The following is a 72,089-nucleotide window of genomic DNA, read 5'->3' on the forward strand; positions in this document are numbered from 1 at the left end:
TACTATAGCTTTCAAACTTTGGTCACATCCTTTCCTTTCCCCCCACCCAAAAAAAAAAGGAAATAAAGTTCACCAAACACTCCACTTTACAGTTGTCTAGGCCACATTAGATCATATTAAAGTGTAGTACACACACTCTTAGCCAAATTAGTGTTTCTTATACTGGTTAGCAGGTGTCCAGGAATAAGAACACTAAGCCACCCCTTTTTTACTTTTCTGCATATCTTTATCAGTCTACCAAGATGAAGAAGGCAGGGAGTAAGGCATGTGGTCGTGGCCGTGGAGTTTCAGCAGGGAGAGGACGGGGGGATTCAGCAGGGAGAGGACGTGGGGATTCGGTATCTGCTGCGGCCACCAGTGACCCGGCATCCCCCACTTTTACCAGGCAACAGTCCTTCATGCGCAGCTTTGTAGGACCTCGCCGTACCCCACTGCTGCGTGACGAACAAATTGAAGCCGTTGTCGGATGGATGGCAGCTAACGCATCCACTTCAATGACTTCCGCATCCTCCCAAGGCCAGAGCACTGAAGAGCAACCATCTGTCTCTTCACCACCTGCCAAATTGCCCAGGCAGTCTGAGAGCCCTGGACAGGAGCCATCTCAATCTTTACTTCTGTTCTCAGAATCTGTTGGCTTGGAAAGAGGTGGCCAGCCAAGCAGCATTCTAGAGCGTGAAGAAGAGGGAGTATGCAGTGATGCGCAACTGCTTTGTCCCTCTGAATCTGAAGAGGCGGGTGGGCCAGTGCCTATGATCAGCACACCTCAGTATGCATCAGATGATGATGAGACTCAGTTGCCAATTTCTGGTGCGTACGGTGCTGGCGAGACAACCCAGGACCAGCCAGTGCTTGAAGAGGGGAGTGGAGATGAGGAGGTCCTTGACCCATCATGGTGTCAGCCACAGGAAGGTGGTGGGAGCAGCTCTGAGGAAGAGATTCCCGGAACGGCCAAAAGAGGAGGGAGAGGGCGGGGGCAGACTTGGTTGCCTGTAGCCTCCACTTTGGCACCCGTGAGGAGCAATCCTCTTCCAAAACACAAAACGGGCGCTCCCAGGACTTGCAGTGCGTGGTCTTTTTTTGACACAGTTGCAGATGACATTTGCTTTGTCAAATGCAAGCTGTGTCATCAGAAAGTGAAACGAGGGAAAAATGTGAGCAACCTCAATACCACAAATATGTGGAAACATGTGCGTACCAAGCACGAGGTGGAGTTACACAGACACACTGAAGATGTAGGCCAACCTTCAGCAGCACCTACCACCACTTCAGCTTGTGTTGGGGCCTCTTCCTCCAGCTCACACACAGCTGGTTCGGCTTCCTCACTGGAACGCCTTGGAAGAACCACTGCCACTGTTGTCCAGAGACCCAGTGAAATTCCACCCACTGAACCACGTTCGCAGTCATCAGCACCCTCCCAGGCCACTCACCAGCAATCGGTAGCACAGGCATGGGAGAAAAAGCGGCCATACTCGGCAAACCATCCCCGAGCACTGGCTCTGAATGCCGGCATTGCCAAACTACTGGCCCTTGAGATGCTGTCATTCAGGCTGGTGGAGACTGACACATTCCGGAACTTTATGTCATTGGCAGTTCCACAATACAATGTGCCCAGCCGCTTTTATTTCAGCAGGCAAGCTGTCCCTGCCCTGCAAAAGCATGTGGAGGGAAAAATTAAAAATACGCTACTAAATGCCGTCAGTAGCAAGGTCCACCTGACCACCGATGCGTGGACCAGTAGCCATGGACAGGGACGATACCTTTCCCTCACTGCCCATTGGGTCAATGTTGTGGAGCCGGGTACAGATCTGGAGAGTGGCTCTGTACGTATTCTGCCAACTCCAAGGATTGCAGGAATGCAGTCTGTACATATTGAGTCCTCCTCCTACTCTAGTTCCTCGGAATCAGCACTGCGTGAGCCTGTTAGGCCAGATATGAGCACAGGTGTGGCCAAACGTCAACAGGCCATCCTTAAATTAATTTCTTTGGGGAATCGGAGCCACAGCACAGGAGCTCTGGAATGCCATCAAGCAGGAGAGCGATGTGTGGTTTGTGCCAGCGAATCTCCAGCCAGGTTTGGTAGTGAGTGACAATGGCCGAAATCTAGTGGCAGCTCTGGGCCTAGGCAACCTCACTCACATACCATGTCTGGCACACGTGCTCAATTTGGTCGTGCAGAGCTTTCTGAGGGACTATCCGGATCTTAATGCACTGCTGCACAAGGTTCGCCTAGAGTGTGCTCACTTGCGGCGTTCCAGCATGGCAAGATCGCGCATTGCATCTCTGCAACGCCGATTCCGCCTGCCAGAACATCGCATCATATGTGACCTCCCCACCAGGTGGAATTCAACGTTACATATGTTGGAGCGGTTGTGTGAGCAGCAGGCAGCAGTAATGGAGTACCAGCTGCATCAGGCGCAAACAAGTCGCACTGTGCGCCGGACACACTTCACCACCACTGAGTGGGCCACTATGAGGGACATCTGCTAAGTTTTGTGTGCCTTCGATGACTCCACGCGGATGGCCAGTGCAGATGATGCACTAATCAGCATGACTGTCCCCCTCATCTGTCTGCTTCAAAAAACCTTACAAGCACTAAGTGAGGAGGTTTTTGAAGAGGTCGAGGATGAGCAGTCAGAAATGCCATCTGCTTCTGGCAAGTCTGCGCAACGTGCTTCCACACAAAGGCCCAGGCAGGGGACACTTAGTGAGGATGACGAGGAGTCAATGGAGGAGGAGGAACACATCTCTCCAGAGGAGGGAGGTACACAAGGCTCTAGTAGCCAGTGTGTACAGCGAGGGTGGGGTGATGCTGAGCAGGCAGAGATGCTGCCTCAAGCTGGGGACAGCGTTTCCGGTCCAGTTGGCAGTCTGCAGCACATGGTTGATTTCATGCTGCAGTGCTTGTTAAATGACCGCCGCATCGCCAACATTCTCCACACGGCTGATTATTGGGTGTGCACCCTCCTAGATCCTCGCTACCGGGACAACTTACAAAGCCTCAAACCACAGTTGAACCGGGAGCGAAAAATGCGGGAGTACCAAGAAACACTTGTGCAGGCCATCATGTTCTCCATTCCCCCCAAAAGTGTTGCTGGTAGTGCTTTTCAAAGCAGCCATGTGGGTAGAGGCAGTGGAGGAAGCTCTGCACAAAGAGGTAGCAGAGGCAGTGCCGCAGGACAAGGCAAGGCCAGTATGGCCCAAATGTGGAAAAGTTTTGTGGGACCGCCACAAACGGCTACACCATCACAGACGGCTCCAGTCAGCAGGAGGCAACGTTTCCGTCAGATGGTGACAGACTACTTGTCGTGCCCTGTTAGTGTTCTCCCAGACGGCTCTTCCCCGTTCAAGTATTGGGTCTCTAAGCTGGATACATGGCCAGAGCTTAGCCAGTATGCATTGGAGGTGCTGGCTTGCCCTGCTGCCAGTGTATTTTCGGAACGTGTCTTTAGTGCTGCAGGTGGTGTGGTAACAGACCGTCGCACGCGACTATCCGCCGATAATGTTGACCGGCTTACTTTTGTGAAAATGAACAAGGCCTGGATCTCACCTGAATTTGCCAGTCCTCTTCCAGAATAAATAATTGGCTGGCAACAGGATCCAGGTCTCCTGTTGTGTTCATGTTTCTATGACCTGAACTTTATTTCCTGGGCTACAGCAACGCCCGTTGTTGCTCAGAAGTGCTGTCCGCACAGACAAAACACTCGCTCATGTGTAAGTGGGGTTCGGTAACGTCAGCTGATCCCCTGCTGTGTGTACGGCAAACTCTCCTGCTGCCTACAACTTCTGACTACCTCTGATTTAATATGTTCTCTGATTTGCCCTCTGTCTCCACTCTGTTTTGAGTATTTCCTCCGGCCTACAACACCGCCTGTTTCTGCTCTCAAGTGCCGTCTGCACAATCCACACTTGTTCCTGTGGTACCTGGGTCCTGTAACATCTGCTCATCTCCAGAGTTGAGCACAGCAATGTCTCCTGCTTTGTCTACATTCCCACTACTTGTAGTGGAAATGTGGACAGAGCAGGAGACATTGCCTGACTCACCTCTAGGGAGAAGCTGCTGTTACAGAACCCCAGTAACACAGGAACAAGTGTGGGTTGTGCAGACGGCATTTCAGAGCAGCAACTGGCGTGGTTGGAAGCCAGCGGAAATACTCGAAACAGAGTGAAGACAGAGGCCTAATTGGAGTACGTTGACAGTTAGTAGTAGTCTAGAAACAATCGCAAACTGCCACCAAGTAGGCCTCGGCCTACTACCTGATTTTCCCTGGGCTCCGACACCGCCAGTTGGTGCTCAGAAGTGCTGTCCACACAGACAAAACACTCGCTCATGTGTAAGTGGGGTTCGGTAACGTCAGCTGATCCCCTGCTGTGTGTATGGCAAAGTGTCCTGCTCCCTACACAGTCAAACAACCTCAGATTTACACCTGGCTCCAAGTAGGCCTCGGCCTACTACCTCATTTTCCCTGGGCTCCGACAACGCCAATTGGTGCTCGGAAGTGCTGTCCGCACAGACAAAACACTCGCTCATGTGTAAGTGGGGTTCGGTAACGTCAGCTGATCCCCTGCTGTGTGTATGGCAAACTCTCCTGCTGCCTACAACTTCTGACTACCTCTGATTTAATATGTTCTCTGATTTGCCCTCTGTCTCCACTCTGTTTTGAGTATTTCCTCCGGCCTACAACACCGCTTGTTTCTGCTCTCAAGTGCCGTCTGCACAATCCACACTTGTTCCTGTGGTACCTGGGTCCTGTAACATCTGCTCATCTCCAGAGTTGAGCACGGCAATGTCTCCTGCTTTGTCTACATTCCCACTACTTGTAGTGGAAATGTGGACAGAGCAGGAGACATTGCCTGACTCACCTCTAGGGAGAAGCTGCTGTTACAGAACCCCAGTAACACAGGAACAAGTGTGGGTTGTGCAGACGGCATTTCAGAGCAGCAACTGGCGTGGTTGGAAGCCAGCGGAAATACTCGAAACAGAGTGAAGACAGAGGCCTAATTGGAATACGTTGACAGTTAGTAGTAGTCTAGAAACAATCGCAAACTGCCACCAAGTAGGCCTCGGCCTACTACCTGATTTTCCCTGGGCTCCGACACCGCCAGTTGGTGCTCAGAAGTGCTGTCCGCACAGACAAAACACTCGCTCATGTGTAAGTGGGGTTCGGTAACGTCAGCTGATCCCCTGCTGTGTGTGTGGCAAAGTGTCCTGCTCCCTACACAGTCAAACAACCTCAGATTTACACCTGGCTCCAAGTAGGCCTCGGCCTACTACCTCATTTTCCCTGGGCTCCGACGCCAGTTGGTGCTCGGAAGTGCTGTCCACACAGAGAAACACACTCGTTCATGTGAAAGTGGGGTTCGGTAACGTCAGCTGATCCCCTGCTGTGTGGAGGGCAAACTGCTGCTGCCTCCAAATTTTAGCTACTTCAGATTTAAACATTCTCTGATTTGGCCTCTGTCTCCACTCTGTCTCTAGTATTTCCCCTGACCTCCAACACCGCCAGTTCCTGCTCACAGTTGCCGTCCACGCTTTCCACACATGTTCCTGTGTTACTGGGGTTCTGTTACGTCAGCAGATCCCCCAATGTGTGTCCGCCACTGTCTCCTGCGCTGTCCACCTTCCCACTGCAAGCGGTGGGAATGTGGACAGAGCAGGAGACAGTGGCAGACACACATCAGGGGATCTGCTGACATTACAGAATCCCAGTAACACAGGAACACGTGTGGATTGGGCAGACGGCTACTGTACGCATAAACTGGCGGTGTTGGTAGTCACATGAAATCCTGGAAACAGAGTGGAGACAGATGCCTAATTGGAGCACGTTGACAGTCTGTTGTAGCCTACAAACAATCTAAAACTGCCACCAAGTAGGCCTCAGCCTGCACCCTGGTTCTCCCTGGGCTCCAACAACGCTAGTTGGTGCTCGGAAGTGCTGTCCACACAGAAAAACACACTCGTTCATGTGAAAGTGGGGTTCAGTGACGTCAGCTGATCCCCTGCTGTGTGGAGGGCAAACTGCTACTGCCTCCAAATTCAAACAACGTCTTATCTTAAACTGCCTCCAAGTAGGCCTCAGCCTACAAAATGACTATCCCTGGGCTCCAACATCGTCAGTTGTTGCTCGGAAGTGCCGTCCATACAGAAAAACACACTCGTTCATGTGAAAGTGGGGGTCAGTAACGTCTGCTGATCCCCTGCTGTGTGGAGGGCAAAGTGTCCTGCTCCCTCCAAAGTCAAAATACCTCAGCTTTACACCTGGCTCCTAGTAGGCCTCGGCCTGCACCATGATTGTCCCTGGGTTCCAACAACGCTAGTTGGTGCTCGGAAGTGCTGTCCACACAGAAAAACACACTCGTTCATGTGAAAGTGGGGGTCAGTAACGTCAGCTGATCCCCTGCTGTGTGGAGGGCAAACTGCTGCTGCCTCCAAATTGTAACTACTTCAGATTTAAACATTCTCTGATTTGGCCTCTGTCTCCACTCTGTCTCTAGTATTTCCCCTGACCTCCAACACCGCCAGTTCCTGCTCACAGTAGCCGTCCACGCATTCCACACGTGTTCCTGTGTTACTGGGGTTCTGTAACATCAGCAGATCCCCAAATATGTGTCCGCCACTGTCTCCTGTGCTGTCCACCTTCCCACTGCAAGCGGTGGGAATGTGGACAGAGCAGGAGACATTGGCAGACAAACATCAGGGGATCTGCTAACATTACAGAACACCAGTAACACAGGAACACGTGTGGATTGGGCAGACGGCTACTGTACGCATAAACTGGCGGTGTTGGTATTCACGTGAAATCCTGGAAACAGAGTGGAGACAGATGCCTAATTGGAGCACGTTGACAGTCTGTTGTAGCCTACAAACAATCTAAAACTGCCACGAAGTAGGCCTCGGCCTGCACCCTGGTTCTCCCTGGGCTCCAACAACGCTAGTTGGTGCTCAGAAGTGCTGTCCACACAGAAAAACACACTCGTTCATGTGAAAGTGGGGTTCAGTAACGTCAGCTGATCCCCTGCTGTGTGGAGGGCAAAGTGTCCTGCTCCCTCCAAAGTCAAAATACCTCTGCTTTACACCTCGCTCCTAGTAGGCCTCGGCCTGCACCATGATTGTCCCTGGGTTCCAACAACGCTAGTTGGTGCTCGGAAGTGCTGTCCACACAGAAAAACACACTCGTTCATGTGAAAGTGGGGGTCAGTAACGTCAGCTGATCCCCTGCTGAGTGGAGGGCAAACTGCTGCTGCCTCCAAATTTTAGCTACTTCACATTTAAACATTCTCTGATTTGGCCTCTGTCTCCACTCTGTCTCTAGTATTTCCCCTGACCTCCAACACCGCCAGTTCCTGCTCACAGTAGCCGTCCACGCATTCCACACGTGTTCCTGTGTTACTGGGGTTCTGTAACATCAGCAGATCCCCCAATATGTGTCCGCCACTGTCTCCTGCGCTGTCCACCTTCCCACTGCAAGCGGTGGGAAGGTGGACAGAGCAGGAGACAGTGGCAGACACACATCAGGGGATCTGCTGACATTACAGAATCCCAGTAACACAGCAACCCGTGTGGATTGGGCAGACGGCTGCTGTACGCATAAACTGGCGGTGTTGGTGGTCACGTGAAATCCTGGAAACAGAGTGGAGACAGATGCCTAATTGGAGCACGTTGACAGTCTGTTGTAGCCTACAAACAATCTAAAACTACCACCAAGTAGGCCTCGGCCTACACCATGATTGTCCCTGGGCTCCAACAACGCCAGTTGGTGCTCGGCAGTGTCTTTGGCACGGGGACTCCCTGTTGCCCAGCCTGGTTCCAGCACGCCTGCTGTTTCCGGGTAGTGTCAAGGTCACTATGCCACCAATCTGTTGTCCTGTCGTCTTGCGGCCGGGTTAGCCGACTCTACGGTGGCTGCAGTTTAGGTGACTCCTATGTGGGCTGCGGGAACTGGCACTGAAGGCTGGATCCGTAGTGCCAATGGGACATAGACCCCCTGTAGGACTGTGGGTTTCGGTAACTGCGGCAACGGCTTGCGGCCTGGCTACTTTGCTTTCAATGGGTACCTTCTGCTACCCACCCAGGTTCCAGCACTGTCTGCTGGTTCTCGCCAGAGCCTTTGGCCTAGGTGCCTCCATCTCGGTATCCGAGGTCCAGCACCGTCAGCTGGTCCTTGGTAGTGCTTTCTAGCACAGGTACCTCCTGCTTAGTAACCGTGGTCCAGCACCGTCAGTTGGTCCTCGGTAGTGCCATTGGCTCTTGTAGCTTTTGATACCCATCTGGGTTCCAGCACCGTCAGCTGGTTCTCGGCAGTGTCTTTGGCATGGGGACTCCCTGTTGCCCAGCCTGGTTCCAGCACGCCTGCTGTTTCTGGGTAGTGTCAAGGTCACTATGCCACCAATCCGTTGTCCTGTCGTCTTGCGGCCGGGTTAGCCGACTCTACGATGCCTGCAGTTTAGGTGACTCCTATGTGGGCTGCGGGAACTGGCACTGAAGGCTGGATCCGTAGTGCCAATGGGACAGGGACCCCCTGTAGGACTGTGGGTTTCGGTAACTGCGGCCGGCTTGCGGCCTGGCTACTTTGCTTTCAATGGGTACCTTCTGCTACCCACCCGGGTTCCAGCACTGTCTGCTGTTTCTCACCAGAGCCTTTGGCCAAGTGCCTCCATCTCGGTATCCGAGGTCCAGCACCGTCAGCTGGTCCTTGGTAGTGCTTTCTAGCACAGGTACCTCCTGCTTAGTAACCGTGGTCCAGCACCGTCAGTTGGTCCTCGGTAGTGCCATTGGCTCTTGTAGCTTTTGATACCCATCTGGGTTCCAGCACCGTCAGCTGGTTCTCGGCAGTGTCTTTGGCACGGGGACTCCCTGTTGCCCAGCCTGGTTCCAGCACGCCTGCTGTTTCTGGGTAGTGTCAAGGTCACTATGCCACCAATCCGTTGTCCTGTCGTCTTGCAGCCAGGTTAGCCGACTCTACGGTGCCTGCAGTTTAGGTGACTCCTATGTGGGCTGCGGGAACTGGCACTGAAGGCTGGATCCGTAGTGCCAATGGGACAGGGACACCCTGTAGGACTGTGGGTTTCGGTAACTGCGGCAACGGCTTGCAGCCTGGCTACTTTGCTTTCAATGGGTACCTTCTGCTACCCACCCGGGTTCCAGCACTGTCTGCTGGTTCTCGCCAGAGCCTTTGGCTTAGGTGCCTCCATCTCGGTATCCGAGGTCCAGCACCGTCAGCTGGTCCTTGGTAGTGCTTTTTAGCACAGGTACCTTCTGCTTAGTAACCGTGGTCCAGCACCGTCAGTTGGTCCTCGGTAGTGCCATTGGCTCTTGTTCCTTCTGCTACCCATCCGGGTGCTAGCACTGTCTGCTGGTTCTCGCCACAGCCTTTGGCCTAGGTGCCTCCATCTCGGTATCCGAGGTCCAGCACCGTCAGCTGGTCCTTGGTAGTGCTTTTTAGCACAGGTACCTTCTGCTTAGTAACCGTTGTCCAGCACCGTCAGTTGGTCCTGGGTAGTGCCATTGGCTCTTGTTCCTTCTGCTACCCATCCGGGTGCCAGCACTGTCTGCTGGTTCTCGCCACAGCCTTTGGCCTAGGTGCCTCCATCTCGGTATCCGAGGTCCAGCACCGTCAGCTGGTCCTTGGTAGTGCTTTTTAGCACAGGTACCTTCTGCTTAGTAACCGTTGTCCAGCACCGTCAGTTGGTCCTCGGTAGTGCCATTGGCTCTTGTTCCTTCTGCTACCCATCCGGGTGCCAGCACTGTCTGCTGGTTCTCGCCACAGCCTTTGGCCTAGGTGCCTCCATCTCGGTATCCGAGATCCAGCACCGTCAGCTGGTCCTTGGTAGTGGTTTCTAGCACAGGTACCTCCTGCATAGTAACCGGGGTCCAGCACCGTCAGCTGTTCCTCAGTAGTGCCATTGGCTATTGTTCCTTCTGCTGCCACTACGGGTTCCAGTACTGTCAGCTGGTTCTCGCATGAAGACAACCACCAAGATACAGAACAAAAGACAGAAGAACAAGATGCAGAAGAAGCAAAAGCAGAAGAACAGAAAGCAGAAGAACATTAAGCATAAGACAAAAAATCAGCATAGAAGAAATCAAAATTATAAGCAGAAGAAGACTAAGCAGTAAATGGGGGTGAGTCCGTTCCTCCTCGTGGTGCCCCTGGAAAATGCCTGCTACTGCAGGCCAAACTGAACGCGGACAAATCCTGTTGTAAATCTTTTGTGACAGGCAGAACGTAAGGTGTAATCTTATAACTTTTATAGATAAGTACTACAGGAATGCCTGTCACCATAAGAAAATGAAGAAAAAGAAGAATAGGAAGAAGATGAAGAAATAGCATATGAAAATTAATAATAGCTGAATAAGAAGAATATGAAGAATGGAAAAAAAAATTAATGGGAAGAAGGTGAAGAAGAAGAAGATGAATAAGGTGAAGAAAAAGTTGATGAAAAAAATGCTACTGCTGCGGATCATGAAGGAGAAAGTGTGGGAGAAGTACAAAAGAAGGTGAAGAGCATGGAAGTTGTGAAACATACATATCTGACTAAATATAAAAAAGTTAACATAGTCAATATCTTTTAACTCTGAACGTCTTGAAAAAAAAAATTGGAATTAATGCTATGCCATGTGATTTGAATAAACCACTATGCTTTTAATGTCTCCTCCACCTCCCACAATACATTCTACATGATTCTTATTTGTTTTCAATTATGTAGAATTAGCCAACAAGGAAATAAAGGCCTTTTTTTAATTCCGATACCGGAAGTCCCATTGACTTGAATGGGACTTCCGGTATCGGAATCTGCGATACCCGATATTTTTTTTCGTATCGGGCGATACCATCCAATACGATATTTTTGGGTATCGAACGGTATCGCTCAACACTAGTGGTGATAGTTTTCACATGTACCAGAGACACACACGTAAACCCATTCAATTGAATGGGTCTGTGCACATGTCACTGTGTTTCCACGGACAGTGTGTCCATGGGCATAACACGCTGACATGTCTGTTTTTTAACTGAAGCATGGTTCGCAAAGTGTCCTGCACACATGCACACTGATGACACACGGATGTCAACCATTTGTCAATGTGACACGTAACGGTGCCTGAGAATCAGCAGTACTGTTCCTTCTTTTCTCCTGTGCAAGGTGCTGAAGGAGACAGCTCATATCACTGTCCCCTGCTCACACTGCGATCAGTACTAGCATAGGGACAATGTTGAGAGTTGTATTCAGCTCATAACAGTGTGATCAGGCGGCGGCTGATGGGAGTATTCATCAACCGCCACCTGTACTATAAATAAATGTAAACAAAAAATTATGTGGGGTTCCCCTGTATTTTTTAGAACCAGCCAGGCAAAACTGACATCTGTGGGCTGCAACCCTCAGCTGTCAGCTTTAGCAAGGTTGGTTATCAAGAATAGAGGGTTCCCCACCCTGTATTTTTTATTTAAATAAATAATAAGAAAAAACAGCATGGGGTCCCCCCAAAATTGACAACCAGCCAAGCTAAATCAGAAAGCTGGAGGTTGCTATTCTCAGGCTATTAGATGCGCCAATTCTGGCACTGTGCCTGGCTTTTCTCACTTGCCCTGTGGCAGTGGCAAGTGGGGTTCATATTTGTGGGGTTGATGTGAACTTTGTATTGTCTGATGACATGAAGCTCAAGGGTTAGTAAAGGAGAGGAATAAAAAGGCATTGTGTCAATGACATTTTAGAAATCTCATTAAATTTGTTGATACTGTGAAATGTGTTCTTTTCCACACAAAAAAAGCACATGGAAAGCAACACAGTAAAAACGCTATGTGTGAATCAGATCTTCTAGTTCTATCGATATCCCTTTTCCAATGATCTTCTCTTCATCATCGCAGGCACGATCAGAATGAAAGGTAACAGCGTTATACAGCATATTTATGGCACAGGATCCATCAAGAAAAATGTCTGTCCCTATAATCATGTGCAGAAAATAAAATTTACCAAGCACCTTCTTTTAGTTAGTTAAAAAACATAGAATAAACCTTTAAAAAACAGGCAAATTCTTTCAGACCTGCATTAAATAAATTAGCAATTTTCTTTTTTTTCCAGCTGTCTTTAACCATCAATTTTTTTAAATATAGATTCAGCAAATAGTTTAACCCCTTGTTGACATATGACGTACTGGTACATCACATGCCGGCACCCTGACTTTGATGAGGGCTTGCAGTCCGAGCCTGCATCTTTCCCAGCAGATGATGGCATGCAATTGTTAACTTTGTTAAATCCCACTGTCAATTTCTGACAGCATTTAACACGGCACCCCGGCAGGATCAGAATCAGTTGCCATGACATCCAGGGGTCTGCTGGTGACGTGACCCCCGCACCTGTCATTACTATACTCTTGTGAAAGCCAGCTTTGAGAGGAGATAGTTATTTTCACTGTGCATATGTTATGTATAGCACAAGCGATCGAATGATCGCAGCTTCAAGTCCCCTAAGGGGACTAGAAAATACAGGGAAAAGGGAAAAATATGTTTTTAAAAATACAGAAAAATATAAAAGTTTAAATCACTCCCTCTTTTGTCACGTTAAAAGTAAAACAATAAAAAATGCACATATTTAGTATTGCTGCATTCATAAAAGTCCGACATAGCAATATATGTAATTAATCCAATAATGTAAATAACATAATGAGAGAAAAATAGAAAAGCAAGAATCATGTTTTTAAAAATGCAATAAGAGATTATCAAAACATTATATTTTTTGCAAAATAGTATCAGTAAAAATGTCAGCTCAGGGTGTAAAAATAAGCCATTACATAACCCCAGATCCCAAAAATTGAAATTGCTACAGATCTCAGAAAATTATGACAAACGCAAAAAAAAATTATTTTTTTTGCAAATTTTCACATTTTTTCACCACTTAAATAAAAAATAACCTATACATGTTTGGTACCTGCATATTCGTACTGACCTGAAGAATCAAATTAGTATGTCAGGCTGCTGAAGTGTCTGTGAATGGCATAGTGTGTTCATGGAATAATACGGAGTTTCTTGCCAAACTGTCCCCTTACATTACCCCATAGAATATGTCTAGTCTATGCAGTCACAAAAAACTATTTCATGTTGAGAGCTTTTAGAATTTTTCATATTGAGTGGGTGTATTGTAATGGTTCCAATGGATTGTGATGAATAAGAAAATGCTCACCCAAGAATTGAATTTACTAAATTGATTTATGTAATAAGTGATAAGATCAAATAATAAACAGTATAAACAATAAATATACACGTGAATTAAACATACATTACATTATTCACGTAGAATTCAGGTCCATCTCTTTCTCTTCTCCCTGTCCTCCTCTGGTCAGATCATCTTCCCCCTCTCAGTACACATCCCTCCTTTTATCCCCCCAAAAGCATCCAAATGTGTCTTAGTTTAAAAGCTTTGATGTATACTTGAATGCTAATGAGAGAGTCCCCTGAAACCAAATAGATGAGATTTCACCAGGTGACAATCCATGGGGAAAGTTAACACACCCAATCTAATTAGGGTAGTTGCCTTGAATATCAATGGTCCTTTGTTGATGGATAAACAAATGACCAGTAATTTACATTCCTTTATCTTAAGTAAGTTTCAGTGACCTTTTGCTTACCTCCCTGGAAGTAAGGATACAGTATATATTATATTAAACTGATTGAAACTATATCAATAGTTGGTATTAATTAATTGGAGTGTTGAAACCATTAAAAATAACTCATAGTATACAGTGGGCCAACAATCTACTGGTCAAGATGACAAAACTCATTGATTCCATGCCCAAACAAGATAAGACTTTGAATAAATCAAGTTTTAATATGCATACTTGGCATTTCCAGCAAGTAGCTACTGTGAAATTGTTGGAATATATTTGGTGCAATATATTCCTGTCTGTGAGTGTTCAGTTGCTAGACTTGTATGCTGTTTATAAAGTTAGAACAAAAAAAAACTCCCAGAGGCTCACACAGGGAGAACATGTGACTGCATTTCCTGTTTTTCCTGTGTCTGTGCATGAGACAAGCAACCTGCTGAAGATGATGCACAGATAGAGACACACAAATGATTTATTCCTGATCTACTAAGCTTATCATATATTGTTCCTGAATAAAGAAGCTCTGTTGTCACATGCTTGGAGAGTATCCTGAATAATCCGCTGCCAACAGAAATAAAATGCAATCTATCTATGGGTCAGTACTACAGGACTAAAAAATGCTGCTGACACTAAGACTCCTCTTAAGAAGAGCCATAGTACTTCTTAAAATGACAAACATACAGTATCAAGATGCAGGAAGATATCCCGAATCAGAAAACTATACAAGTTGAATGGCTTTTGCTGTCACATTATGATATATTTCTTGTGTATTGAGCTTAAGGAAAATATGCAGAAAAAAATACTTATTAGGGAAATACTATTTTTTGGGAAATATAAGTGTAGATCAACACACTTCTTAATATTGATCATCATCCTAACAGTTACAGACAATATTCCATCAATGTCAGATAATTTATTGTGCTGATCACTGATTTCCTATTTATACACAATTATCTTATATTTAATAGGGATTATTATGTGCAAACATTAGCGACCCCTATGCGATCTAAATTCTACTTGCCCTGGTGATTTTGCTTGTGGCATGGCAGGAGGTGCTATTTACAATTTTCTGAAATAAATTTATTTTTTCTGAAATAATTCCTTTTGTGTTGTGGTTAATCTGTCATGATTGCTTCTATGATTTGTTCATCCAGGATAAAATGAACTTGTTCTTACTAGAGATGAGTGGATTGATCAACGGAGATTTTACGGTTTCACAGACATACAAATATTTTGAGATTCAATTCGCGGTTGGCAAAAAAACTTGACAGCACTATTTCCCACCCTGCTGAATCATCAGCGAGCAGGATATCATCATTTTGCACTGCAATGCCGCCCTCCCCATAATGCCCTGCACCTGACAATTTACAGATTATCATACTTTATACACTAGTAGCCAGTACCTCTGCCATCTCAGGTCAGAGGTGCCCAGGGGGGTACAGTTTGTATGGCAGAATGCAATAAATCAATAGACAACCCTGGCACAACAACCTCACAAAAAATCTTCTGCTCATGTCCAGGGTTGCACAGCAGTGCTGGAAGAAAGCACACTTGCAAGAAGGCTTTGCTGCATTCAAAAAAGCAACTTTCACATTCAAGTCGGCCCTCATCTTTTCTAAACAGCTCTACTTAACAACCCTTGATTCTTCTTTATTCTGGGTCGCCCTCCCAGAGCCGTGGGGCTCTCGGTACCGGGCCGGTGTCAGGGGGATGTGTCACAGCAGCGGCGACCCGGTCTATGGCCCTGGGCGCCCAAAAATCAATGGGAGTTTGTAATGTAGTTTAAGTGGAATAGTTCGTAAAGCCACCTGTGGTGCTCGGCAAGGGAGGTGTTAGACCGATGCTGCATACGGATCCTCTGGGGCTGGTGGTGTGTTGCAGCATAGATGGTGTAGCTCCCCACAGGTGAAGTTGTAGCCCCAGGGCCATGTAGTTGCAATGGTTGAGGAGAGGCACAGGCGGTGTAAATGATGATACCAGGATGTAGCGGTGCTGAGTGGGTTGGCGCAAGAACGAATGGAGGCCCCCGGGGCTTGTAGTTCCAAAGCTTTACTCACAGGCTGCGGTACACAAGGGTGCCTGCCTCCGGGCCGTGTCCTCCGGGTCAGAGACTCAGTCAACCTCCTGGCAAGATGGAACGCTCCCCTCCAACACCCCGCCAACATGTACCTTTCTGAACAACTCCTTTATAGCGCATTAAAGTGTGAAGATCTCCTAGTACTGAGTTACACAGGACTTCTTCCTGACTGATGTTCCCAAGAACTCTACTTGTACGGCAGACAGCTGTAGTGTAGCCTGCTTCGGGGACTCCCTTCTCCTGAGTACCGGCTCTCTATCCAGTTGCTGTTGTGCCCCAAGTCTTAGATTGGAGTAGTGCATTTACAGCCAACTACTCGACCGGTGTCTGCTGCAGAACCATAAGTGTCCATGCAACCTCGGGGACCAGGCCCCGGTCTTGTGCTGAGAACCTATAGACAGGGGTCCTCTTCTAACCCACGTCCTCTCTGTTCTCCTTACTCCTTCATTTCGTACTTGTCTTTCTCTCTCTTATGGAAGCTTAGGTTTCAGTTCTACATCTTTCTCCTTTTCCTTTCCCATGCCAGCTGGCTCAGATCACTGAGGCAGCTGCAGCACTCCTTCCTCCATCCCTTCTTCTAGGGATCCTCACTCCTGTCTGAGTGACTTCCTACCCGACTGACCTTCTGTCAGACTGACCTGTCATCCTACACTTTCCCACTCTTTTATGTATCTTAACTCCACCCACCTCCCAGAACATCCAGTGTTCCAAGCAGGGAACCACCAAAGGTGCTCTGCTACTCTCTAAGCACTGAGCCGCAAAGTGGTTGTGCAGAACTACTCTGTTGTGTGGGGTGCGAGTGTTGGAGTATGGAAAGGAGTTCCCACCTTATCTGGACGGTGGGGCACTACACCTTAGGAGAAGGTGCAGTACCTCTGTGGCGACCGAACCTCAGGGGCGCCACAATTTCACAACCCCAAACAGTTATACAACTTAACTCCCTTCTCTGTCACCACCGCTCCCTCTTACCTCCCTCATCTTTACAGCATACTTAAAAAATAAGATTAACCAAACTTCCACCTCTTCAAATATCATTAACTTCTGGTACCTTAACTTCTGCTTTCAAACATTCCATGAACACACCAATCCTGAAGAAACCATCCCTTAATCTGACCTGTTTGTCCCGCTATCATTCCATGTCGCTGCTCCCATTCACATCCAAACTCCTCAAAAAGAATGTCTCTGCTGAACTTTACTCCCAACCTTCTTTCTAACTAACTGTTTGACAACGTAAAGTCCGGCTTCTGTCCCCAACGCTCTACCGAAGCTGTCCTGACAAAAATTGATAATAACACTGCCAAAGGTAACAGACAATTCTCCACACTCCTCCTTCTCGATTTGTCCTCTACCTTAATATCCTCCTCAGTAGCCTCCCTTCTTACAGTCTTGTACCTCTCCTGTCTGTTATTAACTGTGCTGCCTTACTAATCCACCTCTCTTCCATGCTATTTCTCTGCTTTGCCTCTCTGCAAATCCCTTCATTGCCTTCCAATTCCCCAACAAATCCAGTTCAAACTGCTAACACAGGTCTACACAGACTTTCATAATCTGTCTCTGTATAGTTCAGATCTAATCTCCATATATCTTCCAACACACAACCTTCGGTCCTCCCAAAACCTCCTTGTTTCATCCATACTTACACGTTCCTCACCAAATCGCCTCCAAGACTTTTTCCTGAGTGTCCCTTATCCTCTAGAATTCTGTGCCGCAACAGTCTGATAGACTCGTAACCTTCAGATGGAACTTGAAAACCGACCTCTTCAAGAAAGCTTACAGCCTGCAGTGAGCTTTCTGCCACCTCACCACCACCTGAGCTGCCGCAACCCCCTACCCTACTGTCTCCTTCGCCATTTTCCTGTAGACTGATAGCCCACAAAGACAGACCCCTCTCCTTTCCGTACCAATCTGTAATTGTTAATTTGCTCACCGTATTTTACATTTGAATCTTGTATCTAACCCCTTCTGATGTACAGCACCATAAAATCAACAAATAGTAATAATGTTTTAACTATATAAAAAAGATAATCCAAAGATATTTACCCATTTTATACCAAGAAGATGAACTGTAAAAAAAAATAAGTATAAAATGCAAATTTGCAGCAAAAAGAACCTAGGAAATGTATTGTCTAATTTGTGTAAAACAATAAAGATAAAAAATATGGTTTGCACAAAAAGTGTAAAAATTAAAATATGGAGGTCATAAATGCAGTGTATGCAAATGTGCCAACAAAATGCACAGAAGTTATACGACTGCAAGGTAAAAATTTCCCATTAACGATCTTATCAACTGCAGTTCCCAAAATGAAATTTATTTTATTAAATGTGAAATATGTCACATCAAATGTATTGGGTGAACAAAAATAAAAATAAAAAACAGAATCAAGGAACATGAAATATTGCCAATAACAAAAGCTAGCGATGCCAAAAATACAGGTAGCTTTTGCTTCCATGGGTTTGAAAAATGTCCTATTAAGGGAAGTAACTGGATGAAAAAAGTTCTATTTAGAAAAGCATCTAGAAACAAAAACACTTAGAGGAAATAATTTTAGAAATGTTTCATCCTATATTTATTGAATGGATTACCTTTTTTTGTGAATATGCTCTATTGTGATAATTTAAATACTTCATTAGATTCCTGTCACACGTTCTGCTGACTCCTGTACTGAAGAAACCAGTAATGGTGAGATCCGTGGTTCATGTGCCATCTGTATGTACAGTATGTATGTGACATCCTTTGACATATGTATTCGTGTATCCGTTTGATGTCAGTGTCCGTGTGTCCATGCGTCACATCCATGTGGCATCAGTGTGCTGTCCGTGTGCCCGTGTGACACACACCAGAGCCTGGGATAAGCAGTACAGTTAGCTGTTCCCAGGCTCCGGGTGCTGAAGGAGGCAGCTCTCACCATTGTTGCCTGTTCTTCCTGAGATCAGCGCAACCTGGCGACAATGATGGGAGTTGTATTCAGCACCTGCTGTGTACATCATGTGTAAAATAAATATTTTTTTTTAAATAGTAACATAGTAACATAGTTAGCAAGGCCAAAAAAATATATTCGTCCATCCAGTTCAGCCTATGTTCTGTCAGAATAAATCTCCAGATCTACGTCCTCTAATAACTGTAAGATACAACATTGTTACGCTCCAGGAAGACATCCAGGCCTCACTTGAACCCCTCGAGTGAGTTTGCCATCGCCACCTCCTCAGGCAAGGAATTCCAGGTTCTCACTGCCCTAACAGTAAAGAATCCTCCTCTATGTTGGTGGAAAAACCTTCTCTCCTCCAAACACAGAGAATGCCCCCTTATGACTGTCACATTCCTTGGCATAAACAGATACTCGGAGAAATATTTGTATTGTCCCATTATATACTTATACATAGTTATTAGATCGCCCCTCAGTCATCTTTTTTCTATACTAAATAATCCTAATTTTACTAATCTCTCCGGGTATTGTAGTTACCCCATCCCCTTTATTAATTTTGTTGCCCTCCTTTGTACTCGCTCTAACTCCATTATATCCTTATCCAAAAACTGTACACAGTACTCCATGTGTGGTCTAACTAGGGATTTGTACAGAGGCAGTATAATGCTCTCATCATGTGTATCCAGACCTCTTTTAATGCAACCCATGATCCTGTTTGCCTTGGCAGCCGCTTCCTGGCACTGGCTGCTCCAGATAAGTTTATCATTAACTAGAATCCCCAAGTCCCTCTCCATGTCAAATTTACCCAGTGATTTCCCGTTCAGTGTGTAATGGGGTGATATTCATTCCTTCTTCCCATGTGTATAACCTTACATTTATCATTGTTAAACCGCATCTGCCACCTTTCGGCCCAAGTTCCCAACTTATCCAGATCCATCTGTAGCAGAATATTATATATTATATTCTCTTGTAATGACTGCTTTACAAAGTTTTGTATCATCTGCAAATATCGATATTTTACTGTGTAAACCTTCTACCAGATCATTAATAAATATGTTGAAGAGCATAGGTCCCAACACCGACCCCTGCGGTACCCCACTGGTAACAGCGATCCAGTTAGAGAATATACCATTTATAACCACCCTCTGCTTTCTATCACTAAGCCAGTTAATTACCCATTTACACACATTTCCCCCAGACTCAGCATTCTTATTTTGTGTATCAACCTCTTGTGTGGCATGGTATCAAACGCTTTGGAAAAATCAAGATATACCACGTCCAATGACTCCCCTTGGTCCAGTCTATAGCTTACCTCTTCATAAAAACTGATTAGAATGGTTTGACAGGAGCGATTCCTCATAAACCCATGCTGATATGGAGTTAAGCAGTTATTCTCATTGAGATAATCGAGAATAACATCCCTCAGAAACCCTTCAAATATTTTACCAACAATGTAGGTTAGACTTACTGGCCTATAATTTCCAGGTTCACTTTTAGAGCCCTTTTTGAATATTGGTACCACATTTGCTATGCGCCAGGCCTGTGGAACAGACCCCGTTGCTATAGAGTCCCTAAATATAAGAAATAATGGCTTGTCTATTACATTACTTAGTTCTCTTAGTACTCGTGGATGTAAGCCATCCGGATCCAGAGATTTATCTTTTTTAATCTTATTTAGTCGGTTTCACACCTCTTCTTGGGTTAGATTAGTGACCCTTTATATAGGGTTTTCTTTGTCTCTCGGCATTTCACCTAGCATTTAATTTTCCACCTTGAATACCGTGGAGAAGAAGGTGTTTCATATATTAGCTTTTTTCTCGTCATCTACAACCATTCTTTCCTCAAAATTTTGTAAGGAGCCTACACTTTTGTTTATGATTCTTTTACTATTGATATACTGTAGCTGAAGAACAGCTTGGGATTAGTTTTACTCTCCTTAGCAATATGCTTCTCTGTTTCCTTTTTGGCAGCTTTAATTAATTTTTTTAGATAAAGCATTTTTCTCCCTATAATTTTTCAGAGCTTCAACGGTGCTATCCTACTTTAGTAGTTTAAATGCTTTCTTTTTACTGTTAATTGCCCCTCTTACTTTTTTGTTTAGTCACATTGGGTTTTTCCTATTTCTTGTCCTTTTATTCCCACAATGTATAAACCGCTTACAGTGCCTATTTAGGATGTTCTTAAACATTCCGATTTATTATCTGTATTCTTATTTCTGAGGACCTTGTCCCAGTCAACCAGATTAAGGGCATCTCTAAGCCAGTCAAACTTTGCCTTCCTAAAGGTCAGTGTTTTTGTGACTCCCTGACATGTCCCCCTAGCGAAAGACAAGTGAAACTGTACAATATTGTGGTCGCTATTTCCTAGATGCCCAACAACCTGCAGATTTGTTAATCTGTCAGGTCTATTAGATAGTATTAGGCTCCTAAGTAATTGTAAACAATTGTATCCAGAAGGGAAAACTTCTTCATGTGTCTCAAAGGAGTCCTATTCTCTTGGTGCTACTACTGCTGTCTATCAGATTTCTCTGCAGTGTCACATGATTATGCACCAGGAAGGAAGCTATGAGCGAGCTTTGGAGCCTTGCTGAATTAAAGATAGGAAGGGGCATAACGATTGCAGTCCCAAAGGGAGCAACTGGACACATATGGGAGGCGAAACTACTGCCAGCGCTAATTTCAGCTGACTATGTGTCCAAGGACTCACACTCAGCAGTATTTTAGTACACTATGGGGGACAATACTACATAAAGGGGGCAACAGATATGTTCTTGTAGAATTTAGAACACTTCAAGGGCCGATATATATGACTAAAAGGCGAGGGGCCCCAAGTCCAAATTTTGGACCGGGGCACATTGAATTCTAATTACGACATGGGAGATGGGTCCATAGAAGACCAGATGGCAACGACCAGATGGCAATTGGTTATTGATGAGATATCTGTCTCTTTTTGTGAACTGGATTATTAGTTCAGTTCCCCATAATGGGCTGGCTCTTTTGGATCCCAAACAGCTCTCTAACAAATATCGGTCTCCCTCTTACCAAACTCTCCCCTCTCCAATCTGTCTTGAATGCTGCAGCCAGGATCATATTCCTCACCAATCGTTACACCGATGCCTCTACCTTGTGCCAGTCATTACACTGGCTACCCATCCACTCCAGAATTCAGTATAAACTTATTACCCTCACCCACAAAGCCCTCAATGGCTCAGCACCACCCTACATCTCCTCCCTTGTTTCAGTATACCACCCTACCCGCGCCCTCCGTTCTGCTGATGACCTGAGGTTAGTATCCTCAATAGTCAGAACCTCCCACTCCCGTCTCCAAGACTTTACACGTGCCGCGCCAATTCTTTGGAATGCACTTCCCAGGTCAATACGATTAGTCCCCAATGCCCACAATTTTAAGCGTGTCCTGAAAACGCATTTATTCAGACTGGCCTATCGCCTCAACACATTAACCTAACCTATCCCTGTGTGGCAGAGCCAAAAGTTTTACCATAACCAGGTTCCCAGCATCATGTTCCCACATGCTTTATGCATCCATTAGCCCTCTGTGTCTGTACTGTTACACACTTAACATTATGGCTGGTCCATACAATCAGGGCAACTGTTACCACCCACCTTTCGTGTCTACCTCTTTCCTCATAGACTGTAAGCTTGCGAGCAGGGCCCTCACTCCTCTTGGTATTTGTTATAATCTACTGTATGTGATTATTGTTATGCTGTAATGTCTATTGTCTGTACAAATCCCCTCTGAAATGTAAAGTGCTGCGGAATATGTCGGCGCTATAAAAATAAAATTTATTATTATTTATTATCAGTTCATGCACAAGTTGAAGTGATATTTAGGGTGAAATTGTAAGTCCCAATGCAATTGAAACATTGCTTCCCTTCAGTTAGCCAATGGCAGCACAATCTTGAATTGTCACATTTAGTGGGGTGTTTTTCTACTAAATGGGTAGAGGATGAAGAATTTCATGTACAATCTTCTTCATCTAATCAGTCCATTTGTCAAATCAATGATTTAAATGTTTACTGATATGTAAATTGCAGAGATATCAGGTCTGTTCTGTTTCGATGATTTTATGTAGATATGTGCATATAGACATAGGAATTAGTTAGTAGTATGATAAGATTCTTTGTATAAATCAATTTTATTAAATTGAATTGAATATAACATACAAAGTGCAATCATTTATGATAAACAAGAATAAATTGATCACAAACTCATGATTAGAAATATATCATTTTCAGTAAGTTTATGTTTAACAGCAAAAGTTATCACAACTTCCGCTCATTAATATTGATTGCTAATATCAGTAAAATCAATAAAGAGGTTAATCGAACACAATAATAGCTATACTGCATATATTTATGCATAGAGAAGTATAGAAAGTAGAATTCTAGCTAAGAAAGGAAAGGTGAATAAGAAAAGAAGAAAGAAGGGGAGCTGGGGACAGGGTAGGGGAATGGGTTGTGTGGAACAAGTAACAAGGATTTCAAATCTCTCCATCGAGCAGACCCATACCTCCCAAACGGCAGGAGGAGAAGGTGAGGATCTAACTTACCGTATTTTTCACTTTATAAGATGCTCCGGATTATAAGACGCACCCAGCAGCCATTTTAACGGAAGCAATCCACCGCATAGGGCATTGCAAGCATGAATGGAACAGCACAGGACAGAGCGCTGTGGCGGCAAGCACCGGGGGACACAGCGTGGCAGCAGCACCTGGGGACACAGCGCAGCGGCGGCAAGCACCGGACAAAGAAGGTATATTCGCATTGTAAGACGCACCCCTATTTTCCGCCCAAATTTGGGGGAAAAAAAGTGTGTCTTTAAAGCGATAAATATGGTATTCATTATGAGTTCTAGACTCTAGAAAGACAGGACAAGCCAGACATATATAGTCTACTTTGCAAACACTTCTAATAAAGTTGTAAGTGAGCATTATGATCCAGACAGCCAGAGGTCAAATTCTGGGATTTCTCTAAATACGATCCAGGGAGCCCAAGTGTTGTAGGTTTTATTGGGATCTCTCATTATCTGGCCTATCATTTGTTTCATTCTGTAAATGTCATTAAGTTCTGCAGCAAATTCAGAGCATGAAGGAGATTTCTCTTGTTTCCAGAGTCAAGGAATCAAGATCCTGGTGGCAGTTAGAAAATGTCTGAGAAGATTCTTCTTAAACCTTGATATCGATAAATCAATTAAGAACAATAGAGCTAATTCCACTGTGAGTTGGATCTTAGAGATAGATACTTTCCTTTAAGGGGGCTTTACACATAGCGATATATAGAGTTCAAAAATTGCTAGCCACAGTTTTCTTATGGGTGAACAATCCCACCAAATATGAGTATATGTGCCTTTTTCTTTTAAGCACCTCAAACATGTATCTGGAATCATCAGTAACATGGAATGTACCGTGGAGGGGCACCTACAGTTGTGGCCAAAAGTATTGACACCCCTGCAATTCTGTCAGATAATACTCAGTTTCTTCCTGAAAATTATTGCAAACACAAATTCTTTGTTATTATTATCTTCATTTAATTTGTCTTAAATGAAAAAACACAAAAAGAATTGTCCTAAAGCCAAATTGGATATGATTCCACACCAAACATAAAAAAGAGGGTGGACAAAAGTATTCACACTGTTCAAAAAATCATGTGATGCTTCTCTAATTTGTGTAATTAACAGCACCTGTAACTTACCTGTGGCACCTAACAGGTGTTGGCAATAACTAAATCACACTTGCAGCCACTTGACATGGATTAAAGTTGACTCAACCTCTGTCCTGTGTCCTTGTGTGTACCACATTGAGCATGGAGAAAACAAAGAAGACCAAAGAACTGTCTGAGGACTTTAGAAACCAAATTGTGAGGAATCATGAGCAATCTCAAGGCTACAAGTCCATCTCCAAAGACCTGAATGTTCCTGTGTCTACCGTGCGCAGTGTCACCAAGAAGTTTAAAGCCCATGGCACTGTGGCTAACCTCCCTAGATGTGGACGGAACAGAAAAATTGACAAGAGATTTCAATGCAAGATTGTGCGGATGTTGGATAAAGAACCTCGACTAACATCCAAACGAGTTCAAGCTGCCCTGCAGTCCAAGGGTACAACAGTGTCAACCCATACTATCCGTCGGCATCTGAATGAAAAGGGACTGTATGGTAGGAGACCCAGGAAGACCCCACTTCTTACCCCGAGACATAAAAAAGCCAGGCTGGAGTTTGCCAAAACTTACCTGAAAAAGCCTAAAACATTTTGGAAGAATGTTCTCTGGTCAGATGAGACAAAAGTAGAGCTTTTTAGACAAAGGCATCAACATAGAGTTTACAGGAGAAAAAAAGAGGCATTCAAAGAAAAAAACACGGTCCCTACAGTCAAACATGGCGGAGGTTACCTGATGTTTTGGGATTGCTTTGCTGCCTCTGGCACTGGACTGCTTGACCGTGTGCATGGCATTATGAAGTCTGAAGACTACCAACAAATTTTGCAGCATAATGTAGGGCCCAGTGTGAGAAAGCTGGGTCTCCCTCAGAGGTCATGGGTCTTCCAGCAGAACAATGACCCAAAACACACTTCAAAAAGCACTAGAAAATGGTTTGAGAGAAAGCACTGGAGACTTCTAAGATGGCCAGAAATGAGTCCAGACCTGAATCCCATAGAACACCTGTGGAGAGATCTAAAAATGGCAGTTTGGAGAAGGCACCCTTCAAATATTAGGGACCTGGAGCAGTTTGCCAAAGAAGAATGGTCTAAAATTCCAGCAGAGCATTGTAAGAAACTCATTGATGGTTACTGGAAGCGGTTGGTCGCAGTTATTTTTGCTAAAGGTTGTGCAACCAAGTATTAGGCTCAGAGTGCCAATACTTTTGTCTGGTCCATTTTTGGAGTTTGTGTGAAATGATCAATATCTTGCGTTTTGTTTCATTCTCTTTTGTGTTTTTTCATTTAAGACAAATTAAATGAAGATAATAATACCAAAGAATTTGTGTTTGCAATCATTTTCAGGAAGAAACTGAGTATTATCTGACAGAATTGCAGGGGTGTCAATACTTTTGGCCACAACTGTATACCACCTCGATAAAATCTTGTAGTTCCTCTCCTGTGACACCGCACATATTGACAACCTAAATGTGAAGGATCTTTGCTCTATCTTCTGATGATAAGGGTTCCCCCTGGCCATTTTCCCACTTTGAGAAAAATACTGGAAAGTCGTGTAGGGGAGATTGTCCCTCTTGGAGAAGTTTGTATAACAGAGAGACAGTGTGGTCTGGAGGGTTCGTTGATAGCAAAGTGTTTCAAAGGGAGTTAGTGATCTATTGATATTAGTTTGTTTGGCTATTGAACTTCAGAAACTTTTCAATTGTTCGTAGAAGAACCAGGCGCCTGAAGGAGGCTCTATGCCCTGGAATATTTCTTGTAGGGATTTTATTCCGGTTTGATTTAAATAATCATATATGATAGGCTGCGAGCTTCTAGATTTATTCAAATAAGTCTCCCTGTGTTTTCCCGCAGGGAAGTCTGAGCTGTCATATATTGTGGCCAATGGTCCAGGAGATGTTGAGGTTTGGAGTCCCCTGTTTCCTGTTTTGATGAGTAATGCTATGTTTCTAGAAAGAAAGGGAAAAGAAGTGCTTCTTCCCTCCTTTTGTTTACCAAAGGATTATTTGGGGGTCATGTCCATTAAGATCGTGTTCTAAGTTGACCCACTTCTTGTTATTTTTGATATGGAATAAGTCCAAAATACATGTTCATATTGAAGCGTAACTGTAAACTGCAAAATCTGAGAGGCCAATTCCACCAAATTGTTTAGATCGACTTTGTAAAAAATATGAGATATGTGCTCGGTTGTGGGACCAAACAAAACGAGTAATAGCTTTTTTGAGGTGAGAGAAGAAGGCAGGTAAATATAAGGGGATTGTTTGAAAATAATATAGGAGACATGGTAATAGGTCCATTTTGATTACATTAACCCTGACAAACCATGATAGCTGAAGTTTGTGCCATTTCTCTAGGTCCAGTTCAGCTTTGTGTAGGGCTATTTTGAAATTTGCTTCATATAGCTGAGATACTTTTGCTGTTATATTAACTCCCAAGTAGGTGAGAGAATCAAACCGCCATTTGAAGGGGAAAGAGGTACCCAATTTGTCCACCATGGATGATTGCAATGATATCTTTAGAATCTCAGATTTATGGGAATTCATTTTAACATTACTCAAAAGGCCAAATTTGTGTAACTCCGAGATAAGATTTGGTAAGCTTGTTGTAGGGAAGATGATATATAAGAGAATATCATCTGTGAAGAGTGCCAATTTATGCTCTTCCGATCATAGTTTTATTCCTTTAATGGAGGGTTTGCTGTGTATTGCAGTTGCTAAATGCTCCATTGTTAGTATATACAGGAGTGGAGAAAGTGGACAACCCTGTCTTGTACCATTCCTAATTGGGAATGTATTCGAAAGTGCGCTGTTGACCTTAACTTGTGCGCTAGGAGAGGTGTATAGGGCTGAAATCCTGTGGAGCATGTTTTCCTTTAAGCCAAACATGAATTACCAGTGTACCCTGTCAAAGGCTTTTTTCAGCATCAATCGACATGATACACATTGGGACCCCCCTCTCTTCCCACTCTATCTATTAGTGAAATGGTCTGTATTCTGCTATCCCTCGCATCCTATCCTGGGACGAAACCAATTGGATCTTTATTTATCACTCTTGGGAGGAGAGGACTAAGTCTTTTTGCAATCATCTTTGCGTGTATTTTGATATCTAAATTTATCAGGTATATTGAGCAACAATTATTACATGTGGAGGGGTCCTTGCAAGGTTTGGGGAGCACTGTGATGTGAGCAGTTAGGGCCTGAGAGGGGAAAAAGCCTCCTGATGACATAAAGTTACACATGATCAGAAATATTGGGTTTAACAATGTGTTAACATCTTGTAAAAGCCTGCTGAATACCCATCTGGACCAGGGTTTTTCCCCTATTTTATGGTTTGAGAGACTTCTTCTAATGCAAAATCTTTTTCTAGATCTAGCAATTTGTCTTCCGGTATTGAGGGTATTTTATTCTGCTGTAGATATGCTTTAATTTTGTTGCGGAGTTACTTTATTGGTGTATCTTTGTAATGTCCTGCTATATTAAATAGGGTGTTGTAATAATCGCTAAAGCTTGAAAGGATATCTCTAGTGCTGTGCACCTTCTTCACTTTTTTGTTTTTAATGAAAGGGATATAATTGTTTGGTTTGCGCGGGTTAATAGCTCTTGACAATAGTTTACCTCTTTTGTTTCCAAATTGATAAAAGCGATTCCTGAATCGTTCCCTTAGGCATCGTGATTTCTGGTCCAATATAGTGAGCAATTTTTGCCTTGCTGTGGAAAGATGTGTGAATGTATTTACATTAAGGTCTCGTTTGTGTTGGTATTCTAATTTATGAATTTGGCCTGATAATCTAGTTATTTTAGCGACTCTATCTTTCTTCAATCGTACACCATGGGAGATGAGCACACCCCTCACAACGCCTTTTAGAGCTTCTCATTTAATAGAAGGGGAAGTTGAGTCCCCTCCATGATCTACCATGAAATTTGTTATTGTTCGTTCCACCTCGGACCTACACATGGGGTCCAGAAGTAAATTCTCATTCAGGTGTCACGAGAAGCCCGATCTCTCGTTTGACTGTAGTAGGATTGAAAAGTAAATAGGAGCATGATCTGACCATAATATCAACCCCACGTCAGCCTCTACTGGCAAGTCGAGCAGGTTATTTGAGATAAAGAAATAATCTATTCTGCTGTAGATGTTGTTTATCTGTGAGAAGAAGCTATAGTCCCTGGTGTCGGGGTGGAGAACCCTCCAGACATCCACCAGTCTCAGGCCACACATCTGTTTTCTTATTTGACTAATGGAAGATGGAGGACATGAGAACTTACCCGAGGAAACGTCCATTGCGGGGTTCATGGGAACATTGAAGCCGCCTCCGAGTATCACAGGAGAGGAGCCAGCAAATTCCTCAAGGAACCTTTTGCATTCTGCTCCAAATTTCTGTTGCCCTTGGTTTGGAAAATATATGTTAGCTATAACAAGTTTGCGAGCTGCCCATGAAATTTGTAAAAAAATATATCTGCCATCCGTATCTATCAAAGAATCTAGAATCTCAGGCATAAAAAAATTTATGAAAAGCTATTGAAACTCCTTTGGATTTAGAGTATGGGTTTGAACTATGGTACCATTTAGGGTAGTATTTTGAAATGCACTGTGGTGTTGCTCCTGTTTTGAAGATTCTCCTGGAGCATCAACACTGAAACTTGTTGATTGTGGTTGGAAAATAGGACCTGCCTTTTTTTTCTGGTATATTTAGCCCTGTTATGTTAAAGGAGCAGAACTTAATTTTATCCATACTCTAGGTAATTTCTAGCGTCTCGAGTATCCACCCGAAGGAGAGATTCGTGGGGATATCAGGCAGTATGATAAGATTCTATTTTTAAATGTTAATGTGGGTCACACGCACATTGTGGGCCCGACTATAGTCAATAGCTATTAACCAAGCCATCGCACTCTATGCATTATTGCAAATCATTTCACATTGAGACAAAATTGTGTCAAAGTGAGTGCACCCAAGACTGTGAAGTGTTCACAATGTACCAACTGTATACTTTCTAAAAAAATATATAGTTATGGGATTAATTGCATTAATTTATAACTGAGGTTTTTTGTATATGTCAAACTGTGATAGTTGTCCAAAACCCCCTAAAAGCAAAAAAAGTGAAATCATATTTAATGGTGTTGTCTACGTAGATGGAGGCATTATAGATCAAGTCTGTTAACTAATTTATGATTTTTCTAGCTACTTTATTTTTCATGGCTTTAATTTCCTGTCTGTACACCAGTCCAAATTACCTGCAGCTGCTATTTCTCGCAGACCCAAAGCTGATCGTTTCAAACCTCATTAACATTTACGAAACTCCTTGTACTAATAATGCCTTTGGTGAAGGGTAGGAGAGGTAGCTGCAGGGAGACATGTGGCCTCCTAAGGAAGCTTAGGCATGAAATTACAGTAGATACACATCTGGGCCTGCTGTTCAAACTTTCAAATGTAATTTTCTCCCCGTGGGACTCACTACTCCATGGTACAATCTGATTAAGGTGCATTCATGCTTTCAAACAGGCACTTAAACCAATTTTACCCATTATTGCTTCCTTTTTCATTTTTAAAAATAATTTGTATTTACTTTTCTTTTAATATACTGAACATTTTCGCCATTCCTTCTGCCTCGTCTGAAACTCTTGATTTGACGTAATTAGATCAAACAGCCTCAGTGCACTTTAAAATGTTTCATTATGTCTTAGTCATCTATATATGAGAAATTCATATATGATGGAATAGACTGTTATGAACATTACAGCCATAATCTGCTGTCAATAACTCATTTTATTTCTTATGAAATTGTGTGCCTCTCAGCAGGAGTGAAGAATCCAGTCTTCTCTGTTTCGCACCTATCTACAGTAGAAAAGAGGGGTTTCTACATCACTGCTCTGATCTCTATGTACAGTTATACCACAAAATCCCATACGCCGCTTTACAGGACGACGAAGAGATCCCAAATGTTATAAAACAATATTTTTTGTCAAATTAAATTAAAAATACATATAATAAAAATGGAAAATGCCGCTTAAGGGGACGCTGGAGCACACCAAATACAATAATGCAAAAATAGGGCATATACAATGATATTTGTCCAAAAATTATTTATACAACATTATATGGGGCATGTAAATAGTGCTGCAATCCATGATTCCTTGGTAGTAAAAAAAAAGTAGTAAAAAAAGTAAATAGTGCTATGAGGCAGCAATGCAAAAAATCCTGTGCATGAATAAAAGCGCACAATAATAATAAATGCTCGAATGAGCTATCAAACTCACATATAATTCCCAAAATTGCTGTCTGATTAATGTGCACATACAAAAAATGCCTGCTGGTACATAGAATCAGGTGAGCAATAGATTAGTAGCACAAGGGAGTGCCTCCATAAACAGATGATAGGACAAACGGTAACCTAAAGGCTGGCAATGAAAGTGAAAGAGACCTAAGTGTAAGGTAACACAGATAGATCCTAAAATAGGAAGGGAATTCCCAAATCCGTTAAATATCAATGCCAGAGGTATATGAACCTATACAATCACGCCCCTTGGAAGAAGCTTGCGGCGAAACGCACGTCGGGGTGAGGGGATGCCACGAGCACCAGCATCTATTATCGGTAAATATGATTGTATAGGTTCATATTCTCAAACACTTACCTCTAAGGCAGCTTCCAGTAAATCATATCTCTGATGAAGGTCCTATCCTGGACCGAAAATGTTTAGAATACATGTGATTTGGATGCCAATAAAAAAGAAAAAATCTTTTTCAAGCATTTGAGTGCCAACTTCATCATTTTACTAGTAATACGGGCTGGATACCCTACTTGTGCACCTCTTCGTATCTTCAAAATTTTGAGTGCCTTGCTGTTCATTACTACTTGTCTCTATTGCCAGTCCTTCTCTGGAGATTCTCCGTCTCTCCTTCCAGCCTTCTGCACTCCTGAGCTCCTCTCCCTGGACTGACTGTTCTAGAACTCTCTGCCTTCCTTTTATCCCCTCTCTCACTGGGGATTCCCCTTTAGAATTCCTATCACCACGCCCCCCATGACTCTGCGTTTTCTAAAGCCATAAGCTGATGTTCAGTCCTGTTCTCACAGCTCTCTCTACTCCCATCTTGTGGCCAAACTGTAGTATTGCACTCATTCTCCTCATTTCCCAGCTGTTTCCCTTCTACTAATACAACCATCCATCTACAGTGCACCAACCATCCCTTTTTCCTACAGACAAGTCCGTCCGTCAGGTTACCTTCCCTACATAACCATGCAACAGACTGACCTCGCAATGAGGTGTAACCATGCACCAGACTGGTGTATGTGCAGACTAACAGCAAGCATAAATACCTGGTGTACCTATCTCGCCCCTCCTACCTTGTGTATGAAAAAGCTCTGTCGTTAATATTGTTCAGGTAGAGATATTCGATAGCGCTATCCATGAAAAAAGTGCACGGGTAGAGCTATCCCATAGCTCTATTCCTAAAGGAAATGAACAGGTAGAGCTATCCGATAGCGCTATCCCTCAATGTTCCTGAGTGTAAGCTATTTCACATGGTTGAGCGCACTTGGGATCTGCCCCCCAAGGCCCTGCCCATGCCCAGTGTTTGGTCCATAGACCACGGCTATGAGTTAAGGTCCCGTTACATTTAGCGATGCACTAGCGATCCCGACAACGATACGACCCGGTCAGGATCGCTGGTGCATTGCTAAATGGTCGCTAGTGAGCTGCCAAACAGGCAGATCTCACTAGCAATGCAGCAGCGGTCGGCGGTCGATACTTACCTGTCACATGCAGCGAGGGTGACGTCTTCCGCCCGCGTCCATGGAGTCGCTCGTCGGCACCAGCAGGGAGCCAACGACAAGAATTGGACCATCCCATTCTCGCATGATCAGCGATATCCAGCGGGGAGCCAGGTCGGAGGTAAGTGTCACATGTAGCGAGATCGCTATCAATATCGCTGTTGCATCACAAAATCGGTGACGCTTTAGCGAAATCGCTAACGATCTCGCTATGTATGAAGCGGGCTTTAGTCCGCTTTTGTATACAAAATTTTTGGGCTTTTACAATTGTTAAAAAACTTAATAAAATAATTCTTTGTACACACAGTTGACAGTAAACCATTTGGCAATGTTAGGAATAAGTTTACCTTGCTTCTGGGTCTGAAATATTTTGGCCTTTGTTTGTTGGATTTTCTTTCCCATGGAGAAAGCCACATATAACTGCCCGTGTGAAAACACTGGGAGAGGCAAATAAATTCCTACAATATCCAAGAACTGGCCCTGACATTTATTGATGGTCATTGCAAAAGCCAACATGACAGGAAACTGATGCCGTCGCATCTGGACTGGCAAGTTTTTATCTTTGGAAATCAGGCCAATTCTTGGAAAAAAACCTGTCTGACCCTTTGCTTTTCCATTTAAAGCAACGGCATAAATAACGTTTGCTTTTAAGCTTTTCACATAAAGCCTTGTGCCATTATAAAGGCCATGCTTTCTGTTAAGATTACGCAGGAGCATAATTGCAGCTCCTGATAAGAAACTCTACAGGGTAATCTGTGAGAATCACACCCTCCTCTGCCGCAATTGTGTCGAAGGAGCGATATGTTGAGTGTTCACCTTGAACTTGACTAAAAATTTTGTCATTCAAGGCGTGAACGTCATCATTCAATGGTGTAAGAATTGCTTTATTGGCAATTGCTTCTACCTTTGCATCGGTAATCTCAATTGAGTCACCAAAAATAGCTGTAATTAAATCACCCTCTTCAATAAAAGTATTTGAGATTTCAATTGTGTCTTCTGGTAGACTATACTCATTTGACAACTCTCCATTGCGAAGTTTGAGTAACCATGAGTTGTACTCAACTTCGTCGTGAGACGTTCTCATATTCTGATGTAACTGGAACCGTGAAAACTGATTCCAGGATTTTGAGTATTTAATGGTGGACTGTACAATGTGGGCTCTTTTTCCACCTTCCACTATTGGTAGGGATTGACGAAAGTCACCACCGTTTATGAAAACTTTTCCACTAAATGGACTTTTTTTTTCCACATTATCCACAGCATTAATATTAAAACAGGGAGTCATTGTTACTTCATCCCAAATAATGACAGATGACTCTATAAGCTCCTTTGCTTGAAGTAAGGTTGGCTTAATTTTTGACACTGTGGTTTCATTTGTTGTAATTCCAAGGCCAAAGTTGGAATGGTAGGTGCTACCGTTTTGTAGTAATGTAGCCGCCAATCCAGTAGAGGCTACAGAGCAAATAGACTTCTTTTCTGCTTGTAGTGTCTTGTGCAAGCAGTTGTACAAAAATGTCTTCCCACTGCCTCCTGGGCCATCTATTAAAAACAGTGTGAGCTAGTGTCGTCTGGCTGTGATGCAGCATTGACTGCTTGCATAATTGCATCGAAAGCTGATTGCTGAGCTTCATTAAGCATAGCTTTCAATTGCTCAGCCTCCTGCTTTATTACAGCATAATTCAGTTGGTCCAGTATTTCTACTGGAATATTTACTGGAGTTGGCAATCCGTAGTCAGCACAGGACTTTTTGTTGCTTAAGAGCACTTCATTAATATCACGAAGAGCCAGTTGCTCAGCAATTTCTGGAGTATACCACCTGATGTAATCCTCCATAAATTCGGTTTTATATTTTTGCCATAATGCCAATGCTTTAGCTGGTTCCCCATATACACAAATTATAGCAAATAATTTGCGAAGTTGGTAGGGCATTTTGAAAGCGATTGCATCCGTTATACCGTCTTACCTTTGGGAATTGGCTTCCAAAAGATGAAGATCAATGCACACATTTTTATATTTGTCATGTATGACTCCATTGACAGTCCTTAAGTCAGCATAAGACTTTGCTCCTCTTACGTGAAGTAAAAGAAGTCTTAGGTAATACAGCTCACCATCTGTTAAAGAGACTGTATACATTCAGGCAACTGTTTTCCCAAATTGAGCCCGTCTTTTTTTCCATCCTTCTGGTATAACATTTCTATCCCAGACATAGTGTTCAGGGATTTCACTGCCCAAATACTGACGGGTGGAAGCGTCAACTCTGTTTAGCTCAAAATAAGCCTGCAATGTAGAGGCTTTTGAGTCCGAAATAACCATATCCTCCTTACCATCTTCGAAAAACACTTGCTGCATGTTTTCAAGGTGCACAGCCAGCGTTTTAATGGTATGTGAAGCATCATGCCTTTTATTTTTTCTGATTCTCCACATGCCCTCAGGGGTGCTTATATACAAAGAATCTAGGTACATGGCTAGTTCATTCCAGTTTAATGTATCTACTCGATATTGGCACAGTCATGTCCTTTGTATAAATATTTGAAAAGATATTTAACACTATTTATTGGAGCACATATCTGAACATTGATATGGCAATTGTACTTGAGTAATAAATAGGGGTTGTATGGAACTACCCATCTATTGTCGATTTCTCGCGTTTCTCGTCTGGTTTTCCCAGTATTGCATCAATGGTACTGTGGGTAACCATCAACATTGGGGTTTGTCTCTGTATTAAAATCCTTTGGGAATTTTTTTGCGCATTGACCATGTGTCATGCATATAGCACCAGGTTGATCCTCGCCACATGGGCCATGAATCATGTGCTTCATCACTGCCTCATGCAGTTTTGGACTTGCTGTCTCATTTGGGATTTCAGCAGAGACCAATTCGTCAGTTATTTCTTTGTCCCTCGGTTTATCTTCCTCTCCGAGGATTAAGAGCATGTGAGCATGTGGGCATGTGGTAGTCCACGCTTTTGAAATTCTATTACATGCACAAAGGCAACTACACATCAAAAAATGTACTTTTTCAAAATCTTGTTAAGCACGGCATGGAGTTTGATTTTAATTACTCCTGCAACCAACTCTGGCCTTTGCTATGGTTCTAAGTTTTCAGCAATTTCTTTCAACTTTGCATTACAGGTCATCGTAACAAAAAGATCTGGCTTTCCGAATTTTCGGACAATTGTCATGGCGTCTTGGTAATTTTACTGCATAGCTCTTGGGCTTTTAGCCCTTGGTGTAACGCAGCATTATGGATGTGATCCTTAATGCCGGCATAACTGTCGACACGTAATGCCTTTTGATTTTGTTTTATATATTCGATCCTGTCGGATTCAATTTTGGTGTAACTGTCAACGATAAATTGTTGTGTCAACTTGCCAGCATTTAAAAGGGGATTGAACTCGTCACGAATGGCAAGCCTGTATGCATAGTACTGCAACAGGGTGATTTTTTTTCTTGACGATCTTGATCTACTGGTATGGATGGTAGATGAATGTCACCAATTCCTTGATGTTGCACACTTAGGGCAATTGGAGTTGTCAAATTTATTGTCTATCCAGTGTCCCCATATGGGAATAGAAGTGGATATGTAATTGCATCACACTTTCTGTGAAGAAAGCTGATTTGAACTGTTTGGTTTTCACTTTTCAGGTGACCTCTGATGTCCCTATTAATTGGGGGTTCACCCAATGCATTTTGATAAATTATAGCTATTTCATTGGTGCATTGTAGCGCCTCTTGTCATCATTGTAGTCATTTATAATTGACATTGTTATTTCGAGTGGATCACGATTTTCTAATTCAGCAATCCTCTCTTCCTCGCTTTCAAATTCCCTCATCATTGTGAAGGCTCTTGCGAGTGGGTTAATTGCTTTCATTTTCTCTCCAAGAGATGACAGCAGTGCTGGGAGGCACTTTTTATTTGCTTGACTTCTTGTACTTAATGCTTTTTCACTGTCCAAGATATAAATCTGGGCATACTTGGGAGTACTACCCACAGCAGGATGCAATGGGGCAGTTCTGTGGTAAATTTGTCCATGAATTCGAAAACAGTATGGACCATGCCCAGGAGATGGCACTACTTGTGCTCCCATTGATGCCAAAGCAAGAGAGCTATTGTGTTGCCTTATATTAGCCATAAAGTTCTTGGAGTGCTGATGCTCTCCTTTCATCAACTTGACTAATTAATCATCCATATGAATGGGACATAATTGGATGCACCCTCTCTTGTAGCAGGAAGAGATTGTTTTGTCCTGTCCCATTTCGTCTTTGAAATTTTTAGATTGGCACAACTGACATCAAAATGTCAGTTCGCCAGCATAGTGTTCTTCAATACGTGTCTCATCAATTTGAATAAGAAGCCCTCTAGCGGCAAATGTAACTTGCTGTCATCGAGTGGCTCTTGCATTTTGGACACGTCTTCTATCTTGCTCTCGTCTTTGTGAAATTTGTGTATCACTTTGTGCATTGCGTGTTGCTCATTGTCATGCAGCATTAGATGTTCTATATGATTCAGTTACTTCATTCGTTTCTCTTGCTTCTGCTTCATTAAGACGCAGGTTACGCATCCGTCTGCAATTCGCTTCTCTACGTGCAGCAGCGCGATCAATTTGATCCATCTTTGCAATGTTGCTTCACACTGTTGCCTGAGTGTTGCCTCCTAATGTTGCCTCCCAATGTTGCCTCACAGTGTTGCTTCACAGTGTTGCCTCACAATGTTGCCTCACAGTGTTGCCTCACAGGCTAACGTTCAAAAAAGGCTTATGCCTTAACTCATCCCCAGGGAGAGCTCCTCTCCTTATTAGATATGTCACTTAACTCCTATTCAGGGCCTTACAGTACTTAGGTATCCATGGTTACGCCCACGCATATAGTCAGTTAGCTGCTAGTGGTAGTAACTATGGATACCTAAGTTACCGTTGAGCTGTGGATGACTCATTGTGCACAGACACATGGACACGTCCAAATTAGATATATGGATGTTTAACCCCTCTCTGCCTTCTGACGTACTATCCCGTCCATGGGACCCGGGCCCCTATGACCATGGACGGGATAGTATGTCATAGCGATCAGCGGCGCTCAGCGATCTGTCACATGACAGTTATGTCCCCACTGGGACATTGTAACAAAATTTAAAAAAAAAGTGTAAAAATAATTTATAAAAAATCACTAAATAAATTGAAAAAAAAAATATTCCCTAATAAATTCATTTTTTGGAAATAAAAAAACAATAAAAGTACACATATTTAGTATCACCGCGTCCGTAACGACCCGCCCTATAAAACTGTCCCATTTCTTAACCCCTTTATTGAACCCCTTAAAAAATAAAAATAAAAAAGAAGCAAAAAATAAAGCTTTATCATCATACCGCTGAACAAAAAGTGCAATAACGCGCGATCAAAAAGATGGATATAAATAACCATGGTACCGCTGAAAACGACATCTTGTCCCGCAAAAAACGAGCTGCCATACAGCATCATCAGCGAAAAAATAAAAAAGTTATAGCTCACAGAATAAAATGATGCAAAAATAATTATTTTTTATATAAAATTGTTTTCATTGCATAAAACCACCAAAGCATAAAATAAGACATAAATGAGGTATCGCTGTAACTGTACTGACCCGAAGAATAAATCCACCTTATCAATTTTACCGCATGTGGAACAGTGTAAATGCACCCCCCAAAAGAAATTCTTGAAATGCTGATTTTTGTTCATTCTGCGTCCAAAAAAATCGGAATAAAAAGCGATTAAAAAATGTCACGTGCCCGAAAATGGTACCAATAAAAACGTCAACTCGTCCCACAAAAAATAAGACCTCACATGACTCGGTGGATCAAAATACGGAAAAATTATAGCTCTCAAAATGTGGTGATGCAAAAACTATTTTTGCAATAAAAAGCGTCTTTTAGCGTATGACAGCTGCCAAACATAAAAACCGCCATAAATAGTAAATCAAACCCCCCGTTATCACCCCCTTAGTTAGGGAAAAATAATAAAATTAAAAAAATGTATTTATTTCCATTTTCCAGCTAGGGTTAGGGCTAGGGTTAGGGCTAGGGTTAGGGCTAGGCTTAGGGCTGAGATTAGGGATAGGGGTGTGTTGGGGTTAGGGTTGGAGTTAGAATTGGGGGTTTCCACTGTTTGGGCACATCAGGTGCTCTCCAAACGCAACATGGCATCTGATCTCAATTCCAGCCAATTCTGCATTGAAAAAGTCAAATGGTGCTCCTTCCCTTCCAAGCTCTGCCATGCACCAAAACAGTGTTTTACCCCCACATATGAGATATCAGCATACTCAGGACAAATTGCAAAACAACTTTTGAGGTCCCATTTCTCCTCTTACCCTTGGGAAAATAAAAAAATTGCGGACTAAAAGATCATGTATGTGGAAAAAATATGATTTTTTTATTTTCATGCCCGGGCGTTATAAACTTCTGTGAAGCACTGGGGGGGTTGAAAGTGCTCACCACACATCTAGATTAGTTCCTTAGGGGGTCTAGTTTCCAAAACGGGGTCACTTGTGGGGGGTTTCTACTGTTTATGTACATCAGGGGCTCTCCAAAGGCAACATGACACCCGCAGACCATTCCATCAGTCTGCATTCCAAAACATTTCTACTTCCCTTCCGAGCCCTGACGTGTGCCCATACAGTAGTTTTCTCCCACAAATGGAGTATCAGCGTACTCAGGACAAATTGGACAACAACTTTTGGGGTCCAATTTCTCCTGTTACCATTGGGAAAATTAAAAAATTGCGGACTTTATGATCATGTTTGTGGAAAAAATATGATTTTTTTATTTTCACGCCCGGGCGTTATAAACTTCTGTGAAGCACTGGGGGGTTCAAAGTGCTCACCACACATCTAGATAAGTTCCTTGGGGGGTCTAGTTTCCAAAATGGTGTAATTTGTGGGGGGTTTCCACTGTTTAGGCACATCAGGGGCTTTCTAAACGCGGCATGGCGTCCAATTCCAGCCAAAAAAGTCAAATGGTGCTGCTTCCCTTCCGAGCTCTGCCATGCGCCCAAATAGTCATTTACACCCACATATGGGGTATCAGCATACTCAGGACAAATTGCACAATAACTTTTAGGGTCCTGTTACCCTTGGGAAAATAAAAATTGGGGGTGAAAAGATCATTTTTGTGGAAAAAATATGATTTTTCAATTGTACGGCTGTACATTATAAACTTCTGTGAAGCCCTTGTGGGTTCAAAGTTCTCACCACATATCTAGATAAGTTCCTTTGGGGGGTCTAGTTTCCAAACGGCGCTCCTTCCCTTCTGAGCTCTTGCCATGCGCCGAAACAGTGGTTCCCCCCCACATATCAGGTATCAGCGTACTCAGGAGAAATTGCTCAATAACTTTTGCAGTCCAATTTCTCCTATTACCCTTGGTAAAATAAAAAAAAAATGGACCTGAAGTAATTTTTTTGTGAAAAAAAGTTAAATGTTCATTTTTTTTTAAACATTCAAAAAATTCCTGTGAAGCACCTGAAGGGTTAATAAACTTCTTGAATATGGTGAGCACCTTGAGGGGTGCAGTTTTTAGGATGGTGTCACTTTTGGGTATTTTCTATCACATAGACCCCTCAAATGTGACTTCAAATGTGATGTGGTCCCTAAAAATAAAATGGTGTTGCAAAAATGAGAAATCACTGGTCAAATTTTAACCCTTATAACTTCCTAACAAAAAAAAATTTTGGTACCAGAATTGTGCTGATGTAAAGTAAACATGTGGAAAATGTTATTTATTAAGTTTTTTGGGTGCCGTATCTCTGTGATTTAAGGGTATAAAAATTCAAAGTTGGAAAATTGCGAAATTTTCAAAATTTTCGCCAAATTTCTGTTTTTTTTCACAAATAAACGCAAGTTATTTGAATGAAATTTTACCACTAACATGAAGTACAATAGGTCACGAGAAAACAATGTCAGAATCACCGGGATCCATGGAAGCGTTTCAGAGTTATTACCTCAGGGACAGTGGTCAGAATTGTAAAAATTGGCCCGGTCATGAACGTGTAAACCACCCTTGGGGGTTAAGGGGTTAAAGCTTCTTTTTTCAGTGGTGATGCTGTAGGAAATAGTTAAAAGCAGTCTCTGATCAGGTCATCAGAGCATCTTCTAACATAAAGGTGTTGCCAAAAGCAGAATGCTGTACACCAATAGTATGTATGCTACATCGAAACTAAGGAAGCAAGTTAGGAAATAAATGTAAAGATATTAGATATCACAAATGGGAAAATTGTCATATTCTATAGCTAATTCTTTCTTGACTTGTCTGAAGATAAACTTGCTTTTTAATGTTGCTTTTACTTCAGAATTGTTTTTTTTTTGTTAGCTTCTTTCCCAACATGAAATATCTAAAGTAAAACATCTGTAAGGTTATTACATTGCAAAAACGCCTATTGATCTTAAATGTTCCAATAATTTGCACCATTTACTGAGCTTCGATTGTCAATGTTGTCCTTTTGAAAGCAGCCCATGTCTTTTTCTCCACCTTTCTGAAGGTGGTTGTCGACAGGAGAGACATTAAAATTACATATTCACTCTTGCAAAATTAGTTTACCTAAAATTGTATGTGTGAGTGATTTTAATCAAAATCTAATTTACACTCTTTTCGAGCTGATATTTTCTCATTTAATTTTGCTTTCAGCTTTGAGGGGGTTTTTTTTTAACCCCTCTTCATTTAAAAAAAAAAAGCATCAGCCCTGAACCTTGAATTTAACATCCGTGCTTCCATCCATAGATAAAGGTTCCTTTTATTTTCAATGTACCCTATTTAATATTCTTTATTAGAATAATCTTCCTGCACTAGTGTGCTATGGGATCCCATTAGAGACAACTATATATGCACATAGTCTTTCTGATAAAATGCAGAGCATAGGTTTTAATAATCATACGCATCAGCAAAACGGAGGAGAGCGAGGGAAATAATATTGTCAAAGGTTTTGCTAAGGAATCGCTCTTTCGAAATACTAAGCAGCACTGCAGCGTTACGTTCTTAATACAGATTTTCCACCTAGTGGAAAAAAAATTGGGAGTAATACAAATTATTGATGAGTGATCAGAGAAGATTTATTTTCTAATCAAAAGTAGGTATAGGCATCATAAATTAAGGAAGGTCAATTAAACCATACAATTTTAATTACATCCAGTAGGTTGATGTCAAGGAACAGTCAGAGCTATTTGTTATCCTCTCCACCAGGGATGCTAAACCTGATATTTTATGGGAGCCTTAAATATAGCCATAAATTCCATCAAAGGGGTGTACACAGGTGCCTAACTATAGTGGACGATGGGTGTCCTGTCACACTCGTACCTGGATTCTAGACTGTGGAGGGTGAGCATATTTGAGAAGACTAGTAGAGACCTCTGATAGTTGTAGGTACTGTTGCAAATTTTGCATTGGGACCTGTTACATTTATGCTATGCCATTGCTCACACAGAAAAGTTTTGGCACAAACATATACAGTAGCACCCACTGATACATCCCTGCATGTTAAGTGGGGTCAGGATGTAGAGATCAAACAGGGACCCAGAGAGCAGTTGAACAAGAGTGCAGGGGAACATTGAGGTTAAAGTGATTGTCCGGCCTTGAACTACAAGTCTGCAGTCGCTATATGTGAGGATTCTCTGGTGTTGGCGCCGATGTTAAAACAAGTATGAGATATGAATACTTCTGGCCACTTCCTGAGGAAGTGGTGATGGCCAACTCACTGAATGAATTTAAGAAAGGGATGGATGCTTTTCTTGTGAGTAACAGTATAGAAGGTTACGAATAACATAATATTATAGGTAGATGGTTGACCCAGCTTAGGGGAAGGAATTTATTTCCCTATGGAGAAAATTGGCTTCTACTCTGTAGGTTTTTTGCCTTCCCCAGGATCAACAATGCAGAGCAGCTGCACTAAAAATAGGCTGAACTAGAGGGACATAAGGTCTTCCTTCAGACTTCAAAACTATGTTACTCTGTTACTTTATTCCTACTAGATGTGCATGGACTGACTCAATGCAAATGAATTGAGCAAAACTGGAAAAAGTCTAGTCGGATTGTGGCAGTAAGTGTGTATATACAAAGCGCCAGTGTAGGGTCGGTGGGCCGGACTGGGGGGTGGTCCCTCTGTTACCATGCAGAGACGTAACAGAGACACAATGAGGCAAGTGTCGGGTACAACAGGTCCAAGTTTATTCTCTTGCCGTCCACCTGACGGCCTTCGAAGTACACCGCACTTCAATTCACTTCACTTATCGGCCCTCCGTTTCCAGGGCCGCTTCATGTACACCGTACTTTACACCGGGGACGTACATATATGCACCGTCCCCTCTTCACTCTTCGACGCTCCTGTCAGATCCGTCAAGTTGGCCGCCTTAGTCCCATAAACCAACAGTACTTTTCCTGATCAGTCGTCTCTCTCAATACGGTATGCTTTACCTCAGTGTCTCGTCTATACTGCGGTACTTTTGTGTCAGGACCACCCCCCTGACTTTTTCTCTCCTCAGTCCCCCTGGTTTAGTTTTCCTCACAGTGCACAAACTGTCGTAGTCCTCCTGTCACTGGAGCTCCCCCTGGGGACTGGAACTTTCTGGAACCCTCCTGTCAAATTTATATCATTCCCGGTTCCCTGTAACTCCGCCCCCCCTGACCAACGGTTTCGTAAGCCCTAAGCTGATGTCAAGTCCTTTGCTCACACTCCTCCCTGCCCTCTAATGGTCAACCCTAGGTACTGCACGTCCACTATACTTTCTCAGCTGTTTCCCCACTGTAGTAACTGACACCTGTCTAAACTGTGCAAACCTTCCTTTCTCTATTCTGACAAATCTGTCCGTCCGTCAGGTCACCTTCTCTACACTGTCCCTTCCTTTGTCTATTGTCGTCCTCGACAATCATAATCCCTGCCTTCGTTGTTCTGAAGCTTCACCTACACTCTGTTGTCGGACCAGTTGTTGGGCCAAACCCACTACCCGCGGGGGCTGAACCATACTGGGAGCACCATGCTGTGAGCAGCCTACTGCTACTCACCAGCGCGCATGCCACATGACAACGTCTTTCAAATTGGACCCAGAGAGCAGTTGAACAAGAGTGCAGGGGAACATTGAGGTTAAAGTGATTGTCCGGCCTTGAACTACAAGTCTGCAGTCGCTATATGTGAGGATTCTCTGGTGTTGGCGCCGATGTTAAAACAAGTATGAGATATGAATACTTCTGGCCACTTCCTGAGGAAGTGGTGATGGCCAACTCACTGAATGAATTTAAGAAAGGGATGGATGCTTTTCTTGTGAGTAACAGTATAGAAGGTTACGAATAACATAATATTATAGGTAGATGGTTGACCCAGCTTAGGGGAAGGAATTTATTTCCCTATGGAGAAAATTGGCTTCTACTCTGTAGGTTTTTTGCCTTCCCCAGGATCAACAATGCAGAGCAGCTGCACTAAAAATAGGCTGAACTAGAGGGACATAAGGTCTTCCTTCAGACTTCAAAACTATGTTACTCTGTTACTTTATTCCTACTAGATGTGCATGGACTGACTCAATGCAAATGAATTGAGCAAAACTGGAAAAAGTCTAGTCGGATTGTGGCAGTAAGTGTGTATATACAAAGCGCCAGTGTAGGGTCGGTGGGCCGGACTGGGGGGTGGTCCCTCTGTTACCATGCAGAGACGTAACAGAGACACAATGAGGCAAGTGTCGGGTACAACAGGTCCAAGTTTATTCTCTTGCCGTCCACCTGACGGCCTTCGAAGTACACCGCACTTCAATTCACTTCACTTATCGGCCCTCCGTTTCCAGGGCCGCTTCATGCACACCGTACTTTACACCGGGGACGTACATATATGCACCGTCCCCTCTTCACTCTTCGACGCTCCTGTCAGATCCGTCAAGTTGGCCGCCTTAGTCCCATAAACCAACAGTACTTTTCCTGATCAGTCGTCTCTCTCAATACGGTATGCTTTACCTCAGTGTCTCGTCTATACTGCGGTACTTTTGTGTCAGGACCACCCCCCTGACTTTTTCTCTCCTCAGTCCCCCTGGTTTAGTTTTCCTCACAGTGCACAAACTGTCGTAGTCCTCCTGTCACTGGAGCTCCCCCTGGGGACTGGAACTTTCTGGAACCCTCCTGTCAAATTTATATCATTCCCGGTTCCCTGTAACTCCGCCCCCCCGACCAACGGTTTCGTAAGCCCTAAGCTGATGTCAAGTCCTTTGCTCACACTCCTCCCTGCCCTCTAATGGTCAACCCTAGGTACTGCACGTCCACTATACTTTCTCAGCTGTTTCCCCACTGTAGTAACTGACACCTGTCTAAACTGTGCAAACCTTCCTTTCTCTATTCTGACAAATCTGTCCGTCCGTCAGGTCACCTTCTCTACACTGTCCCTTCCTTTGTCTATTGTCGTCCTCGACAATCATAATCCCTGCCTTCGTTGTTCTGAAGCTTCACCTACACTCTGTTGTCGGACCAGTTGTTGGGCCAAACCCACTACCCGCGGGGGCCGAACCATACTGGGAGCACCATGCTGTGAGCAGCCTACTGCTACTCACCAGCGCGCATGCCACATGACAACGTCTTTCAAATTGGGCTAGGTACACCCATATTCTCTCTATGGCGTGTACCTTCCCCTACTCTCCCCTTCTTTCACCTTCCACTGTCCGGTACGCCATGATTGAGACCTCACACCTACCAGATCATTGCCGGCGTCCACCTTCCTCCTCCAGGGGTGTCCGTGGTGTCAGGGACCTGACCTAGGATGGCTGTCTTTCTCACGTCTTCCATTTCTTTTACCTTTCTTTCAGTTACATGTCATGGTCGGCATCTCGGTCTCCCAGACCTTCTCCACACATAGACCCCTTTTGGATCTCACACTTCCCTTTGGTCCCTCAGACCTTCTCTTACCCGGTCCTGTTGCATTTACTTGTGCATATTATACAACAAAATAACTTTACAATATCACAAGTACCCCATTTTTTATATTTTTTTTCATTTTCCTTTGCTTTTAAAACCAACCTAAGACAACATAACATTGCATATCTCCTTTCCCCCCCTTCCTTGGACATGGACACTCCCTCGCTTCTTCGTATCCCCGCTCTGTCAGGCAAACATATTTACGAATACTCTCCTTTTAAAGGAACATAGACCAAAAGAAAGAAAGAAAAAGGAAATAGAAACAACAGCTAAACCACAACAACAAAAAACATTTTGTTTTATTTTTTTAAACATAACTGTCCAAATGACCTGCACAACGGTGCATCGAACTCCTGACAGTCTAACCCACTTTTAGTGATCAGAAGTGAGGGGCTCCACAACCGTGGAGCTCCTGGGATACCGAGGGTGTCCACATAAGTCCTCTTTACGGGGGTTCACATCCTTCGGGCTCTGCAAGTACAGCCACTGCATAATAACCGCGGGGACAGTACTCTTTGTAGTACGACACTAAGTCTCCTTCTTCCAGAGCCCGACCGTGATGAATGGAAGTCACTAGAGTTGAGCGACTTTTGTTTTTTTAGGGTCGAGTTTCGTTTCGTGAAACCCGACTTTTCCAAAAGTCGGGTCGAGCAAGATCGGCCGATTATAGGGAAAAGTCGGGGTCGTCCCGAAACACGAAACCCAATGTAAGTCAATGGGGAATAAAAGTCGGCAGTGAGAGGAGGACAGGAAACACACCTACAGTGCCCATTTGAATGCCAAAAGCATCAATTCTTCTTACTTAAACTTGTCAACCTTAATTAACTTCATAATACAAGTTACGCACTGAAAAATGGGGGTTATTTGGCTAAAGTTGTGGGGGGGTAGGGCTGGCTCCAGGTTTTCATGTGCCCTGGGCCAAAGAGCGCCCCTTTAACACATACCACAACTCATCATGCTCCGATACGGCAGAGAAATAGCGGTATAGTACAATGAAAAATACTTCACTTTCTACATCTCATGACGAGGCCCATCTATTTCTCCATACAGAATCATTGGTCCCATATAATGTTTGAAACAGTATATGATGAGCTCCACATAATGCTACAGTATATGTTGGTCCCCATGGATGAAGCTCCACTGTCTTATGGGCCCAAATAATGCTCCAAACATAATGGGCCCCATTTCTAATGCTCTAGTGTATAATGGGCCCTGTAAATGCTGCTCCAGTGTCTGATGTCCACCTTTGGAATGTTCCAGTGTATGGTGGGCCCCATCTATCATTCTCCAGAGTATAGTGCTCCCCAAAAATTGCTGTCCCAACATTGAAAACAATCAAATAAGTCTCCTCACTAGGGAATCCCTGTACTAGTCTGGACTCCTCGTCGTTCCCATCTTCCATCTCACTGCACAGTATTTCAACCTTGCAAGTGCTGTGATCCTGAGCAAGCAGGGGGGGCCCACTCATTGGCAACGGCACTGGCACAGGGCCCCTGATAGTACGGTGGTGTGTCTGATGGCGGGTGGGCCGAACCTGCACTTTCATCTGCAGCTTCCTCTTTGTCACCGTGTAAGATGGAACTGTATATGGGAAGGGTAACCTGAGTTTCATCAGGGTCAGATTCAGGCCGTGTAGCGTGCGAGGGGAATGTAGTGGTCTGGGTCAATGTACCAGCAGATTCATCGAGAAGTGGCTGGGCATCAGTGCACTTGTGTCGCCCCCAGGAGTACGGTCGCCACAGTGGCATTACCTTCCTCCTAGGGAGTGTGATGTCATGCTTGGGAGCAACGAAGGATCTCTCTAGCAGGTTAACTGATTGGGCGGCGTTATTCCCACGAGTCATGACCCTCCAAACAGCGTTCATGAAGGCAAAGTGTTTGTTTTACGTGGGCAGTATGGTTGCAAAGCTGAACCTTAAAGGAATGTCCAGAAGGGCACCACCAGGAGTGGAGCTTACGGTTAAATTCGACTCCACCTGGGAAACCTCAACCATGCCAGCTACAGAACAGATGCACACATTGCAAGCTTAATTCCGTTAACGAACGAGACTCCGTCATGCCCCGCCGTCCGAGTCAGGCTTACTAGAGGGACACGTGAAGCTCTGGCACATGAGATTGGCCAATAACTGGTGTGTTATGCCCTAACATGTCCGTGGCTGCATGTGCGCTACACTGAAAAGGCCAGCGTTTGTCGCTTACAGGTGAAGATAACCCGCTGAACAACGTTAGTGATGGGGATCACTGATTACAATTATTACCTGCGAACGATGATTTCCCAGTAAGTGCAGGTCAACCGCAGTTCCGGAATTAGGCCTAACCGTCATTCCTGAAAAAATGAAAAACTTACGTGTGCAAACCACAGGTGCTGTAGCTTGCTTAACAGCTCGCCAGCCGTTCTCACGCCCAGTATGGATTACACGTGATTGCACAAAGGTGCGAAAGGGTACCGTATCCCAGGATAACATGTATGGATAGCGTACACATTCAAAATATATGTCTATACATCAGGAGGCAGGCTCAGACGGTGTTATGCCCAGTATGGCTTGCACGAGATTGCACAAAGGTGAGAAAGGGTACCGTATCCAAGGATAACATGAATGGATAGCGTACACATTCAAAATATATGTCTATACATCAGGAAGCAGGCTCAGACGGTGTTAGGCCCAGTATGGTTTGCACGTGATTGCACAAAGGTGAGAAAGGGTACCGTATCCCCGGATAACATGTATGGATAGCGTACACATTCAAAATATACTGTATGTCTATACATCAGGAGGCAGGCTCAGACGGTGTCAGGCACAGTATGGATTTGACGGCCCAGACTGGACAGCGGAGGAGCAGGGAGAGGTAAAGATTGCAAATGCTGGGGCCCTGCCCAAGCAAGGGGGGCCCACTCGTGGGCGTCGGTACTGGCACTGGGCCCCTCATAGTACGGCGGTGTGTCTGACGGCGGGTGTGCACCACCACCGTCAGAGACACTTGATTGCACTATGAGGGACCCTGTGCCAGTGCCCGCGCCCAAGAGTCGGCCTACCCACCTGTCCAGGGCAACGGCACTCGCACGGTGTTGTGCGCTAGGTGGTGACCCCGGCCATGGGGGGGAGGCAGCACAGTTAGGGAGTTTTAGAAAGTGGCATATGTTGATGTTGGACATTCAGCTGATGCAAAAGGCGAAATAGGTCAAGTCCCAGGAAGAGGTGGACCAAAGCAAGCCATTTTTCTGTCACCCTATGTGTCATCAGGGGAAGGTGGGACAAAATCCTTGGAAACCCATGCATGGTTCATTTTAATGAAGGTTAGATCATCCACATTTTGGGTTGACAGACGGGTCCTTTTTTCTGTCAGGATTGATCCAGCTGCACTGAAGACTCTTTCTGATAGCACACTTGCAGCTGGGCAAGCGAGCTCCTGTAAGGCATATTGTGCCAATTCAGGCCAGGTGTCCAGTTTAGCGGCCCAATAGTCAAAGGGGAATGACCTGTGTGGGAGAACATCGATATGGGAGGAAAAGTAGTTTGTAACCATAGTTGACGACTGCTGTCTCCTGTCACTTTCCATCGATGCAGTATTACCAGTTGTGTGAGCAGTCCGTGAAAAATCAGTCCACAACATTGTCATGAAACCCCTGTCTCCAATGCCACTTCTGCTGTGTGCACCATGAACACCTCTGCCAAGCTGCCCCCAGCCCGTACGGCTCGTGTGAGAACCATCACCGCTGCTGGGTGCTGGGAATGCCTCAAGCAACCGATTTACCAGAGTTGCTTGTTTATTAGCCAATATTAGGTCAAGGTTCTCCTCTGGCATGATGTTTTGTAATTTGCCTTTATAACGTGGATCCAGGATGCTGGCCAACCAGTAGTCGTCATCATTCATCATTTTGGCAATGCGGGGGTCCCTTTTTAGGATCTGCAAGGCATAATCTGACATGTGGGCCAATGTTCCCGGTGTCAATGATGCACTGCGAGTGCTGGGTGGAGGAGCACTTTCTGGCAAATCCACATCCCTCCAGTCACGCACAAACCCTGTACCAGACCTTGCCACGCCAACATTTTCACTTGCCCCACGAGATGCATCCTCCTCCCCTAAGTAATCATCCCCATCATCATCCTCCTCCTCCTCTTCTTCCTCCACCTTGTCCAGGAGAGGTCCCTGAGCAGACAATGGCTGAATGTCATCAAGGATTCCCTCCTCCTCTTCCTCCTCATCAACATTGGCTGCAGACGCCTGCTCCTTAAGGTGCGTCAAAGTTTGCATGAGCAGACGCATAAGTGGGATGCTCATGCTTAGGATGGCGTCGTCTGCGCTTACCAGCCGTGTGCATTCCTCAAAACACTGAAGGACTTTACAGAGGTCTTTCAGCTTCGACCACTGCACACCTGTCAACTCCATGTCTGCTCTCAAAGTGCCTGGCCGTGTATCCTCCCACAAATGCATTATGGCCTGCATCTGCTCGCACAGCCGCTCCACCATGTGCAGGGTGGAGTTCCACCTTGTTGCAATGTCGATAATGAGGCGGTGGTTGGGAAGGTGGAGCAATCGCTGCAGCTTCTGCATACGAACGGAGTGTACAGGCGACCGGCGGATGTGCGCGCACAGTCTTCGCACCTTCTGGAGCAGGGCTGTTAACTCCGGATAATTTTTGAGGAAGCACTGCACCACCAGGTTCAAGGTGTGAGCCAAGCAAGGTATGTGGCTGAGTTTTGAAAGGGCTATGGCTGCCACAAAATTACGGCCATTATCACTAACTACCTTGCCTGCCTCAAGATGTACACTGCCCAGCCATGATTCAGTTTGTCGTTTCAAGTACTCAGCCAGCACCTCGGCGGTGTGTCTGTCGCCCAAACACATCATCTGCAACACAGCCTGCTGACACTTTCCACTAGCTGCTCGATAGGGGGACACCTCGTGTGCAACAGTGGCAGCTGCAGATAGAGTGCTCGTACGACTGTGCTCTGTGGTCGAGCTTTCGCTTCTGGAGGAGGAGGAGGAGGGTCGAACGCCTACAGCCAACTGTTTCCTATACCCTGGGCAAGGCAGCACTGTCCCACCACCGCTGTCCCCTGTGGACCCTGCATCCACCACATTAACCCAGTGCGCAGTGATGGACACGTAACGGCCCTGGCCATGCCGACTGGACCATGCATCAGTTGTGAGGTGCACCTTTCCACTCACTGACTGCTTGAGTGCATGGACAATGCGGTCTTTTACATGATGGTGGAGGGCTGGGATGGCTTTGCGAGAGAAGAAGTGGCGACTGGGTAGGTCATAGCATGGTACTGCATAGGCCATGAGTTCGCGGAAAGCTGCGCTTTCCACCAACCGATAGGGCATCATCTCAAACGAGATTAGTTTGGCAATGTGGGCGTTCATACCCAGTGTACGCAGATGAGAGACTGAGTACTTTCTTGACCTACTCATAGTGTCTGGGAGGGTGAGCTGGACTTGAGAGCTGCATATGGTGGAAGTAGCGGTGGACAGGGCGGACTGAGAGAGGGTAGATGATGGTGATGGAGTTGGTGTTCTTTCTGATGGCCTAGATGCAGTATTTCGTTGATATAACAGTGGGATTCCCTGACTGCTGTGGCCTTGCAACGACACCTCAACATTTGCTGCTGTGCTAACCGGTGGGCTTACAGTGGGGGAAACAATGTAGCGTTGTACCTTCTTTGTGATCAGTTGCACATGTGGCACTTGAGGTTTGGTGTTGTGTCCACGCTTGCAAGTGCATGCTGGTTAAATGTCTAAGCATGCAACTGGTATTCAAATTTTTCAGATTTTTCCCTCGGCTAAAGGTCTTTGCGCACTTCTTACAGATAACCTTGGCCTGATCATGAGGATTTTGTTCAAAAATGTGCCACACTGCACTCTTCCTACTTTGGCAGACATTTTGCGGCCTAGCACGCTGTGATCTTTTGACCGTCTGGACAAGCTGTCCAGCAACTCTTTTGATTTTTGGAACCTGTCTTTGGAGTGCTCCGGGCCTGCCAGATAACAGCTGTTGCGATGTCGATGTCTGCTGTGGATGCTCCTCCTCATCTGAGCTATTGGAAGCAGCACCCTCTTCCCCCAATGGATGCCAATCTGGGTCAACAACTGGGTCATCCATCACCTCCTCTTCAATGTCATGTGCACCTTCCTCTGTGTCACCATGTATGGTGGTATAGTGTGCGGAAAGGGGCACCTGAGTCTCATCAGGGTCAGAATCTGGCTCTGTACACTGCGAGGACAATGTAGTGCTCTGAGTGAATGTACCAGCAGAATCATCTATCAGCGGCTGTGCATCAGTGCACTCCATGTCAGATTCATCTTGGCCTGGGTAATTCACCATTTCACTTGATAATCCAGGCATGGTATGTGAAAACAGCTCCATGGAGTAATCAGTAGTATGGCCTGCGTCATCCTTCAATCTTGGTTGGGGTGAAGGACACAAGGAAAGGTGTGGTTCATGAACATGAGCCTCCAATGACGACTCAGTGCTTTTATTTTTTACAACTTCAGAAGAGGAGGCGATAGAGCTGGAGGCTGAGTCAGCAATATTAGACAAAACTTTTTCCTGAAGCTGTGGCTTTAAAAGCGGTTTGCCAACTCCTAGAAAACTAAGCCTTCGAGGCCTTGTGGAGCCAGACGATGACGCAGGCTCAACACCTCCTGCATTCGGTCCTATTTTGCTTTTGCCACTACCATCAGATCCACCACCAACACCATCATTACCAGCTGCCAACCCCCGCCCAATTCCACGGCCTCTTCCACCAGCCTTCCTCATTTTTGGTAGAAATGTAGACAAAATCCAACAAACTATATAGTAATGTAAAACAAGGTACAAGGTGTCTATAGGACAGGGGAGATTTTGAATTTCTGCAGACACTAGTGGACACTGGACACTTTTGGATTGTGTGAGGCCCACTGAATATAAGAGCGCTATGTCACAGGCTCGATGGCACAGGTGTGAAAAAAGTGACTACAGGATAAGGGAGATTTTGAATTTCTGCAGACACTAGTGGACACTGGACACTTTTGGATTGTGTGAGGCCCACTGAATATCAGAGCGCTATGTCACAGGCTCGATGGCACAGGTGTGAAAAAAGTGACTACAGGATAAGGGAGATTTTGAATTTCTGCAGACACTAGTGGACACTGGACACTTTTGGATTGTGTGAGGCCCACTGAATATCAGAGCGCTATGTCACAGGCTCGATGGCACAGGTGTGAAAAAAGTGACTACAGGATAAGGGAGATTTTGAATTTCTGCAGACACTAGTGGACACTGGACACTTTTGGATTGTGTGAGGCCCATTGAATATCAGAGCGCTATGTCACAGGCTCGATGGCACAGGTGTGAAAAAAGTGACTACAGGATAAGGGAGATTTTGAATTTCTGCACACACTAGTGGACACTGGACACTTTTGGATTGTGTGAGGCCCACTGAATATCAGAGCGCTATGTCACAGGCTCGATGGCACAGGTGTGAAAAAAGTGACTACAGGATAAGGGAGATTTTGAATTTCTGCAGACACTAGTGGACACTGGACACATTTGGATTGTGTGAGGCCCACTGAATATCAGAGCGCTATGTCACTGGCTCGATGGCACAGGTGTGAAAAAAGTGACTACAGGATAAGGGAGATTTTGAATTTCTGCAGACACTAGTGGACACTGGACACTTTTGGATTGTGTGAGGCCCACTGAATATCAGAGCACTATGTCACAGGCTCGATGGCACAGGTGTGAAAAAAGTGACTACAGGATAAGGGAGATTTTGAATTTCTGCAGACACTAGTGGACACTGGACACTTTTGGATTGTGTGAGGCCCACTGAATATCAGAGCGCTATGTCACAGGCTTGATGGCACAGGTGTGAAAAAAGTGACTACAGGATAAGGGAGATTTTGAATTTCTGCAGACACTAGTGGACACTGGACACTTTTGGATTGTGTGAGGCCCACTGACGCTGTATGGTGTGAAAAAATGCATGCTCAGTACCTCAGCAGGACAAAAAAAAAAATTGGGATTGCTTTTAAAAAAGCAGTTTGCAGAGCAGTGGGTAAACAGCAATGCAGCTGTCAGGAAGCCTTAGAAGGCAGCCTAACAACCAACACCGCTGATCCACCACAATATAGCCTCCCCTTGCATTGCACACACAGTGACTGGTGTGTTGTACAGGCAAAATCGCTAGCAGCAGAAGCAGTTTTTTTTTCTTCTTCCCTGCCTAACGCTCTCCCTACAGAATCAGCAACCTCTCCCTATGCTAAGATCGGCAGAAGTAAGATGGCGGTCGGCGTGTACGCCCTTTTATAACCCCTGTGACGCCCACCAAAGCAAGCCAATCACTTGCATGCCCTTCTGAAAGATGGTGGTGACCCCTGCCTATGTCATCACGTTGCCCACAGTGTCCGTGGATCCTGATTGGCTGAAAAAGAGCGCAAAACAAACTTTTGACGTAAGTCGCCGACCTCATGGCCGACCTCATCCTAGGGTCAGGTTTCGTTTCATGAAACCCGACTTTGCCAAAAGTCGGCGACTTTTGAAATTTTTCGACCCGTTTCGCTCAACTCTAGAAGTCACGTTTACATAAACTTTCTGGCCAGTCTCATCCCGAATAAAGCCGTATCCTTTGGTGATGTTGGTATACACCAGCCGACCCATAGATCTCTTAGCCACCATACCTGCCTCTCCCTTTGCATGGAGCAGGTTCCATATCTCTTGCTCCCAGGCCTTCTTTTTCTTAATAACCTCCGCGACCCAGACGGAGCGTACAGCGCAGGCGCTGGAGTCCGGTGGGCGGGGCTTCACCGAAGAAGAGATCGGGGCAGAGGTCAGTGGCCCAGCAACCACTGGGGCCGGGTGGCGGATGAGAGCGAGAGTCTTCTTAAGAGATTGGGCCACAGGGCCTGTCACACAGGCCGCAGTCGATTCCAGTGCCGGCATAGCAACCGGGGGCCGCAGAGTAGGCCGCACCGGCAATTGCATCCGGACCCGGGGCAGCAGCCGCCTTTGAAGATGCGGTCGCTAGCGGCAGAGAGGATGCAACAGCGTCTTCTACGGTTAGACTCTGCACCAGCGCCACCGGGTGGAGTGGTTCGGGACCAGGAGCAGAGGCCCTGCTCAGTTCTGAGTATATGGTAGGGCTCTCCTTGGCCGGGCTCTTGGGGACATGGGATGCCGCGTGCTGCGGCTGAATGGTGGGGGCCTGTTGTGAGTTCATTTTCCCCTTCACCATTGAGGTCTGATGAACTCCCTCTTCTGGTGAAGTAAGGTAGTGAGGCTGATTACCAAGCATCTGGGCAGGATGATGATGACTGGGTGACGGGAATTGCTGACTGGATATAAGACAGCCAACACCCTTCTGCCTTGCTGGTGATCTCTCTGAGGGATTCTAGGAGACCAGTCTGATTCCTGCTCCTCAAAAGCTAAATTTTCTGCGCTGCCTTTTGCATTTGTGCTTTGGTTTTGTTTTTCCTTGTTTTTCTGGATTTCTGCCATTCCCTGCTGGGGTGTGCTGAATTCCTTTTTGCTCTGTCTTCAGAAGATACCTGAGTGCTGATATAGTCTTTTTGAAGCCTAGCGTCTTCAGGGCTTTTTTCCCTATCAGCTGTTGGCTCTTGTTTTGATAGGGTTTTGGCGGATTACAGACAGCAGCTTTTCTATCCTGTCCTATGTAGTTAGCTTGGGCCCCATCTTTTGCTCAGCCTATCTTTCTATCTGTGTGAGTGTTTTTTCATCTTGCTTCACCGTCATTATATGTTGGGGGCTGCCTATTACTTTGGGGTCTGCTCTGGGGCAGTTTAGATTTCCCTTTCTGTCTTTAGGCCTATGTAGTTCTCCGGCTGTGATCGAGGGGTCTAGGGCACCGTATGAACCCCCCACGGCTACTGCTAGTTGTTGTTGATAGGTTCAGGGGTCTGTAATCCGATAGCTGCCAACTTCTCTGGTTTTCTGGACTTAGCTAGTATTTCTGTTTTTGCCTCCCACTGTGACTCATTCATAACAGAATCACCAGCCATACCGCAGATCCTAGGGTACTCAATAGCAGGAAAGAATTGTAAAAAAAAAAAAAAAAGTGTGTATATTTTTTCCTCTATATCTCTGAGGCCGTAGGGGGGATTTTTTTTTCACTCAATGGAGATAAAGCAATTGTCTGATCGTGTGGAGCAGCTCGCTGCGGAAGTACGGGGAATTTCCGCCTACCTTGCTCATTCACATGCTGCTGAACCAAAGATCCCAACTCATGATGTGTTTTTTGGGGATCGGTCTAAATTTTTGAATTTCAAAAATAATTGCAAATTATTTTTTGCCTTGAAGCCTAACTCGTCAGGGAGCTCTGCGCAGCAGGTTAAAATTGTCATCTCTTTGCTGCGTGGCGATCCCCAGGATTGGGCGATTTCTTTGAAACCAGATGATCCTATTCTGACTAATGTGAACGCATTTTTTGAAGCCTTGGGGTTGTTGTATGACAAACCTAATGCTATTGATCAGGCTGAAAAGACCCTGTTGGCATTGAGCCAGGGTTGAGATTCTGCAGAATTGTACTGTCAAAAATTCCAAAAGTGGGCGGTCCTTACTACCTGGAATGATAATGCCTTGGCAGCTCTCTTTCGGAAGGGTTTGTCAGAAGCCATAAAAGATACTATGGTGGGATTTCCTGTTCCCTCTGGTCTTGACGATTCTATGTCATTAGCCATTCAGGTTGATCGGCGTTTACGTGAACGCAGGACTGCACGAGAGGTGTTGCCACCTGTTGAACAAGTGTCTGAACCTATGCAATGTGATAGAGTTTTGTCCAGGGAGCAATGTCAGGAGTTCAGAAGGCGTAATAAGCTGTGTTTTTTTTGTGGAGATGCCTCGCATATTATTTCTGTCTGTCCTAAACGAGAGAAACGTTTTGCACACACGTTTTCTGTGGGTGGTGTTCAACCTAAGTTTCTTCTGGCAATTACTCTGATCTGCTCATTGTCCACATTTTTCGCCAAGGCTTTTGTGGATTCGGGAGCAGCCCTGAACCTAATGGACTTGGATTTTGCTAAACGTTGTGGATTTCCGATGACACCTCTGCGGACGCCTATCCCTTTGAGGGGGATTGATGCTACTCCTTTGGCGAAAAATAAACTTCAGTTTTGGATCCAGGTGGTAATGCGGGTCACCCCAGACCATCAAGAAAACTGCAGATTTTTGGTGTTGCATAATTTGCATGATAGCATTGTTCTGGGGTTTCCCTGGTTGCAAATTCATAATCCAGCTTTGGATTGGAAATCTGTGTCTGTGGTGAGTTGGGGTTGTCAATGTGCCCTTAGTGAGGCTCCGTTTTTTTCCACCTCACCTCAGTCGCATGATGTTCCTGACTATTTGGCGGATTTTTATGATGTATTTAGTGAGAATGAGTCTGCGTCTTTGCCTCCTCATAGGAGTTATGACTGTGCAATTGAACTGAGCCCGGGGTGTAAATTTCCCAAGGGTCGGCTCTTCAATTTATCTGTACCCGAGCACTAGGCTATGCGATCCTATATTAAGGAGGCGTTGGAGAAGGGTCATATTAGACCATCCTCTTCACCCTTAGGTGCTGGGTTTTTTTTCGTGGCCAAAAAGGATGGTTCATTAAGGCCTTGTATTGATTATCGTGCCCTCAACAAAATTACTATTAAATATCAGTATCCGTTACCCCTGATTTCGGATCTATTCTCCAGAGTTAAAGGTGCTTGCTGGTTTACCAAGCTTGACCTCAGGGGGGCGTATAATCTTATCTGCATTAAGCATGGGGATGAATGGAAGACGGCGTTTAATACTCCGGGGGGAGATTTTGAGTACCTGGTGATGCCTTTTGGGCTCACTAATGCCCCTTCTGTCTTCCAGTGCTTCATGAACGATATTTTCCGAGACTTTGTGGATAAATTTTTGTTTATCTATATGGATGATATTTTGATCTTCTCCAAGGATTGGGATTCTCATGTGGAACATGTTCGGACTGTGTTCCGGATCTTGAGGGAGAATTCCCTGTATGTCAAAGGATCGAAATGCCTTTTTGGGGTACAGAGGATTTCTTTTTTGGGATTTATTTTGTCTCCGTCAACTATTTAAATGGACCCGGCCAAGGTACAGGCCATTTATGATTGGGTTCAGCCCACTTCTTTGAAGGCCCTCCAGAAGTTTTTGGGTTTTGCTAATTTTTATCGGAAATTTATTGCAAAATTTTCTAGTATTGCCAAGCCATTGACTGATCTGACTAAGAAGGGTGCTGATGTGTTGAATTGGTCTCCGGAGGCTGTTTCTTCCTTTCAGGAGCTGAAGGAAGATTCACTTCTGCCCCAGTTTTGCGGCAACCTGATGTCTCACTCCCGTTCCAGGTAGAGGTGGACGCTTCTGAGATTGGTGCAGGAGCTGTTTTGTCCCAAAAGGATCCTGTAACATCTAAAATGAATCCCTGTGCTTTCTTTTCCCGAAAGTTCTCTCCATCTGAACGTAACTATGATGTGGGGAATCGGGAACTGTTAGCCATGAAATGGGCATTTGAGGAGTGGAGACATTGGTTGGAGGGAGCTAAACATCAAGTTGTGGTCCTCAATGACCACAAGAATTTGATTTACCTAGAGTCGGCTAAACGCTTGAACCCTAGACAGGCTAGGTGGGCCTTGTTTTTTCCACGTTTTGATTTTGTGGTCTCTTTTCTTCCTGGCACTAAGAATGTCAAGGCTGACGCTCTCTCTAGAAGCTTCTTTGCTGATTCTCCTGTGGTGACCAAGCCTGCTACCATCTTAGGCGAAGGGGTAGTTCTTTCTGCCATCTCGCCCGATTTGAGACGTGCTCTGGAAGAGTTCCAGGAGGACAAACCTGAGCGTTGTCCCAGTGGGAAGTTGTATGTTCCTGACCAGTGGAAGAAGAGAGTGATGTCTGAAGTTCATTGCTTTGCATTGGCTGGTCATTCAGGTATTTTTGGTACTAGAGATCTGGTGAGTCGGTCTTTTTGGTGGCCCGCCTTGTTTCGTGATGTCAGACAGCAGCTTTTCTATCCTGTGCTATGTAGTTAGCTTGGGCCACATCTTTTGCTCAGCCTATCTTTCTATCTGTATGAGCGTTTTTTCATCTTGCTTCACCGTCATTATATGTTGGGGGCTGCCTATTACTTTGGGGTCTGCTCTGGGGCAGTTTAGATTTCCCTTTCTGTCTTTAGGCCTATGTAGTTCTCCGGCTGTGATCGAGGGGTCTAGGGCACCGTAGGAACCCCCCACGGCTACTGCTAGTTGTTGTTGATAGGTTCAGGGGTCTGTAATCCGGTAGCTGCCAACTTCTCTGGTTTTCTGGACTTAGCTAGTATTTCTATTTTTGCCTCCTACGGTGACTCATTCATAACAGGGGCCGCTTGCGGAGCCACTGTCGGGGCCGGGGGAACTCTCACCTTCCCCGGCGCCGTGGCCTCCGTCACGTCATCATGCGGTTCTTCCCGCAGTCTCCACTCTTCACCCCGCCGTCTGGCGGGGCTAGCCTCCAGGCTGAAGGGGCTTCGCAGGGAGGCTCTCCGCTGGTAACTTCGGCGGCCATTCCCACTGGTTCCGCACAGGCTCCGCTTCTCCAATCAACAGCCAACTGCCTGCCCGTGGCTCTGAGGGGGACGCTTTCTGGCGAAGCTCGACCTCCCGCCGCCATCGCCACTCCAGGCGCCCGATGCCTCGACACCCGCAGCGTCTCATACCGTCCGTTGGGCAGCAGTCGAATGGCGCCAAGCAGCCGCAGCCAGGCTTTTCCTCTGTGCCACTCCCTCTGCTGGGTGGGGCGATGGCAGGCCTCTCCACCCATCTGCCAGGGTCCAGTATATGGGAGCGTCGGCCTCCGGGTACATACCGCTTCCCCCTGGGGTATGTTGGAGGGAGTCCCAGTCCTTTCAGAACAACTGCAAACACCTGGACCTCTCCTCTGCGCTGAAGCAACACGGCCATACTGCACAGCACCTGGTACCGCCCCGGATCCTCTGCTGGCAGCGCAGATCCGCCACAGTGTTCCCAATTTGTACTCCACAGGTGGGTAATTTGTAATCCACAGGTGTTTGTAACCCAAGCAGTGTAGTCCAAGTCTTTCTCCATTCTTTAGGGCAGGCCTGCTGCAGAAGATGACATATTAGCGGTGGCGATCCTGCCGACTACGCAAGTGTAGGGTCGGTGGGCCGGACTGGGGGTGGTCCCTCTCTTACCGCGCAGAGACGTAACAGAGACACGATGAGGCAAGTGTCGGGTACAACAGGTCCAAGTTTATTCTCTTGCCGTCCGCCTGACGGCCTCCGAAGTACACCGCACTTCAATTCACTTCACTTATCGGCCCTCTGTTTCCAGGGCCGCTTCACGCACACCGTACTTTACACCGGGGACGTACATATACGCACCGTCCCCTCTTCACTCTTCGACGCTCCTGTCAGATCCATCAAGTTGGCCGCCTTAGGCCCGTAAACCAACAGTACATTTCCTGATCAGTCGTCTCTCATTACGGTATTCTTTACCTCAGTGTCTCGTCAATACTGCTTTACTATTGTGTCAGGACCACCCCCCTGAGTTTCTCTCTCCTCAGTCCCCCTGGTTTAGTTTTCCTCACAGTGCACAAACTGTCGTAGTCCTCCTGTCACTGGAGCTCCCCCTGGGGACTGGAACTTTTTGGAACCCTCCTGTCAAATTTATATCATTCCCGGTTCCCTGTAACTCCGCCCCCATGACCAACGGTTTCCTAAGCCCTAAGCTGATGTCAAGTCCTTGGCTCACACTCCTCCCTGCCCTCTAATGGTCAACCCAAGGTACTGCACGTCCACTACACTTTCTCAGCTGTTTCCCCACTGTAGTAACTGACACCTGTCTAAACTGTGCAAACCTTCCTTTCTCTATTCTGACAAGTCTGTCCGTCCATCAGGTCACCTTCCCTACACCAGCACCAGAGAATCCTCACAGTGTTCGGTGTGTGCTGTGTAAGAATTCTCAAGTCTACAGTCACAATGAGTACAGCAGATTTATAGTTTAAGACTGGAAAACCCCTTTAAACACAAATAATCTGAGGTAATTGGCTACAGAAGTCACATGGATGTACAGCATATTATCACTGATGGAAAATGAACTAAGACTGGTGAAGATCATTATAGAGTGACTGCCTTATGATCTCTCCCCCAGCACCTTGACTGACTGCCCACTCTACAATGATTGTCTACAGTATATAACTATCAGTCATGGTACAGGAAGCATGATCACAGCATGCTGAAGGCGTAGTGACTGGTGACTGTAGCAATTCCCTGCACCATTCAGGTGACTGAAGTGAGTGGCTGCAGGGATAATAAAACTTCATTTTCTCCCTGTTGGTGCACTTTCAGCATACTAGGCTAATAGGATTTAACTTCTATTTTCCAGTAGATTACTGCTACACATCATATGATGACAGCAATCACTGGAGAAGGACATCATGGCCAGAAGAATAGATTGAAGAAAGCGAAGACCAGCAACATGATGGCTTCATACAATTAAGATAACGGTGGAGAAGATGCCGGTGTACCTATCTAAGCTTGCAAAAGATCGATATTTCCACAGATCACTCATCTATCAAGGCATCATGGCCACTAAATAAATAATAATTTCCAGTAGATACCACTGTATCTGCAAGTAAATAACTTTTTTCATACATGACAGTATCCCTTTAAGGCTTCAACCCCCATAACCATTACTTCTAGAAAGATGTTCAAATTGACTCTTCGGAGAGTACTTAAACTCTATAGCTTCACCTGTTGGAAGCAGCAATTCTACAAATCACTATTGACCCTTTGTGCCTTGAAATATGACTTAGGATAAAAGCCAAATCAGAATCTCCATTTGCACACTTGGTGTTTCGGGCTGTTGCTCCTCGTCAGTGCAAATATGAACACTAATTTGGCTTGGTGAGAGGCTCTGGACTCAAGTCTGAGGGGTAATGTTTCTCCTTGTGGAGAGTGGCATACTGACTCTGGAATGCCAAGGTAAAGAGGCTTATAGGCCGTGCAATGCTCCTCTGGGAATTTTAATATGCAAATTGCATCTTTAGAGAGGAACAGGACTTGAACTCTATAGCGCCACCTGTTGGATCAGCAATCCTACTAGTCACGATTGACCATTTTACAAGCCTTGAAATGTGACTTAGATATTCTTTAAAGATTAAATTGATCACAGCTTTCGAACTGGGTATTTTACTAGCAAATGTCCTTCATGACTCAAACATTTTTACTAAATCAACATACAGTAGATAATAAATTGGTATCTACATGTGCAGATGACCTTGTCCCTTTTACAAAGTAATCTCTCAGATGAAAATCTGTATTATGTCGAACCAGTTAATCAGGACATAGTTATGATATCATGACCACAATTTTTATGTCAGATCATTCTAGAACTCTGAATCGACATCTTTCCTTGTTCGTTAGATTAATAATATGATGTGTTTTCCACAATACTAAGAAAGAGATCTGTAACAGGATTTCCCATGCTGTTGTACTCCCTGAGATTGTGTTCTCCAGCACAATGCCTGTTACACCGCTGTAGAACCCCCTCCCCCAGTGCAAATAGCATAATTGCTTGTTGTAAATCAATAATTTGTTTAATTTCCATGCTCCCCTACCTCATTTAATAGCGAGTGTGTAGGCAGCGCCTTTCAATTATTTATCTTTAAAATCATCTTTCCGCTCAATTACCTCTGTGTTGTAGTAGTTGAGATCTTCCTTATGCTCACAACCGTCCTGGGATTCGTGTGTTGTGCAGAGATCTCAGTGACTCTGATGTGATATTGATAAAAATTGAAAGCTATAGTGGAAACATCACATCCTTAGGCTTCAAGGAGACAAAATAATTCTGTTAAATGAACAAGCAAAATGATGGATGGATGGATGGATGGATAGATGGATGGATGGATGGATGGATGGATGGATGGATGGATGGATGGATAGAGGTATGGATGGATGGATGGATAGATGGATGGATGGATGGATAGCATGGTGGCTCAGTGGTTAGCACTGCAGCCTTGCAGCGCTGGAGTCTTGGGTTCAAATCCCACCAAGAACAACATCTGCAAGGAGTTTGTATGTTCTCCCCGTGTTTGTGTGGGTTTCCTCCCACATTCCAAAGACATACTGATATGGAATTTAGATTCTGAGCCCCATCGGGGACAGCTATGATAATGTGTGAAAACTTTGAAGTGCTGCAGAAAATATTGGTGCTATATAAATAAAAAGATTATTATTATAGATAGATTCTAAAAAAACTGAATTATACAAGACTGATCTCACAAAGCAAATTGGTGTGTGGCACTCCCAGGAGTATGGTCGCCACAGTGGCATTACCTTCCTCCTAGGGAGTGTGATGTCAGGCTTGGAAGCAATGAAGGATCTCTCTATCAGGTAAATCCAGCACACAGCACAGCTCCCACTCCAGGCCAGGAGAGGGAGCTCTGAACCAAGCTGGGGGAGGAGCTGCTCTCTGGGGCCAGGATAGGGAAGTTAGTGGAGCTCATGTTGAAAGGGAAAAGAGTGTAGATGTGGAGAGGAGCTGGAGGATTGAGCAGAATTCAGGCTCACTTCTAGCTGTAGCGCATGGTCCGGAGTCCGGTGTCCGAGGTTGAATGGATGCTGATGGTCCTGCAGCAGAAACCAGAGAAACGAGAAGCTGTAAATGCTCTTTTCCCAACTTAGACTCGGAGGTACAGCAGTAACGTGTGTGAGCCAGAAGAAATAGGAGGCTACGGCTGTCTGCCATATGAGGGGAGTTCTAAGGGGAACTTCAGTGTAACTCAGTACTGCAAGTGCCTCAGATAAGCGCTAGAAAGGAGACTACACAACCCTTCTGCATAGAGAGATTCCTAAATTGCTCCCAGGCTGATCAACTCCTGTCCTATCTGTAATCTGCATCCTGGACTGCACTTACAAAGCAAAGGTAAAGGAAACTGCACCCTTTTGTGTCATTGCCTTCCTCCTGCAACCCCTTCAGCACTGCTACATCTCTGTGCCTAACACTGCACCCTCTTCCTCAACACCTATTACTACTGCCCTGGGACTACAGCTCTACCTGTGGGGAGCTATTACATCTTGCTGCCTTTTACCATCTGTCCCAAAGGATCTGCCTGCAGCGTCGGCTTAATCCCTTCATTGCCGAGCACCACAGGTGGCGTCACGTATCATCCACCTATCAACTTTATTCAACTACTTTTCACCCCTTTTGCATGGACGCCCAGTGCCACCGCCACTGTGACATGTCCCTCTGAGACACCGGCCCGGTACCGAGTAACCCCACTGCCCTGGCGGGCAATCCAGGTGCAAGCCTCGGGGTACCGACCCAGTGTCCTCCATGTACATACGGCAATAAATGGCAGCACATCAGACATCGAATTGTGAAAAAAACTGTGTTTTTTCTTTATTCACCCATGTACTGTATGTGTGACGTTTCGACTCATCAAACTGGGGAGCCTTTCTCGGTTCATGGCTTAAGAAAATGTCACAGCTAAAGACCCAAAATTTTGCACATACTAGGGTGAATAAAGACCACAATTTTTTCACTATCCCAAGTCTGGGATCTGAAGTTTTGAGAAGTGGCACTAAGTAGTGAACAGAACTGCAGTGTTCGATCCAGTCCTTCCCTTCCAAGCTCTGCCATGCGCCCAAACAGTGGTTTACCCCCACATATAGAGTATCAGCGTACTCAGAATAAATTGTACAACAACTTTTGGGGTCTAATTTCTCCTGTTACCCTTGAGAAAATAAAAAATTGGGGGAGAAAAGATCATTTTATTTTTAAAAATATGATTTTTTTATTTTTACGGCTCTACAACATAAACTTCTGTGAAGCACTTGGGGGTTCAAAGTGCTTATCACACATCAAGATAAGTCCCATAGGGGGTCTAGTTTCCAAAATGGTGTCACTTGTGGCAGGTTTCCACTGTTTAGGCACATCAGGGGCTCTCCAAATGCGACATGGCGTCCGATCTCAATTCCAGCCAATTTTGCATTGAAAAGTCAAATGGCGCTCCTTCCCTTCCAAGCTCTGCCATGCGACCAGTGGTGTACTTGCATATATGGGGTATCAGTGTACTCAGGACAAATTGTACAACAAGTTTTGGGGTCCAATTTCTTATGTTAGCCTTGGTAAAATAAAACAAATTGGATCTGAAGTAAAGTTTTTGTGAAAAAAAGTTAAAAGTTCATTTTTTTTTTAAAACATTCCAAAAATTCCTGTGAGCACCTGATGGGTTAATAAACTTCTTGAATGTGGTTTTGAGTACCTTGAGGGGTGCAGTTTTTAGAATTGTGTCACTTTTGGGTATTTTCTATCATATAGACCCCTCAAAGTGACTTCAAATGTGAAGTGGTCCCTAAAAAAATGGTTTTGCAAATTTTGTTGTAAAAATGAGAAATCGCTGTTTAACTTTTAAACCCTTATAACTTCCTAACAAAAAAAAAATGGGTTCCAAAATTGTGCTGATGTAAAGTAGACATGTGGAAAATGTTACTTATTAAGTAAAGTTGTAAAATTGCAAATTTTTCAAAATGTTCGCCAAATTTCCATTTTTTTCACAAATAAACACAAGTCATATAAAATAATTTTTACCCCTATCATGAAGTACAATATGTCACAAGAAAAATTTGTCAGAATCACCAGGATCCAAGGAAGCATTCCAGAGTTATTACCTCATAAAGGGACAGTGGTCAGAATTGTAAAAATTGGCCTGGTCATTAACATGCAAACCACTCTTGAGGGTAAAGGGGTTAACCAACAGGTTAATATCCTCAAACGATGCTTCAAGGACAGGGGGTACCCAACACAGGGAATCAAAACAGGATATGAGAATATCCTAATGAGCAACCGTACGCATCTGCTTATCTTAAAGCCAAAAAAAGAAATGGAGGGGGTAACAGAGTCGATCAGGACTTATGATGATCAGAATAACAAGGTCATGGGGATCCTGAGATGTTATTGGGATATCTTAGGGGCTGATCCTGACATTGCAGTATCTTTTACCATGGTACCCTCAGTTACATACAGGAGGGGTAAATCTGTTCACAATTGCGTAGTTCATAGCCACCTTAAATCTTGCAAGTCAGAGGGCGTGTGGCTGGATCGGAGAAACGCAAGAACCTTTAAATCTAGAGGGTGCAGTTTCTGTCAATATATTAATCCATCTAGGGTGTTATCAAGCATGGTCACAGGGAGTGTCTATAACAACAGAGACTTTGCCAGCTGTAGGACCACTGAGCTTGTCTATCTATGCATGTGTACCTACCTTTTAAATTACGTGGGTAAGACGAAATGACAACTATGGGTTATAATACGTGAACATGTTGGGGATATTAACCACAAACATGACACCCCTCTGGCATGTCATATTCATTCCAGATTATTTAGACTTTACCCCATTCAGCCAGGATTTGTGACTGGGACAAAAGGATCAGTAAGCGGGAAATCAGGTAGATATTTCTGATGGAATCCATGTCGCCTGGTGGACTAAATTAGCAACTCGGCTTTACAAGTTTTGTTTAAATATTTTTGTCATGTTCACCACTTTTCCCATGACAGGAAACTCTGGTGTGGCGTATAGGTCGGCTGTGACCATGCCTTTATTCTAAAATTGAGGAACTAAAATATGAGGATCTATTTCACTACATACAGTATGTTCTATAATGGACAATACTCAGTAAATTATACCGACCCTTTTGTGATCAATAATATAGTGTTGTTCCTGCTATTGTTTCTCTCACCTTTTATTTCCAGGGGAGTTTATTTAATAAATGCAGGTTGATTCATCATGGGCATATGTTTATATTAGAACATGAATCAACCCTTTTTTGAATATATACCGTATATACTCGAGTATAAGCTGACCCGAGTACAAGCCAAGGCCTCTAATTTTGCCACGGAAAACTGGGTAAGCTTATTGACTCGAGTATAAGTCGGGTATGTATTGTCCCGTATGCATGGCTCGGCTCCCCCGTCCCATCCTTCTATGTATGGCTCAGCTCCCTGTCCTCCCCCATCCTCTTCCATGTTCCTCAGTGCACCCCATCCTCCTCAGTGTTCCCCCTGTCCTGCTCCATGCTCCCCCAACCTGCTCCATGCTCCCCTGTCCTGCTCCGTGCTGCCCCCATGCTGCTCTGAGCTCCCCATCCTGCTTCATGCTCCCCCGTCCTGTTCCGTGCTCCCCCCATCCTGCTCTGTGCTCCACCTTCCTGCTCCATCTTCCCCCATCCTGCTCCGTGCTCCCCCCATCCTGCTCCATGCTCCCCCGTCCTGCTCTGTGCTCCCCCGTCCTGCTCCGTGCTCCCTCGTCCTGCTCCGTGCTACCCCATCCTGCTCCGTGCTCCCCCATCCTGCTCCGTGCTCCCCCGTCCTGCTCCGTGCTCCCCCCATCCTGCTCCATGCTCCCTCCTTCCTGCTCCGTGCTCCTCCGTCATGCTCTGTGCTCCCCCATCCTGCTCCGTGCACCCCATCCTCCACCGTGCTCCCTCGACCTGATCCGTGCTCACCCCATCCTGCTCCGTGTTCCCCTGTCCTGCTCCGTGCTCCCTCATCCTGTTCTGTGCTCCCCCCATCCTGCTATGTGCACCCCATTCTGCTCCATGCTCCCTGTCCTGCTCCTTGCTCCCCTCATCCTGCTCTGTGCTCCCCCGTCCTGCTCCATGCTCCCCCATCCTGCTCCATGCTCCCTAGTCCTGCTACATGCTCCCCCATCCTGCTCCGTGCTCCCCCCATCCTGCTCCGTGCTCCCCCCATCCTGCTCTGTGTTCCCCATCCTGCTCCGTGCTCCCCCATCATGCCCCATGCTCCCCCATCCTCCTCCATCATACTCACCCTCCTGTGCAATCGCTGAATGTCCCCTGCATTCTCCGTTGTCCCAGGGCTGGCAGCTTCTTCCTGCACTGAGCGGTCACATGGTACCGCTAATTAAGGTCATGAATATGGACGCCCCGCCTATGGGAGTGGAGTTGCGTCCATATTCATGACCTTAATGAGCGGTACCATGTGACCTCTCAGTGCAGGAAGAAGCTGCCAGCCCTGGGACAATGGAGGATGCAGGGGATGTTCAGCGATTGCACAGGAGGGTGAGTATGATGTCCCAGTCACCTGCTTCTGCCGCCGCTCCCCCTTCCCCCGATGGTTTCTGCACAATGATTCGTGTATAAGCCAAGGGGGCATTTTCAGCACAAAAATATGTCACGAGTATATAGGTATTGTATTTTTTCATTTTTCTGATATTATAGTTATAGCACACTGTGTGCTATATTGACTGGATGGCTTTATCTTATGCCACGTTATATAATTTTTTATCATTTATTTGTTTTGTGCCCCTGTATTCTTCTCCTATAGATCTACTGTCATGAAGTCTATTAGTGCACTGAACGCTTGGTCCTCAGCTTTTACCATGTCACCATCAGTAACATGAGATTATTTTACTACTTGCTGGGCATTAATCACACCACCCCTGTTTTGTGTCATGTAAGGTGACATGGGAGGCGTCTAGCATTTTTGGTGCCTTGTGAGTCTGACTGTCCTTGAAATTCAGGCACATTCCGTGATGTGACAGGGTATGTGTGACTATGGAACGCATTATGCGTTGCACCTGGATTCATATGACAACTTCCACGGCATCACGCTGGGAGCCTCTCTCCAAATATGTCCCTCCAATTACATCACTTTTGGTGACGCACTAGGGTCAGGGCACTGGCTGAGGAATGCATTATGTGCTCCACTTAAATTTGGATGACAACTTCCATGGCATCTTGCCGGGAATATTAAGACACACAATGCATCCTTGTTTATTACTAGCTGAAGAGCTAAAACAAATTATAATGATTATATCTATATATATATAAAGCTGAGTGTAGAGCCCACCCACTCCACATAGCCGCATTCACTATAATATCCCACATTATCCTGTCAGCCAGAGCCACCGGACTACTACCCCTAATGTCCCACATCATCCTGTCAGTCAGAGCCACCGGACTACTACCCCTAATGTCCCACATCATCCCATCAGCCAGAGCCACCGGACTACTACCCTTAACCCCTTACCTACAATTGACGTAATATTCCGTCCATGTGACCATGGACCTAATTACCATGGACGGAATATTACGTCATCGCGATCAGCGGCCGAGTGTCAGCTAATTATCATAGCTGACACCCGGCACAATGTGTCAGGGGCGGTCACGGACCGCCCCCGACACGTTAACCCCTTGCACACCGCGATCAAAAGCGATCGCGGTGTACCGGGGGTTAAAGGGAAGCATCGGCAGGGAGGGGGCTCCCTCCGTGCTTCCCTGAGCCCCCCACGGCAGCGCAATGTGCAGCGCTGCTGCGGGGGGCTCTTTCCCTACAGGCCCCCGGATCCAAGATGGCGACGGGGGCCTGCAGGGAGCTGACTTCCTCACTGCCTGCAAAGCGCAGGCATGAGGAAGTCTGCAGCAGTGCCTGTGACAGATCGCTGATCTGTCACAGTGATCTGTGATGTGACAGATCAGCGATCTGTCACAGGACAGTGATGTCCCACCTGGGACAAGGTAATAAAGCAAAAAAAAAAAAAAAAAAAAAAGTGTTAAAAATAATTTAAAAAAAATCGCTAAATAAATCAGTAAAAAAAAAAAAATATTCCCCAATAAATCCATTTTTTCAAAATAAAAAAAAACAAAAACAATAAAAGTACACATATTTGGTATCGCCGCGTCCGTAATGACCTGCCCTATAAAACTGTCCCATTAGTTAACCCCTTTAGCGAACCCCTTAAAAAATAAAAATAAAAAACGAAGCAAAAAATAATGATTTATTATCATACCACCGAACAAAAAGTGCAATAACGCGCGATCAAAAAGACGCATATAAATATGCATGGTACCGCTGAAAACGTCATCTTGTCCCGCAAAAAACGATCCACCATACAGCATCATCCGCAAAAAAATAAAAAAGTTATAGCTCGCAGAATAAAGCGATACAAAAATAATTATTTTTTATATAAAATAGTTTTCATTGCAAAAAACCGACAAAACATAAAAAAACGACCAAATGAGGTATCGCTGTAACCGTACTGACCCGAAGAATAAAACCGCTTTATCAATTTTACCGCACGCGGAACGGTGTAAACGCACCCCCCCCAAAAGAAATTCATGAAACGCTGGTTTTTGTTCATTCTGCGTCCCAAAAATCGGAATAAAAAGCGATCAAAAAATGTCACGTGCCCGAAAATGGTACCAATAAAAACGTCAACTCGTCCTGCAAAAAATAAGACCTCACATGACTCGGTGGGTCAAAATACGGAAAAATTATAGCTCACAATATGTGGTGATGCAAAAACTATTTTTACAATAAAAAGCGTCTTTTAGCGTGCGACAGCCGCCAAACATAAAAACCGCCATAATTCGTAAATCAAACCCCCCGTTATCACCCCCTTAGTTAGGGAAAAATAATAAAACTAAAAGAAAATGTATTTATTTCCATTTTCCCGCTAGGGTTAGGGTTAGGGTAGGGGTAGGGTTAGGGCTAGGGTTAGGGCTAGGGTTAGGGCTAGGGTTAGGGCTAGGGTTAGGGTTAGGGCTAGGGTTAGGGCTAGGGTTAGGGCTAGGGCTCAGATTAGGGTTAGGGGTGTGTTGAGGTTCGGGTTGGAGTTATAATTGGGGGTTTCCACTGTTTGGGCACATCAGGTGCTCTCCAAAGGCAACATGGCGTCTGATCTCAATTCCAGCCAATTCTGCGTTGAAAAAGTCAAATGGTGCTCCTTCCCTTCCAAGCTCTGCCATGTGCCCAAACAGTGTTTTACCCCCACATGTAGGGTATCAGCCTACTCAGGACAAATTACAAAACAACTTTTGGGGTCCAATTTCTCCTGTTACCCTTAGGAAAATAAAAAATTGGGGGCAAAAATATAATTTTGCGGAAAAAAATGTTTTTTTTATTTTCACGCCCAGGCGTTATAAACTTCTGTGAAGCACTTGGGGGTTCAAAGTGCTCTCCACACATCTAGATAAGCTCGGTGGGGGGTCTAGTTTCCAAAATGGGGTCACTTGTGGGGAGTTTCAATAGTTTAGGTACATTAGGGGCTCTCCAAACGCATATGACACCCGCATACCAATCCATCAAAGTCTGCATTCCAAAACGTCACTACTTCCCTTCCGAGCCCCGACGTGTGCCCATACAGTAGTTTTCTCCCACATATGAGGTATCAGCGTACTCAGGACAAATTGGACAACAACTTTTGGGGTCCAATTTCTCCTGTTACCCTTGGGAAAATAAAAAAAATGGGGACTAAAAGATGATGTTTGTTGAAAAAATACGATATTTTTATTTTCACGCCCGGTCGTTATAAACTTCTATGAAGCACTGGGGGGTTCAAAGTGCTCACCACACATCTAGATAAGTTCATTAGGGGGTCTAGTTTCCAAAATGGGGTCACTTGTGGGGGGTTTCCACTGTTTAGGTACATCAGGGGCTCTCCAAACGCAACATGACACCCGCAGACCATTCCATCAAAGTCTGCATTCCAAAACGTCACTACTTCCCTTCCAAGCCCCGACGTGTGCCCATACAGTAGTTTTCTCCCACATATGAGGTATCAGCGTACTCAGGACAAATTGGACAACAACTTTTGGGGTCCAATTTCTCCTGTTACCCTTGGGAAAATAAAAAAATGGGGACTAAAAGATGATGTTTGTTGAAAAAATACGATATTTTTATTTTCACGCTCAGTCGTTATAAACTTCTGTGAAGCACTGGGGGGTTCAAAGTGCTCACCACACATCTAGATAAGTTCATTAGGGGGTCTAGTTTCCAAAATGGGGTCACTTGTGGGGGGTTTCCACTATTTAGGTACATCAGGGGCTCTCCAAACGCAACATGACACCCGCAGACCATTCCATCAAAGTCTGCATTCCAAAACGTCACTACTTCCCTTCCGAGCCCCGACGTGTGCCCATACAGTAGTTTTCTCCCACATATGAGGTATCAGCGTACTCAGGACAAATTGGACAACAACTTTTGGGGTCCAATTTCTCCTGTTACCCTTGGGAAAATAAAAAAATGGGTACTAAAAGATCATGTTTGTGGAAAAAATACGATTTTTTTATTTTCACGCCCGGACGTTATAAACTTCAGTGAAGCACTGGGGGGTTCAAAGTGCTCACCACACATCTAGATAAGTTCCTTGGGGGGTCTAGTTTCCAAAATGGTGTCATTTGTGGGGGGTTTCTACTGTTTTGGTACATCAGGGGCTTTCCTAACGCGACATGGTGTCCGATCTCAATTCCAGCCAAAAACGTCAAATGGCGCTGCTTCCCTTCCGAGCTCTGCCATACGCCCAAATAGTGGTTTACCCCCACATGTGGGGTATCAGCGTACTCAGGATAAATTGCACAATATCTTTTAGGGTCCTGTTACTTTTGGAAAAATAAGAATTGAGGGTGAAAAGATCATTTTTGTGGAAAAAATATGATTTTTTAATTGTACTGCTGTACGTTATAAACTTCTGTGAAGCCCTTGGGGGTTCAAAGTTCTCACCACACATCTAGATAAGTTCCTTGGGGGGTCTAGATTCCAAAATGGTGTCATTTGTGGGGGGTTTCCACTGTTTTGGTACATCAGGGGTTTTCCAATCGCGACATGGTGTCCGATCTCAATTCTAGCCAAAAACGTCAAATGGCGCTGCTTCCCTTCCGAGCTCTGCTATGCGCCCAAATAGTCATTTACACCCACATATGGGGTATCAGCGTACTCAGGACAAATTGCACAATAACTTTTAGGGTCCTGTTACCCTTGGAAAATTAAAAATTGGGGGTGAAAAGATCATTTTTGTGGAAAAAATATGATTTTTTAATTGTACCGCTGTACGTTATAAACCTCTGTGAAGCCCTTGTGGGTTCAAAGTTCTCACCACATATCTAGATAAGTTCCTTGGGGGGTCTAGTTTCCAAAATGGGGTCACTTGGGGGGGTTTCCACTGTTTAGGTACATCAGGGGCTCGCCAAACGTGACATGGCGTCCGATCTGAATTCCAGCCAATTTTGCATTGAAAAAGTCAAACGGCGCTCCTTCCATTCTGAGCTCTGCCATGCGCCAAAACAGTGGTTCCCCCCCACATATCAGGTATCAGCGTACTCAGGACAAATTGCACAATAAGTCTTGCAGTCCAATTTCTCCTGTTACCCTTGGTAAAAT

General features: G+C 44.9%; 1 pseudogene; it reads right to left on the reverse strand.

The window, feature by feature from the left end:
* Window positions 1-34,518: 34,518 nt before the first annotated feature.
* Window positions 34,519-36,641, reverse strand: LOC141084440 (uncharacterized; annotated as a pseudogene).
* Between the last annotated feature and the right edge of the window lie 35,448 nt (window positions 36,642-72,089).

Source organism: Dendrobates tinctorius, unplaced genomic scaffold (genome assembly GCF_039654945.1).
Source record: "Dendrobates tinctorius isolate UK_male_01 unplaced genomic scaffold, ASM3965494v1 ptg000022l, whole genome shotgun sequence".
Taxonomy (NCBI): domain Eukaryota; kingdom Metazoa; phylum Chordata; class Amphibia; order Anura; family Dendrobatidae; genus Dendrobates; species Dendrobates tinctorius.